The sequence below is a fragment of the Loxodonta africana genome, chromosome 24 (genome assembly GCF_030014295.1).
Source record: "Loxodonta africana isolate mLoxAfr1 chromosome 24, mLoxAfr1.hap2, whole genome shotgun sequence".
NCBI classification, from domain to species: Eukaryota; Metazoa; Chordata; class Mammalia; order Proboscidea; family Elephantidae; genus Loxodonta; species Loxodonta africana.
In genome coordinates, this window is record NC_087365.1 from 44,871,559 (window position 1) to 44,943,428 (window position 71,870).

The 71,870-nt window shown below is 42.7% G+C and overlaps 2 protein-coding genes across 2 annotated transcripts; both read right to left on the reverse strand.

Moving 5' to 3' along the window:
- Positions 1-12,059: 12,059 nt before the first annotated feature.
- Positions 12,060-20,784, reverse strand: EPPIN (epididymal peptidase inhibitor). The gene is made up of 4 exons (XM_023549890.2): positions 20,694-20,784; positions 18,384-18,515; positions 16,648-16,814; positions 12,060-12,290 (listed from the first exon to the last, which is right to left on the reverse strand). Exons 1-4 carry the CDS (start codon positions 20,782-20,784, stop codon positions 12,135-12,137), a joined length of 546 nt encoding a protein of 181 aa, XP_023405658.2. The 3' UTR covers positions 12,060-12,134.
- A 5,302-nt stretch (positions 20,785-26,086) lies between these two features.
- WFDC8 (WAP four-disulfide core domain 8) lies at positions 26,087-34,933 on the reverse strand. The gene is made up of 4 exons (XM_023549870.2): positions 34,786-34,933; positions 31,396-31,575; positions 29,763-29,930; positions 26,087-26,621 (listed from the first exon to the last, which is right to left on the reverse strand). The coding sequence occupies exons 1-4, from the start codon at positions 34,931-34,933 to the stop codon at positions 26,425-26,427; spliced, it is 693 nt and encodes a 230-aa protein (XP_023405638.1). The 3' UTR covers positions 26,087-26,424.
- Between the last annotated feature and the right edge of the window lie 36,937 nt (positions 34,934-71,870).

The following is a 71,870-nucleotide window of genomic DNA, read 5'->3' on the forward strand; positions in this document are numbered from 1 at the left end:
TTTCCTATGCATAATCATTATATTCACTCTTCAATTTTATATACTTTTGAATTATTTGCTATTAAAATGGGCTTCTAAATAACTTAAAAATTTTTTTTTATTGTGCCTTAAATGAAAGTTTACAAATCAAGTCAGTCTCTCATACAAAAATTTATATACACCTTGCTCTAAATAACTTTTTATTTTTATTATTTTTTTAAATTGAACTTTAGATGCAGGTTACAGAACAAACTAGTTTCTCATCAAACAGTACACACATTATTGTATGACGTTGGTTAACAACTCCACGACATGTCAACACTCACCCTTCTCAACCCTGGATTCCCTGTTACCAGCTTTCCTGTTCCCTCCTGCCTTCCAGTCCCTACCCCAGGGCTGGTGCACCCCTTTAGACTTGTTTTGTTCCATTGGCCTGTTCAGTCTCTAAATAACTTTGAAGTAGCCCTGATGGGACAATGGTTAAGTGAGACTGCTAACTGAAAGGTTGGCAGTTCACACCCACACAACGGCTACAAGGAAGAAAGACTTGGCAATCTGCTTCTGTAAAGATTACAACCAAGAAAACCCTGTGGAGCAGTTCTACTTTGTCACATTGGGTCACTATGACTCTGTGCAGCACCTAATACCACCACAGATAACTTTTATCGTTGAAAAAATTAAAGTAAAAAGAAAAGCAAGAATAAACAAAATTAGAGGAAAAGAGATTTGAAATGTATCAAAATTCTGGAGATATAATAAATTGGTATGAAACTCTTCGGTAACAATTTGGCAATATTTATCAAAAGTATAAAGAAAATGTTCATGAATGTTGACACAATAATTCTACTTCTGACAGTTTATTCTAAGGATATGTTTCTAAATATTAAAACAAAATGCTTTATACCCAAGTATGATCAATAAACAGCAATTAGAATGGGAGGAAAATAAAAAAGGAAATAATCTAAATTTTCAAGTATATGGGCAGGTAAAAAAACTCATATTCACAAAGGAATATCCTACAGAAATTTAAATAATGTTTACATAAACATAGGAAATATCTATTCTACGGTTTGGAGAAAAAAACCACACATAATTTAAAATTACATAAAACATTATAGTTGAATGTGTGGCTAGGGAAATGAAGTCTTAGGGGAAAAAACAGAAATTACATCTAGATGTTAATACTGAATATTTGGTGGTGTTTTTCTTTTAAAATTATCCCAATTAGAAAAGTATGTTATTCTCAAAGTGAGAAAATGTATTTAAAAGTCAGGCAAAATGGCATTTGTATATTGATTAGTGCTTTATAATCTGTTTTTGTTCATTCAACTTTATTGAGGGCCTACTATGGGTTAGGCACTGGTGAAAAAAAGACACAATCCTTTGTCCTTATACTGTCTAATGCCTAAAGGGGACAGAAACATTGAATAGTAACAATTAAATATATAAGTACATGCTATGAGAAAGATCACGACAGAGAAGAGAAGGGAGGGGAAGGGAGGGGAGGGGAGGGGAGGGGAAGGGAAAGGAATACTTGATAAAGACTTGGGGTGAGAGATTTCATATATGTGGACCAGCATACATGTTTGCTTTGCGTGGGAAAAGGGGTCCCTGAGTGACCCAAATGGTTTGCATTTGCCTCCTAACCTAAAGGTTTGTGGTTCACACCCACCACCCAGCAGTGCTGTGGAAGACAGGCCTGGCAATCTGCTTCCATAAAGATTACAGCCAAGAAACCCTATGGAGCGATTCTACTCTGTAACACATGGGGTTACCATAAGTCAGAATAGGTGGCAATGGGTCTTTGGCTTTGGTTGGGAAAGGGCTTGACACATTTGCAAAACTGGAAAAAAGACTAGCAAGGCTGTCACAGTGTGAGTGAGGGAGAATGGTGTGAGAGGAGGTAGACAGGAGGCAGACTTAACAAGATTCGGCAATGGATTGGGTTTGGGTAGGGGGCTGGGAGACGAGAGAGAACTTCTTAGATGTGAAAAATAAAGAGCATTGGAGCTCAACATATCACTGAACTTGAAAGAACACTGTGTATGTGCTTGATGAATTGATATGCCAAAGTGGGTGGTAGCAGAAGAGAAGGAATTCGTGCAAAAGGGTAAATATGTTAAGTCTTACACAATGTGCTGTCTATGGGGCAGCACTTAACAGGAATGGAAAATTAAGGATGGCTCTTCAGAGAAGAAATTAATAGCAAAAGGAGGCAAGAATGTACAGAAGCATAAATATGATGAATTAGAAACAATGCGATCTTCATTTAATAATATTTATGAAAAAAAATGTTCTATTAAATCAGAAGAATCTTAAACCAGTAGTTCCCAAACTTACTATACAACAGAATTACTTGAGGAACCTTTGTTTTTTTTTAATTCAGATTTCTAGGGGGGAAAAAAAAAGCCAAAACACTGAACACTGGTACTGGTCTTGCACCACTGATATGACCATCATCATCCCTGGCACCTGCCACTGCTGCCCACTAGAAATGGGATGAGACTGTCACTGTTGCTGCCACCACCAGAGTGAATTCTCCATTGTTTTTGCTTCTTTGCTTACTATCTCCCAATATAGGGTGTGAGGTGAGAGTGTCTGAACCTACCTTGTATACCTATTTCCTAGCTGCAAGGGAGGCTGGAAAAGTGAATATACTGGTTATTTATCTACTGCCTCTCAGCTTCAAGCCCACCCTTTTATACTCTTCCCTTTGATGCTGGGAATGGGACTCTGCAGACTATGCTTGACCTCATTCTTTTGCTAGTTTGTCTCTGGTTAGGCTCTGTGAATGGAAGGCATTGTGTGGAAATCGACAGGTGAAATGAGGGGAGAAGGGATTTTCTTGTTTCTAGCTCCTTTCGGCATCTCTTCGGCAGCAGAAAACAGTTATGCTTCCAGTCTCTGGATCTTTCTGGCACCCTCCAAGCCAGCTGCGCTGCACCTCCTCAGAAATACCAGCACCACAGCCTCTCTATCCAGTGGTCTAAGCACCATTTGAGCCATATTCCCCTCAGTGGCCTGACCACCAGCTGCAGGGCATTTTGGAAGACTGAGTGCCAGCCACACATTCCCATTCTCTGTCCCCCAAGTGTTGTGAGAATCTGCTGTGCCTGGGCCCCTTCTATGAACTCCTAGGTTCCAATAATCCCAAATCATTTATTCTCACAAATCTAGGGATGATGGATACCTCAGCTTCCCCTTGGTCTTTCATTCTTCCAACACGCAGGCAACTAATTCCCAGTATTAAATCTTTTCTGTGTGAAATACCTAGTCTGCTTTCCGTTTTCCTGACTGCACTCTGACTATCCTTATGAGAGACTGGCCTCTTCAGTTTCTGTGGTGGAATGTTTTTCTGCCTCCCACCAAGACTCCTCTGGCGGGGAATTCTTCAAATACAGGCATGAGATTAAGGTGCTGAGTGTTAAAAAAAAAAAACAAAAAAACAAGATGACAAATAGCCACTATATACGCCCTGATTTCCAACTAGGTTGTGAAAGCTGGGAATACCTGGACCCCTAAGACCTGGATTTTAACTCCAATTTTGTGACTGACTTGCTATGTGACCTTGAAAAGACCATTTCCTGCTAGAAGCTTCCATTTGTACATGTGTCCAAAAAGGAAGGGAACTGGGGCTGGTGGAACTAACTCTTTAAATCCCTCAACTTTGACACTCTCTGAGTTTCCAAACCATCTACAGCTTCCTCTGGCTCTTGAGGAAGCTCTGAGGAGAGAATAAGAACGAGAGGGAAGATGAAGGGATCTTGGGTCTGCATGGCACCACAGGTAACAACTAAAGATTCCATTTGAGGTATCCTCTGGAGTCTAATAGGAAGAGTAATGAACAAACACTTGGCAAGGAGGGCTCTGAGTTCATCCCTGAGTAAAACGGATACTGTCAACTGCAGGGTACGCTCTGACCATCTCCAAGGGCCTCTCTGGTCCATTGGTCCCTAGGACAGAGTGATTCTGTTTCAATCATTCATGTATGTCAACCTCAATCAGAAACTGAGGCATACCAAGCAGATGGACAACCACCAAGTGCTTATTAGGTTTGGCAGGGTTCCTGAGCTAAATTTTCTCAAATTCAGAAGTACTCTTTGACATCGTGTAGCCCGCCACCTACATCTTGCAGACGGAAACTGACGCCCTGAGACGAGTATCTCTCTGCCCTATCCTGCCCCAACCAAGTCATATATTTAACCAGGGATCAAGTTGAGATTTTCATCTGGATATCTTTTTTCCCAGCTGAATGCTCTTCGCATAGGATATAGACCCAAACAGGAAGGTTTAATAGCTAGCCAACTTTTCGGTATTTAGGTCTGGATCACAAAGATGCATAAGACTGGAATTGGCTTTACAAGAGAAGAGACTAACTCTCGCAGAGGTGTGGAGGCAAGAGCAAATGTAAACGTGAGGAGATGCTGTACATGATGATAATTTGGCTAAACAGACATTTTGCAAAACTTCAAGTTAGCAGTGTTTTAGAGGTCTTGAGCACCACCCTACCCTGGCCCCCAACCCCCTTCAATGATTTTAACATTTCCTTCTAATCTCCTTCTACACCAGAAGCAGGTACCACTAGACTTCTTGAGTCTTTATTTTTTCCACTGCTCCGTTGTCCCTTAAAGATAATGCAATCCACATGTTCTGAAACTTCACAGTACTTGTTAAAATGAAGATTCCTCGGCTCCAACCCCAGAGGCTGTGATTCACTAGGTCTGCAGGACCCACATTTTAAACAAGTCTCCCAAGTGACTCTAACGCAGGTGTTTGCTAACAGCGTTTACAGAAAGAGTAATCAGTTCAACCAGCCCATTTTAAAGGAGAAACTGAGAGATAAAGAGAGGAAAGGTCTTACTCAACTGCGAGTGGATTCCAGCATCTCTTAGGGCCTCTTGACTCAAGTCATACTAAATAAAGAACTTATTTGAAAAGAGATGTCAAGGTCTTAGTGTGCTATGCTGACTGAGCCTCTTGATGTGGGCTCCCTTCTCAAGCTTGGTACCCTTTTACCTTGCCAATTCCTTTGGATACCCCTTTCTTCCTTTTCACAGTTTTCTCCATGCTTTTACTCTTTCCCTTTCCTCCCCTCCTTTCTTCTCCCCTTCCTTCTACTCCCTTCCCATCTATTCCAGCTACGTATTACTGTGAACAAATTTTCCAGACTTAGCAGTTTAAAAACAACCATTTTATTTATCTCAAGATTGTCGGCCAGGAATTGGGGATGGAATCAGGTTGGTTGTTCTCACTTGAGGTCAGATGTCTGCTGGTGCTGTGGTCGTCTGAAGGCTCTCTTGGGTATGGCAGCTCACTCATGTGTCTACAAATTGAAGGTGACCAGTGACTAACAGAGCATATCCATGGGCCTCTCCAGCATGACTGTCTCATGGTAGTGGGACTTCTTACATGGCAGCTGGTTCCTCCCAAACAAGCATCCTAAGAGGACCATGTAGAAGTTGCATGTTTTTTTCTGACTGTCCTAGTTTTCTAGGGCTCCGTAACAGAAATACCACAAGTGGGTGGCTTTAAAGAACAGGCAGTTATTTTCTCACAGTGCAGGAAGCTAGAAGTCCAAATTCAGGGCACCACCTATAGGGGGAGGCTGTCTCTGTTGGCTCTGGGGAAAGACCTTGTCTCAGCTTCTGTAGCCCCAGTGTTCCTTCGTTCCTTGGCGATTTTCATGTGGCATCTATTACCCCACATTTGTGATTGCTTCTGTGTCTTTTTTATATCTCAGAAGTGATTAGGCTTAGGACAGAGCCTATGCTGATAATGGCCTCATTAACATAAGAAAGAAAACCCATTCCCAAACAGGAGTACATCCACAAATATAGGGGCTAGGATTCCAACTCATATTTTGGGGAGATACAATTCAATACATAACACCGAACTAATTTGAGAAGTCACGTAACATCATTTTGATTTATTCTGTTAGTTAAAGCAGTCACTATGCTTACTCATATTCAGAGGGAGGGGATATAGACCCCACCTCTTGATGCAAGGCATGTGAAAGAATTTTGAAACCCTGTTTTAAACCTGTCACATCATCCAATATCTTTTCCTCTTTCATCTCTCCTTTCTACTCCCTTCCTCCTTAATTCCTCTTTGCTTCCTCAGATCTCCTCCTTTCATGCTTCTCCCCAGTTATTTTCTATTTGGGAATTTCTGTACCACATTATGGAACTATCCCCTTTGCTGCAGTCACAGAAAACAAGCCCACGAGCCCTTTCAATGATGGATTTTCTATGAAGTTGTTAGACCTCAAGTTTTGGAATCCTTTACTTCAACAGGCTCCTTTTAAGACTCAGGGAGTGGACCTTGCAATGTGTTCACAGGGTCAAGTGATTTGTAATATCTGTTAAAGTAAGATATTCTAAACATAATGAATTAGGCTGCTCTCCCTTTCCACTCTGACTTTCCCTCTGTCATGATTCCCCTTGGCCAGGTGGCCTTGGAATGGCTGCCAGCAATCTTGGCATCCAGCTAAAAGGAAGTAGAGTTTGAAATACATTTAGTTTGGAGCTAGTGCTATATATTTAGGGAGTGTTCAGTCATTTCTACATATAGTTAAGTTGTTGCTAGCTGTTATGGTGTAGGAATGGCGGCAAGCAATATTCCCATTGTCCACTGTGCCAACTCCCTTGGTATCATGACATGAAGGCATGAGGTTAGAGGTTGTATTTGCAACAGGAATGTACCTGACACTAGAAGGGTGTGGGTAGTGGAGTGGAGGAGAAACAAGATTTGAAATGTATGGGGCCAGCAACCAATCTGTGGAAAATCCTTCCAAACATCAGTTATATAAAATTGTTGTTGTTAGGTATCATCAGGTCAGCTCAAAGTCATAGTAACTTTATGTATAACAGAACGAAACGTTGCTCGGTCCTGCCCCATCCTCACACTCATTGCTATGTTTGAGCCCATTGTTGCAGCCATTGTGTCAATCCATATTGTTAAAAGTCTCTTGCTTTTTTGTTGACTCGCAGCTTTACTAAGCATGGTGTCTTTCCCCAGCAGTTGATTCCCTCCTGATGACGTGTACATAAAATCATAAATAGAAAAATCAGTTCTGATGGAAGTCTGTTCAGAACAACAATTCTTTATTGTCAAGATTATACTTGATAATTCAAGATATAATTTTAAATGCACCATGCTTTTTTTCTTTTTTGATGACATTGGGCAAAAGAGGGTTAATCAGAATTTCTGTGTTTTTAGGGCACAAACCTGCAGCAGAACCACAAACAGTAAGCATGGTTGTGCATTCAGGCATGGGTTTTATGCATCCCAGTTATAATCAAAAATGTATTTGAATCAACCATGTTAAATGAAAGGCTGAATTGTCTCCCCCTTTTCTCCATAGAAATTGATTTTTACAAAAGTGATGTTATACATGTAAAAATTGATTAATCAGGACATTACCTTGTTTCATAAACTTTGTGGAATTTGTGATATCTGTCAGCTTTTAAAAAATTGTAATCTGTCGTGATTTCCTTTCTTGCTTTAAATAAATATTCACTATTGCATTTTTTTATTGCATTTAACTTTTTATTGTTTTTCTTAAAGGAGACCCATAATTTTAAAAGATGGTCCCTAGGTGGCACAAGGATTTTCCCTACAACTGGACCAATAAACAACATCATGACAACTGGTAAAGAAATTTAAGTTCTTAAGGATTTCATTCTTTTTGGATCAACAATCAATGCCCATGGCAATCATGCCAGCAGTCAAGAAATCAAATCACATATTGCATTGTGTAAATCTGCTGCAAAGAACCTCTTTAAAATGCTAAAAAGCAAGGATGTCACTTTGATGACTAAGGTGCACCTGGCCCAAGCCATGGTATTTTCAATCACTGGACAATGAAAAAGGAAGACTGATGAAGGATTGATGCTTTTGAACTGTGGCATTGGTGAAGAATATTGAATATAGCATGGACTGCCAGAAGAATAAACAAATCTGTCTTGGAGAAAGTACAGCCAGAATGTTCCTTAGAAGGTGGAGAGACTTTGTCTCACTTACTTTAGACGTAATGTCAGGAGGGACCAATCCCTGGAAAAGGATAATTTGCTTGGTAAAATAGAGGGTCAGTGAAAAACAGAAAGGCCCTAAAAGAGATGGGTTGACACAGTGGTTGCAACAAGGATCTCAAATATAGCAACGATTGTGAGGATGGCGCAGGACCAGGCAACATTTTGTTCTGTTGTATGTGGTGTCGCTATGAGTCGGAGCCGACTGGATGGCACCTAACAACAACAAAGGTGGTACAAACCGTTTGTGCTCTACTGCTAATCTAAAGGTTGGCAGTCCCAACTCATCCAGTGTTACCACGGAAGGCCTGCTGATCCACTTCTGTTAAGATTACAGCCAAGAAAACCCTATGGAGCAGTTCTACTCTGTAACACATGTGACTGCTGTAAGTCTGAGTAGACTCAATGGCAGCTAACAAAAAAAAATTTATAATCTTTAAAACCCATTGTCTTTGAGTCGGTTCCAACTCATAGCAACCCTATAGAACAGAGTAGAACTGCCCCATAGTGTTTCCAAGGAGTGGCTGGTGGATTCGAACTGCCGACCTTTTGATTAGCAGCTGAGCTCTTCGACTACTATGCCACCGGCGCCCTACCTTATAAGCTTTAGACCATATAAAACATCATCTTCCCTGGCCATGTCGTTAAGTCTCATGGCAATTTTACAAGGGTGATAGAATAACCAGAGTTCTAAACGTGCAGAATCTCTTCTGCGTATAACTACAGATAGAGAACAGATGTGAATTACTGAGCCTCAGAGATAACAGGCTTCACATAGCACTTTACTAGGCAAACTGGGGGCTTCATAGGGATAAATGGGAGCCCTGAAAGTTGAAGAGATAGGATCACGCCCCCTGGTAAGGGGTTAAAGAGGGAAGGACATTATGTTTGAAAAGAAGCTGAGCTGGAGGAAAGGAGACAGTAAATCCTGGTGGTCAGTTTGGGGAACATCCAAGATCTTGGCAGCTGAGAGTTGGCTAGTGGAAGTCAATATGGCACATTCAATGGTCAGGCATATATAGAGAGACAGTTGGATTATAAGTCAGGTCTTGGAGATTGCCCCCACTCTTCCTTAGGTTAGCCAGGAAGATGATGAGCCTTTGAGATGGGAGAATAGAAAGGGTGAGATGCTCAGGCTCTGTCCCCCTTAGGAACCAAACCTTACAGTTAATGGAAGGAGGTGGGCTCATTGTTACATCCTTTCACAGGAAAAACAAATAGATGTGGAGTGGCTCTTTTGAACTCATAGATTGATCATATGTTCTGATTTGTCCAGTAGAGTCCAGAAGAGCCTGTCATCCCAGAGTAATGATGAAGGGCACCCCCTTTCACTCTCAAAATTGTCTTGCTTTGGCCAATAAATTACGTGGTTGCCCTGACTATAAGTTGCCTTAAAAGGAAAAAGAAGACCATTGGTGATGAAGGTTGGAAAGAAGCAAAAGCCTGGAAATGATTGGCTGGTCAATGGTGTCTACAACTAGGTTGGGGTTGCTATACCTACATCTGACTTGACCTTGGACATGCCTCCATCTCCACTTCCTCTCTTTGCACCCTCCACTCACTTCACTTTGACTGCTGCCCCCCTTATCATCACCTCCTTCCCCAAAATAATCCTTCCACCTCTCTGCATGGTGCATTCTTACCTGCTGTTTGGAGCGAGTTCTGTCAGCACTGGGTCTGCCAAGGTTGTAGCCATCCTGGAATGGACAAAGCAAGACCCAGACTACCCAGCGTGACCCTGGAGAGGATGGGAGACTGGGGCCCCTAAGACTCACTTTTTTTGTGGCAGCTGGTCATGCAGATGGATTCAGATTGGAAGTTGTTACTGTTCCCTAGGCAACCGCCATAGATAAATTTGTAGCAGTTCCTGGCTTCCTTATTATACCACCAGCGTTGAATATAGGCCAGGCAGGGGCCAGTATCCTTTGGCATACTGCATATGTCTGCAGGGAGACCACAGAGCAGAGCTGTTTAGGTGTCTGCTTCCTTTGAGAACATAGACTTCCTCCTTCTTCCGACCGCTGCTCTCTTTGTCTCCATTGAGACTCAGGTGACTTTGACTCAAGACTCTGCTCCTAATTTTGTATGAATCTTAACCACTCGCTTTATCTGCCTGGTCCTAGACATCCTCATCTGTACAATGAGAATACAAAATGCCCCCTGCTTGTTTTACAGGGCTGTTGTAAGGAGCAAATGAGGACATACCACATTACCTCTTTTGCTGTGCCTCCCTCACAGCTGAACAACTCAATCTAGCTGGTTTTACCTCTTAAACAGTTCTCTGTTACTTCCCTCCTGCCGCTTTCTAATTCAAGCATCATTATGATCTCCAAGACTTTTCCAACCTACTATGCATTGGTTTCCAAACCACTGGTCTCAAGATACCAATCAAAAAAACCCAAACCCCATTGTCACCGAGTAGCGACCCTATAGGACAGAGTAGAGCTGCCCCATAGTGTTTCCAAGAAGCGGCTGGTGGACTCAAACTCCCAGCCTTTTGGTTAGCACGCATAGCTCTTAACCACTGCACCACCAGGACTCCAGGCTCAAGGTAAGTTCTACCAAACCCCAGAAGGACTATAGAATCTGTTTCCTCTTTCTCCTCTCCAGCTTTAATTCTTATCACTTCTCCCATCATCTATCTTTTCGAACTACATGGTCTAAAAATTCCATGCTCTTACACACTTCCATGCCTTTGCACATACCTGGAGTGTCCATCCCTCTCTTGCTAACTAGATATACTCTTACTCATCCTTCAAAACCCTTCCGAGATATCAACTCTTTGCTGTGATGTCTTTCTTTGTTCCATTCTTTGTCCCTTGCCTTTTGTTACTGCTTCTCAATCTTGCATAAGTTTGTCATTTCTATAACTAAGTGTTCATATTTTCTGACTCCTCCATGAGAATGTGAGATTTTTTTAAAGTAAGACATAGGTCTTAGGTCTTCTTGGTATACCAGTTCCTAGCAGATAACCTGGCACAGAGTGCTCCAGGAATGTTCACAGTGAAAAATGAAAATTTATCCTGAAAGCATTTTTTGAACACCTGTTTTATACATAGTGCTGTAAGTTATAAATAAGAGTTCTTCAGGAGCTCATAGTCTGAAGCACAGCAACAACAATAATTATAGCATTTACTAAAGTGTCAAGCGCTGTTCTAAGCACTTGACACATATTAGGTCCTCTGATTGTCCCCATTTTGTAGATGAGGAAACTAAGGCTCAGAGGAGTTATTTGTCCAAGGTCACACAGTTGGTAGGGAATTTGAATGCTGATAGACCATTGCTTTTAGCATCAAGACCAGACTCTTTAACCTTCCTTGCTGGAACCCTCCCTACCTAGTCCAGCTTCATCTTTCCCAACCTTTCTCATCCCTTACCATGCTCATGCTCACTGTCTGCTCCCTGGCCTCCCCAGGCCTCACCATGCTGCATCCCAACACATGACCTTTGCACATGCTGTTCTTTATATCTGGAAGGCTCCTCTCTCCAAACTTACCTACGAACTACCCATCTTTCAGATCTTAAATTATGGATCCCTATTTCCGGGAAAAGCTTTCCTGACTTTCTTGACCACATTGAGCAAGTGAATTCCATCATGGGCCTCGGTAGCACCAGTAAATATTTGTTGAATGAGTGTGTATCTGAATAGTCCTTGACAGTCTTCTTTAGGGCCCAATGATATGGGCAGAGAGTAATGAGTGTAGGAGGTCAAAGATGGTCTGGATCTGTATAGACAGAGGGGCCTGGAGAAAAAAGCCAGAAGATACAAATTGTATACATGTCTCTTATAGTTATCATACCACCTGACAAAAATCTTGGCAGTTCATAGGACTTCAGTGGCTACTTGGCATCTCAGAGAATCACAGACGAGTAGCTGAGAGACCATGTGGCCCAATACCCACACTTATCTTATGAATGAGGAAACTGAGGCCCAGAAAGAAGAATGACATTGCTCATGTTACATAGTGTAATAGAGACAGGAATGAAATCAAATCCATGCCTCCCAAGACCAGCACTTTCAGGATTTGTATCAAGTGGTGGGTGTGCCCAGACTCTTGCTCAGAGACCAGCCCAGCCCAGTGACACAGGGGAGGGGTCTGACCAGGACAGAAAGGGACAAGGGCATTAGGTAATCAGGGGCTGTACGTTACCTTGTCTGAGGTCTAAACATTTCTTTCCACAGCTGTACATGCAGCACTTCAGGTTCCCTGGGCAAGGTCTGCGTATAGAACATTGGTCCCTTTCTCGGACTTCACACTTTATTCTGAATCGGGGACATCTCTCTGAGGGGAAGATATACTCACTTGGAGCCTTGAAGGGGCCAGAGTCCCTCTCTTCCCAGGACTAGGGCACCACTGTGAAGTTAGGGAAGGTTGTTTTCACATGCCTTGTTCCCAGAAGGCAGTAAACTCCGGGGGCTCAGGATTTTCATAGTACTGTCCATGCCCCCAACCCCATAACAGTTCAGCATTTAATCTCTAAACATGACCCCAAACCCTCACCACCACCCAAGGTTCCCGGGAGAAGGACCCTCTTTTCTAGGGCCTTGCTGCCTTTGGACAGTCCTGCAGGGGAGGAGAGGGGGGCGCTATAACAGGTGGTGATTAAGATTTCCATTTTTGGAGTCAGCTGGTAGGCTTTTGAATTCTGTTTAACACTTAGTACTCATACGCCCTCTCTGAACCTTGGTTTCCTCATTTGCCTCATAGGATTGTTTTGAGGATGGATACCACCAAGCTTCTAAATCCATTGTCATGCTGCCTGGGGTGTAATAATAATGACTAATATTGATGAAGCATTTACTATGTGTCTGGCCTTTTTTCCTTTAATCCTCATTACAGCTCTGTGGGTAAGTCCTATCAATGCTCCCCAGTAAAAACCCAGTGCTGTCGAGTCGATTCCGACTCATAGCGACCCTATAGGACAGAGTAGAACTGCCCCCATAGAGTTTCCAAGGAGCGCCTGGCGGATTTGAACTGCGGACCCTTTGGTTAGCAGCCCTAGCATTTAACCACTACACCACCAGGGTTTCCTATCAATGCTCACGTTTTATAAATGAGGAATCTGAAACGTCCTTTGGAATGGTGAGCTACGAAGACTCCATAATTAGCAGCTAAACTATATTGAGTACTCAGTAGGGGTTGAAAGTCCGTGCTCAGGAACCACACATCGCTACTGCTCATCTGAAACATAGGGAGATTATATGAACTCGCCCAAGGTCACGTGGCTACTGAGCAGTAGCGATGTGTGGTTCCTGAGCACGGACTTCCAACGCCTACTGAGTACTCAGTATAGTTTAGCTGCTAATTATGGAGTCTTCGTAGCTCACCATTCCAAAGGATTTCTGGAGACTGTTCTTTATCCCAAAGGCAAGCCTGCCCTGTGGGCATGGAGGTGGGGAGACTTTTGGGGGCCACAACAGGAAGATTTGGAAGCTGATGAGGGTGGTTCTGGAGAGCCACCTGTCTTTCTTGTGGGGAAGGCCCTTAGGTTTTCCAGTTCCCTTGGTCCATTTCTTGAGGCCACGCTCAACCCCCTCCAGGGGGCACTTCTACTCAGTATGGTGGTGTGGGCTCAGGTGCCGCGGGCTCAGGTGCCTCGGGCTCAGGTGCCGCGGACTCAGGTGCCGCAGGCTCAGGTTCCTTCGTTCACCAAGGGTGTCTTACCAAGAGGAAGAGGGTGGAAAGAATAGCTCTAAATGTGTCTCCTCCCTCTCTTTTAGGATCCCAGGCTGAGGTTGGGCAGGGGGCATTCCTGGGCTATGGAATTGTTTTTTGTTCCTTCCTCCCAGTCAATTTCCCTTTCTCCAGAGCAAGGACTGAGTCCTCAATACTTACTGCTTCTAGACCCCTCAACCAGCCCAAGTTCCTGGACACTCCACAGGACGATGAATGGTACCAGGATTGGGAGAAGTCTCGAGAGCCCCATTTTAGGAGGAACTGGCCTGGCCGGTGGCGTAAAAATGAGGGACTGCTGCTCAGCAGCTCTTGCCTCTGAACTTTGGCTGCCCTGGCTCAACCTTGCACCACAGGAGCTGGCATCACTGGAGACAAGCCAACCACACTCCCTTCACTGTGGAACACCAAAAGCCTGAGGCCATCAGTGAACTAGCTGGCACCCACAGCCCCAGCCCTGGAGACTCTTAACAGGCAGCTCCTGAACCTTAGTTCCCTGGGCTGGCCATCTGATCAACCAGGGAGTGGGGACAAATCTTGTTTGGGGCTTTCCAGACTCCCGTAGTGGGAAGGAATGTTCAACTCCAGGGTCTTCAAGCTTCCAGGGAGAGTTTGGGGGTCAAGAATATCCTTCCTTTCCATTTTTACTCTTCTCCCAACATGTTCATTATTTTCCTGTCTATTTTTCTCACACTATTTCTTTTTCTTCTCTCTGTGCTTTCACTTTGTCCCTGTGCTTCTTGCTGTCTTTTACTCTGTGCCTCTCTCTGTCTTTCTGTGAGTCTCTCTCTTCCTGGATCTCTTGCTCCATCTCCTTCACTTTCCTTATGTCTTTCTCTTCTTTTCTCCCTTGGCCACCCCTTTCTTTAATCATTGTCAGAAAGTAAAGGTATCACCATAAGTATGGTGTGGGGGAAGAACCAGACTGATCACCAGATCTTCAGATATCTTCTGTCAAAGCCATGGTCCTTTGAGAGCAGAATATATTAGAGTTAATGGAAAGTTTCTGTCATTGGGTGCAATTTAGAATAGGTGATGCAGGAAGGAGCAGGTAAATGTCAGTCACGGCTTCAGAACTAGCTGGAGCAGTGGAGCCTGAAGTTTGTTCTACTGAGCCTCTCAACTTAAGTCTTGAAGGCTCAGTAAGAGAGTGGACTCAATGTGGGGCATGAATGAATCTGAACAATGCAAAGAGTAGACTGTCACAGGCACTGTTTTTGCCCCACCCCAATACCCTCTTGGCTTACCTCTGCTGTCCCCTGCAGCTGCGGGGTACAGTGCCAGTGCACACTGACAGCATCCACCTCAAGTGCCAGAGTCTTCTCTGCTGTGGGTTTTCTCTGGCTCCATGGGAGCTTGTTCAGCTTGTATATGGGCAGTTTGGAAGACCAAGGGATTTAATACCCCAGGCATCCAGTGACGCATGGGAATCTGTGGATATATGCCTCAACTTCCCCACCATCAGAGACAAAAGAGGAAAATTTGGAGATATGATTTACATGGTCGCTTAGAAGGTCTCCAGCTGGAAGGAGCCACAGTTTCCCACAGTGGTGACCAGCCCATTATCAACTCTTCTCTCTTCCCTGTACTGCTTACCCCACTCCCTCCTTTATGCTTCTTGGGAGACGTCCCCAAAAAACTACTTACACCCATGCCCTTGTCCCAGGATTGGCTTCTTGGGGATCTAAACTAAGGCAACACCCACAGGCCCTTGTTTTAAAGGCTTTTACAATTTTTTGAAGAAACAGAAGAGGGTAACAATATCCCAAGGAATCTCAACTCTCAAGGTTCTGATTGTCATCATTCCCAGCAAAGGTGTCACCAGAAGCCCCAATGACCCCTCACTCACTGCAAAGTGTCATGTGCTGAACAGACATAAACCACTCAGCCTCAGAGGCACAGATCTCAACAAAGCACTTTATTGGGAAAAACTGGGAGTTACACAGGGGTAAATAGGGGCTCTGAAAGTTAGAGATTAAAAAGCAAGGCATAGAGAAGGGGTTGCAAGGGAAGATGCTATGTCTGAAAAGAGGCTGAGCTGGGGGAGGGGGAGGGAGATGCCTGGGTTTAGCTTTGAGAAGAGCCAGGCCTCAAAGATGCCATCTTTGAGCATCAGTCAGGTGCATGGAGAAAGCCTTGGGTTCTCAGCCAAATCCTGGGTTGTTCCAGTGCATCCTTATCCCTTCAGAAAGAGGAGCCTAATGAGAATGTAGGAGGGGACCAGGTAAGCAGGTTGGGTGAACTTATCTTTGGAACTAGTCTAGAAAATATGTTTGTACATCTTTTCAGAGGACAATATTAAGAAGAAGTGGGTTCGTTTTATTTTGGGATATGTATATGAAAACCCAGTTGCCATTGAGTCAACTATGACTCATGGAGGGTGTACATGTGTGTCTGTGCTCCATAGAGTTTTCAAAGGCTGAGTTTTTGAAGTAGATCACTGGGCCTTTCTTCCAAGGTGCCCCTGGATGGACCCAAATCTCCAGCCTTTCTGTTAGTAGCTGAGTGTTTTTTTTTTTTTTTTTTTACTGTTGTTGCACCACCCAGAAACTCCTTGGGGGTTATAAATTTCCTTAAAGGAGAAAGAAATGAGTGTGGATTGCTGGTGAAGTGTTGTGATGAGGAAGCGAGTGGCCTGGAATGGTGGGTTGGTCAATAATATCTGGTCTGGGCTGGTCATGACCTTCTGGAATTGGTCTCTGAGATTTCACCACTTCTGCATCCTCCTTCCACTCCTCTTAGCTCCCCTTACCCTGGCCAGTTTTGATTAATCACCACCTTTCTCCCCAGCCTCAGTTCCTAGAAAGCCACTCTGCCTACCCCTTTGCAAGGTGCATTCTCACCCCCTGATGGGAGCTGCTCTGTCAGCACCAGGTCTGCGAGGTCATAACCATCCTGGAATGAGTCGACCAGCACCCAGACCTCCCAGGGTGGCTTGGTGAGGTGGGGTCCCTGGGACTCACCTCTCTTCGGCAAAAGTTCTGGCAGAGGGCTTTGGATTGGAAGTTGTTGTTGTTCCCATGACAGCCACCGTAGATGAAGCTGGAACAGGTGTTATTTTCTTTATCATACCACCAGCGAGGAAAATAAGCCATGCAGAGGCCAGCATCTTTTGGCAATTTGCATATGTCTGCAGGGAGAGCCCAGAGTACTCAGAGTGCTGCCTAGGAAAGAACAGTTGTTCTTCGTTCCCCCTGGCAACCACATAGACAAGACAGAGGCAGGCTCCTTGTCCCTTATCATAATCCTAGTAGCTTTGACATATTTGCATGTATTTGCATAGATGTTTGGCATCTGCCTCCCCAGGAAACATTGACCTGCCCCTTCTCTGACCACCAGCCTCATTGTCTCCACTAAGAGTGAACTTTGGTTCAAGACTCGGTTCCTTATTCAGTGTGTGCACATCAACCACCCACTTTACCTTTCGGGTCCTTGACTTCCTCATCTTCTGTGAAATGGGAATGCAATACCCCACCCTGCTTGCCCCCAGGGGTGTTGCGAAGGGTAAATGGGGCCACCTTTATGGCCCTCTAAGTTGTGAGCTCCTTGATTGTATCTGGGTGTTCATTCCTAGCACAGGGTCAGGCAGAGAGTAGCTGCTGAGTATATAGGTCCTGAATGAATAAAGGGTATGGAAGTGGCTGGAAAATTATAAATTACAACCCAATCACTCTGCCTTCCAAATTGTGCCAATGAAAGGGAATACAAGTAAAGGGCAAGTTCGTTCAGGGCAAAAGGTAATTTTTCAGATGGCCAATTCATGTTTCCTCCTTGGGACATTCTGATCTCAATTCTAGGTTGCCTTTCTCAGGGAAGCCTTCCTCAGCCTCTCTGACCACATTGGGTAGTTCTAATCCTACTATGGGTCTCAGAAGCACTACATACATATTTATTAAGTAAATTGATAAAGAATCCTTGATAGTTTTTTTTTGTTTTTGTTTTTGGAGCCCAGGGAGATAGGCATGAAGTTAAGATTGCAGCAGCAAAGAAAAAACTCTCTGGTCTGGAGTGGTCAGGGAAGGTTTCCTCGAAGTGGAGGCTGGTCGAAGGTTGGATTTGTATAGGCAGAGAGGCTGCCACTAGGGAACAAAAAGACAGGAAACACAAACTGTTTGATTGTCACTTGCGGCAACAATGTTGGTACATGTTGGGCCAACAATGGCCATCTGGTGACTCAGAAAATCATAAAAGAGTAGAAAGTAGCCAAGAGACCATCTGGTTCAATTCCACAACTATACCCATCTTTCATCTGGGGAAATCAAGGCTTATATAGAAGAAGGACATTATCTAATGTCGCCCACCCAGGGCTTCAAACTGGTTCATTTTTTGTTCAAACCCGTGTTGGGAATTATCATTTCTATCCCAGAAATACTGAATCTGAAATCTACATTTTAATAAGATCCCAAGGTGATTCTTACGTATAATAAAAATTGTGAGCCACTACTCTACTAGTGGTTCTCAGAATCGGTACCTAACCAGTTGCATCAGCATCATCTGGGAACTTATTAGAAATAAAAATTCTTGGCAGGGGTTCGAACCAGAATGAACCAGTCGGCAGCCCTGCAGACACCATATTAGGGGTAATGATGAATCTGAATCTCACATCTCCCAAGTCCAGCAACCTTGCTCAGAGAACAGCCCCAGTGGGTAGAAGTTGCGGGCATGGGTAGTGGAGTTGGTTATTCTAAGACTCTATTACCTTGTCGGAGGTCTAAACATTTTCTTCCGCAGCTGAATTGGCAACACTTCTCGTTGTCCTGGCAGTGTCTGTCCTTCTTACACTGATCCCTTTCTTGGAATTCACATTGTTCTTTGATTCTGGGGCATTTCTCTAGGAAAGAGCAGGCATACCACTTTGAGCCTTGGAGGGCACAGCACTCAGCCTTCCCCAACTCAAGGCAATGCTGGGGGTCAAGGAAGTCTGTTTTCATTTTGTCAGTTCCCAGAAGTCCTTTTCCTCAGGGTGCTCTCATGTATTTCTCAGCACTGTCTCCCAACCACCCTTACTCTCTGCCTTCTTGCCCCAGCCCCTAACTCACCCCCTCTAAAGCAGGGTTTTGCAACCTTGGCGCTATTGACATCTGGGCCGGATTATTCTTCATTGTGGGGTCTGTCCTGTGCATCGTGGGGTGTTTAGCAGCATTCCTAGCCTCTTCCTAGTAAATCCAAGTAGCAGCTCCCAGCTGAAACAATCAAAAATGTCTCCAGACATGGCAAATGTTCTTCTGGGGGCAAAAATGATCCCCATTGAGAACCATTACGCCAAGCTTACCTGGTCATTTTGACATTGTTGAGGAGTCGGTGCCTGGGAGTTCCCTTGGGTGGCGCTGTTGTACAGTGGTTATGGTCATTCACCCTGGAGTCAGGTTGTCATGTTTTTGAATTCTAACTCTTTGTACACCACTTACCCTATCTGAAATTTGGTGTCTTCATTCATAAAACAGTTTTATCCTTATAGAGTTGTGAAGAAGAAATTAGACCAAGTAGGTAAAGCTATAATCATAGTAATTGGTGCACAGTAATATTAACTAGCATCTGTCAAGTTACCATAAGCCAAGCACTCTTCTAAGCATTTTAAATATATTATCTCATTTAATCACCATAACAGCTCTAAGAAGTACATTCTATTAAGTACAGATAAGAAAACTGAAGCACATGGAGTGTAAGTAACTTGTCCAAGTTTGCAAGGCTGCTAAGTGGTGGAGCCAGGATTTGAATTCACTAAGTCTGACTCCCATAAAGAAAACAAAAATCCTCACAACTGGACCAATAAGCAATATGATAATAAATGGAGAGAAGATTGAAGTTGTCAAGGATTTCATTTTACTTGAATGCACAATCAATGCCCTTGGAAGCAGCAGTCTAGAAATCAAATGATGCATTGAATTGGGCAAATCTAATGCAAAATACCTCTTTAAAGTGTTAAAAAGATGTCACTTTGAGGACTAAGGTGTGCCTAACCCAAGCCATGATATTTTCAATCACATCATATGCATGCGAAAGCTGGACAATGAATAAGGAAAACTGAAGAAGAGTTGATGCCTTTGAACTGTGGTGTTGGCGAAGAATATTGAATATACCATGGACTGCCAGAAGAACAAACAAATCTGTCCTGGAAGAAGTTCAGCCAGAGTGCTCCTTAGAAGTAAGAATGGTGAGATTTCATCTCACATACTTTGGACATGTTATCAGGAAGGACCAGTCCCTGCAGAAGGACATAATGCTTGGTAAAATAGAGGGTCAGCAGAAAAGAGGAAGACCTTCAATGAGATGGACTGACACAGTGGCTGCAACAATGGGCTCAAGCATAACAACAATTGTGAGAATGGCGCAGGATTGGGCAGTGTTTTGTTCTGTTGTGCATAGGGTCGCTATGAGTCAGAACCAACTCCATGGCACCCAACAACAAGTCTGACTCCAGATCACTCTTTTTAAATCCTTACTTTCTGAGTGTTTGGTAAATGGTAGTAATGATCGTTATTATTATATAGCCGTGGAGTATCAGTGTTTTAGGTTTAAAGGGACTTCTGGACACCGTTCTTTATTCCAAAGTCAGGAAAGCCCTAGGGATGTAGGAACACTTTAGGACTACATTTGAAAGAACAAGGAGCTGATGGGGATGATATCCCAAGAAAGGATTCTTTCTTGTGGGTTGGGGGAAAATCCCCTTAGGCTTCCCAGATTACTACACAACTAATATATAATCTCTCCCATAAAGACTAGACTCTGTGACCCTCCTCCCCCCCCCAACCCCTCCACAAGAAAGATCCTCTAGTTCAAAACGGCTGAAAGTGGTGGTTGCCTCAGTCCTGGGTTCCTGCATTCACGGAAGGGATCTTCCACAGGGAGGGAGATAGGAAGAAATATTCCAAATATTTCCTTCATCTCCCAAACTTGGACCCGGGCTAAGATGGTGAAATACAACCCAGGCCTAAGAAATTGTTCCTTGTTCCCTCCTCCCAGCCAACTTCCCTTTCTCCAGGGCAAGGGCTGAGGGCCCGGTACTTACTGGGAAAGAGCCAATTATTCAGCCTAGGTCCCTGGACATTTGCTAGGAGAATGAATAGCACCATGATGCTCAAAAGTCCAGAAGACTCCATTCTGAAGAGGGGCTGGCCTGTCCGGTTGTTCCAGAACTTGGAAATGTCTTGCTGCCTTGGCCCAGGCTATTACCTCAGTAGCCAGTATCTTGGATATGAGAACTGGAGACAAGCCAGCCACCCCCTTTCCTGCTGGGAACACCAAGTTCCTGAGCAGGGACTGGCATCCACAGTCCACAGCTCTCGGGGAGGGGGTCTCTTATTGGATGACTCCTGATCCTTAGCTCACTGGGCTGGCCTGGGCTCTCTGGTCAGCCAGGGGAAGTGGGCAAACATATCTCACACTTTCCAGGCTACCTTAGGAGAAGTGAATGTCGCCCTCTGGGGTCTTCATTTTAATAACTTTAAGATTGTGGATTGTCCTCATTCTCCATTTCCCATTTTATCTGTTCTCCTAATGGGCACAACCCTTCTGTTTGTTTCTGACAATGTATCTTTATTGATCAGTTGGTATCATTTTGTTTCTCTGTGCCTCTTGGTGTCTCTATCTGACTTATCTTCTTTTTCTGTGAGTCTCCCACGGTTTCCACGTCTCTGTCTCCCTCTCCTACAATTTTCTCCCATCGGTCTCCTTTTTCTCTTCTCTTTGGGTCATCCATATTCTTTGGCCTTGGCCAAAGAGTAAAGATGTTGCCACAGAGTAGGGTGTCGGGGAGGAATCAGGCTGCTAACTAAGTATTCAAATAGAGTCTTTCGAAATGGTCTTGCTTTGCCAGCAGGAGAGAACGATACAGCTTATAGGGAGCTTCTATCATCTGGTACAAACTCCTCTTTGTTTGAGGAGGAATTGAGAGATGAAGAGACCTGTCTGCAAGACTACAGCTCAATAAAGATCAATAACATAACAGAGCTGGCTGGACTGTAACCGGGCCAGTGAAGGGTTTAATGGAAAGAGGGTGCTGGAGAATTGGGCAGCTTTCCTTCAGCCACGGAACCCACAGTATCAGCCAATCAGTCTTGGTAGAGATAGAGGCACTGCTCAAAGGGTAAATGTTATTTGTAGGTCCCCCCTTCCCTTCTCTAACTAGCTGTTAACCTTTTGGGCCAAGCTTTGTTCTCCAAATTGTCCTACGTAAGGGACAGAAGCCAAATAAAGCCAGCCTTGTCATCAATGAGTGACTATATTGTCTAAAATTTAGGATCACAGACAGAACCCACATGGGAATTCCATCCCACCAGTTTCACAACCTCACTTAAGGAAGATCCCACAAGGAGATTAGGGAATTAGATTGCTAATGAACACCCAAAATGTCCTGAGTACTGTTCTTCCTATGCCACTTCCCTCATTCTCCCAACCTCAGCCTAGGAGAGAGTGGAAACCTGGAATATCTAGGTAGAAGGGCTCTGCAGGCCCTTCAAGTCCCATTTCCTCATTTTGCAGATAGGGACTACAAGGTCAAAATAAGTGAAGATGCTGACTCAATGTCACCCAGTAAGTAAGTGTCAGAGCTAAGGTTAGGATGGAGCTGAGTCTGTAAGTTCCTGTCACAAGTCACAGCGGAATCTTCTGATACAGGTGTGGATATAATATTTTACTGAAGGTGATGAAGAATGATGAATCCAAAGAGGGTGAGGTAGTATCTTTCGTGGGGACAAAGGGTGAAGACTTATAAAACTAGCATATGTCCAAATAGCTCTCTCATTGCCATTAAGTCAATTTCAACTCATAAGGCTGTATCCTTCTCTCAGTTTTCTTGAGAACACTTTCTGGTTTTTCTGTCCCATTCCATCTTGCCTAATTTCCAGCCCCACCCAAGGGTCTCACTTTCCCAGCAGGTGAAATGTAACTATTACATCCTACTAATGTAGCCTGTGCTCAGAATGAGTAATTCTAAGAAGCACCAAGAATCCTGGGCTTTATCTGGCAACTCCTGCTTATTCATTAGATCAAGACATGTCACTTGTGCTTTAATTCTTGTCACTGGTTTTCTATGTTGCTCCCTGTGCCTCTAACTGTATTAATAAATTAATTGTTTCTCTAAATAGGCTTTCAGTGCCATTGAACAGGTCTATGTCAAGAACCTTGTGCTTAGAACATGGATAAACCCAAAACCCATTGCTGTGGAGTCAGTTCCGACTCATGGCAACCCCATGTGTTTCAGATTAGAACTGTACTCTATAGGATTTTCAATGACTATAATCTTACTCAGATAGATCGCCAGGTCTTTCTTCTGTGACACCACTGGGTGGATTCAAACCACCAATCTTTCAGGAAGTAGCTGAGAGCAAACCATTTGTACCACCTGGGGACCTTTTAGAACAAGAATAGGTCCAGAATAAGCAGTCAGTACATTCCAATGTATGAATGAGGTGGATAGGTAGGGAGATTGGTAGATATATGGATGGGTAGGTAAATATGTGGTCAGATGTATGGTTGGTAGAGTGATGAATGGGAAGACAGTTGGATGAGTAGGAGATAGTTAGATGAGTAGGAATAGGTGAGGGTAGCATGGATGTTTGGGTGTATGAACACACGGATTATGGATGGGTAGATGAATGGCTGGGTGAAGAAGTGGAGTGGGTTGAATATAAGGGCGGATAGGCCAATACTGGAATGGATGGGACTATAGATGGAGGCTGTTTGAACAAAAGGTGGATGGAGGGGAGATGGGTGTAGAAATGATGGATGAGTGTGTTGATGGGTATAAGAGGACATGTGTGTGTGTAAAAGATGAATAGGTTGATACTAGGTTGGCGGAGGAAAGACTATATATAAAATTAGCATCTTGATCTATAGAAGGAAGATGAGTGAGAACGTTTAAGTGTCTTAGTTTCCTAGTGCTGCTATAGCAGAAATACCATAAGTGGGTGGCTTTAAAGAGCTGAAATTTATTTTCTCACATTTCAGGAGGCTAGAAGTCAGAATTTAGGGTGTGGCTCTAGGGGGAGGTTCTTCTTTATTTCAGCTTCTAGTAGTTGTCAGTCCTTGGAGATCTTGAGTTTGTGGATTCATCTGCCTCTGTCTTTGTTGTCAGATAGTGTCTATTTTCCCTTCCCTTTGTATCTGCATGTATTTCTCAGGGTCCACACTGCTCTTTATGTAACTCAGGATCCATGCTACACTGGTATGACCTCAACTGACTAATTAATTAATTAACATTAGACTAGATTGCATTATGGAAATGTGACTACATTACATTTGATTATAGTAAATCCACAGGCATAGGGATTAGGTTTCCAACACATATTTTGAGGGGACACAATTCAATTCATAACAGTAAATGAATGGACAAATGGGTGAGTGGATGAGTAGGCAGAAAGATAGGTTGAAAGGTATGCCAGTGGAGGGCTAGGTGAGTAGGGTTTGGATATTTGGATGGGTTGGTGAGTGGATGGATAGGTGCATAAATGGATCAAGTGGTTGGTGGATAGATGAAGATGGGTGGGTGGAAACATGAATGTATGGATAAAAAATTAACCAAAGTCAAAGATACAAGAACAGTTATATAGAGAATAATTTATGCCATTATAATGTAAAATATTTGAACATATAGAAGAAATGAACAAATTTTAGCAAAATGCAAAAGACCAAAATTTACACAAAAGGGGGTAAAGAACCTATACAAGCTACGAGATGAAATAGAAAAAAAAAATTAAAAATCTATGCTGTTGTAGAAGGAACTTGACCTAAATGATTTTGGAGTTGAGCTTTGTCTACTCTTCCATGAATAAGAATTGGTGTATTATTGGAAATATTCCAGGTCACAGGAAAAGTTGGAGAGGTTCCCAACTAGTTTCTTCTGATGATTTTTTGAAAGTAGCATGACCCAAATAGAAAAACTATAGATCAATTTTAATGACTATGTTGTTGTTGTTGTTAGGGCCTGTAGACTTGATTTGTGACTCATAACAACCTCTTGTGACAGGTTAGAACTGCCCCCATAGGGTTTTCTAGGCTGTAATCTTTATGAAAACAGATCTCCAGGTCTTTCTCCTGCAGTGGGTTTGAACTGCCAACCTTTGGGTTAGCAGCCACTTAACCGTTGTGCCACCAGGGCTCTTTTTTATGACTATAGATGTGGAAATTCTCAATAAACTATTTGCTAAAAGAACTAACAGTGTACTAATATAAGTATATACTTCAATATGATTAAGGTTATTCCAGAAATGCAAGGACAGTTTAACATTAAAAAATTTAATAATATAAATTATTATACCAAAAAATTGGAAGAAAAAGATCATAACTATAGGAATTTAATAAAATGTCATTTCTGACAACAGCTGTAAATAGACAAAAGGGAAACAACCTAAGTATGATAAAACTTATTTATTCCAAACCCAAGAACAGATGTCATTTTATACAGAAGAAGCTATTGACTTTAAAATAAGGAACTAGACAGGGATAGATGTCATTGTCTTTATTATTAACCATTATTTTGGAGGTTCTATATAAGAAGACAAGAAAAAGAAGTCATAAAATTAGAAAAAAGAAGAAAAGTCAAATTTATCATCATTTTCAGATATGATTATATATAAAAACAAAGTGCCCTCATATTGTTACAATTAATAAGACAATTTAGATGAAAGACAAAATTGATAGCTTTTTTTTATTAAACTACTCATAATTAATGTAAAAATTCCGAAGGGGTCAGGCACTTCAGTCCACAAAGGGAGCAGCACTTCTCTTGCTTTTTGCAATCATAATCCTGCTGGCACTCGGGTTCTTCAATCTTAAAACAGTTTTCAGGCTTGCGTGGACAGTGACCACGTTTGACTAGAGACAGACAGATGGAGTCAGGCACCACTGGTGTAAAACAAGACATTTCACCTTGAAATACTTGGTCATAGTTTAAGACATGTTTGGGGAATATTGGGAACTCGAAGCAGAATTTTCTTCTACCTGTCCTGCTAGGGCCATAACAGAGTGGAAGAGGCAGAGTATCAACTTTCTATGGCAAATAATTCGAAGAGCATCAAAAACCATTGTCGTCTCTGACCAACCATCTGACAGGATTCCTGCCTGCCCCTACAGAATTAGTGGATTTGAGTTCTATAACCCAGAGTACCAGCGGTAGAGGGAGTATTAGAGAGCATCTAGAACTTCCTTGGTTTATAAATTATAGATATTGAGGACCATATATAGGTGGAAGTGAATTGCCTAAGTCCACACAGAAAGCCCATAGAAAAGTTGAAGTCAATTGAAAAGCCTTTTGCTGTTCCCACCATACCATGCTGTACCTGAAAACACTGACAATCCCTGGGACATGCCCATGCTGTCCCAACACACCATGGAGGAAAGAGCACCAGCCTCAGAGGCTGGAGAGTTGGCTTCTGCTCCAACAGCATTTTGCTACCAATCTTTTTCCCAGCACACCATTTAGGATGTGACTATGCTGTGCATGCTCTGACGTTCTGGGCAGACATGAGGTCTTGTTAGGAATACACTTATTAGCCACTAACTTTTTTGTGAGAATCAGTGGATATTGTCACCTTGCAGGGCATTGGGGAATGAGAACAAATAACTTCTCATGCGAGGCATGACTGGTTTTCAAGAGCAGCACAATTGTCTCCAGAGGCCAGGAGGGCAACATGAGAGCACTGGGTGGGCCTTGAAAAGGAAATGTTCTCAAGGGGTCCTCATCGGTCACCAACTCAAGGCACAGCTGAGGTTCGAGACACCTCTCCACACAGTGGGACAGCCTAGCAACCTTGGCCTATGCCCAGGAGACTTTGGGAGGTATTTCCCCAGTCCTCACCTTTCCAGGCTTTGGCACAAACAAAGCCACACGCGGAATCACAACACTTGTCAGTCCTGGGGCAATCGTAGTCACTCCTACACCCACTTGGACACTCCATACGGTTGTTGAAAGGGAAGAGCGGGCACTGTCCTTTCTTGACTAAAACAGAGTAGATGTGAGCTCCAGCTCCTTCAAACCCCACCCCATCCCACCACCCTTTCAATGGCTTTTCTTTCTCTTCAAAATTAGTATCCCTTTCGGTGACTTGGTTCCCCTACTCTGTCTACCTCTAGTAGACTGTGGGGGAATGAAATGTCTCACCATATCATACAGTGTCGTAGGAAGAATGCTGAACTTGGTTTCTGAAGCCCCATGGTAAAGTCCTAGTCCTGTCACTAAATGAGTGACTTCAGTTTGCTTCCCTATAAAATGAGGATAATTATGTGAAATCTACACAAATTCATGTAAACAACTTTAGGAGATTTGGTTTGCCTTTGAGTGAAATGAGGAGCCGTTCTTGGTAGAAGAATGACATGATCTGACTCATGTTTTCAAAGGATCATAGCAGCTACTGTGTTGTTGTTGTTGGTAGGTGCAGTATAGGCAGCTCTCACTTATAGCAACTTTATAACAGAATGAAACATTGCCATGTCCTATGCCATCCTCACAATAGTTGCTGTGTTTAAGCCCCTTGTTGTACTCACTGTGTCAGCCCATTCATGGAGGGTCTTCCTCTTTCTACTGACTCTCTGCTTTACCAAGCATGATGTCCTTCTCCAGCAATTGGTCCCTCCTGATGACATGTCCAGAGTAAGGGAGATGAAATCTTGTCATCATCGCTTCTAAGGGGCATTCTGGCTGTACTTAATCCAAGACAGATTTGTTGGTTCTTCCGGTAGTCTATGTCATACTTAATATTCTTCGCCAACACCACAGTTCAAGTGCATCAGTTCATTAGTCTTCCTTTTTCATTGTTCAGCTTTTGCATGCACACGAGGCAATTGAAAATACCTGGGCTCGGATCAGGCTCACCTTAGTCATCAAGGTGATGTCTTTGCTTTTAAATACTTTAAAGAGGTCTTCTGCAGCAGATTTGCCTAATGCAACATGTTATTTGATTTCTTGGCTGCTGTTTCCATGAGCTTTGATTGTTGATCCAAAAAGAATGAAATCCTTAACAACTTCAATTCCTTTGCTACTTATCATGATGTTATTTACTGGCCCAGTTGGAAAGAATTTTGTTATCTAATGTCTGCTGATATTAGACTGTAATAAGTCATGGATAGGATCAGGGAGACCTGTTAGTTGGCTGTTTCAGTAATTCAGGTAAGAGGCAATGGTGACTCAGATTAGGATGGCAGCTCTGGAGGTGGTAAGAAGTGATCAGATTCTGGCTTTGTTTTCAAGGTAGAACTAAAGTTATTTCCTAACTTAGTGGAGGAGCCCTGGTGGTGTAATGGTTAAGAGTTTGGCGGCTAACCAAAAGGTTGGCAGTGCCAATATACCAGCCACTCCTTGGAAACCCTATGGGGCAGTTCTACTCTGTCCTATGGGGTCACTAAGAGTTGGAATTGACTTGACAGCAATAGGTTTAACTTAATGGATGTTAACTGAGAAAGAGAGGTATCAAGAGTGATTTCAAAGCTTATTCAACCAAGAATGGGAAAGCTATGGATAGAACAGAATTTGAGTGGAGGAGGGATGATAACGGGTTCAGTTTTAATCCAGTTAAGTGTGAAATGTTGTGAGATATGCAGGTGGAAGTATAGAGGAGGAAGGTATAGTTGGGAGTAAGGTTTGGGCTGGAGATATAACCTTGGGGATCATTGGCCATTACCAGTACCAGGTGCCACCAAGTAGATTCTGACTCACGGCAGCCCCATGTCTGTCAGAGTAGAACTGTGCTCCACAGGGTTTTCAATGTCTGGTTTTTTGGAAGTAGGTCACCAGGAATTTGCTCCAAGGCACCTCTGGGTAGACTTGAACCTCCAACCTTTTGGTTAGCAGCTGAGTGTGATAACTGTTTGCACCATGATTCTTTAGGATTTTATACATGTTTCCTGTTGTCCTCATCTGATTGCAAATTCTATGAGGTAGGAATTGTGTCTTTTTTTCTCCTTTCCCAGGATGGACTCTGAGAGACAATGATGTGTTTGACTCTCAGAGGTATTGTCATGTTCTCTTTGAGTTCCAAACCTAAATTTCCCACAAACTCTAGCCCAAGCCCGTTTTTGTGGTCTCTTCTTCCTGCTGTCTCCACTTTTTTCTGAGAGAGAGCACCAGAATCTGGTTCACAGCACCAGGTTCCTAACAGCCTCCCACAAAGGGAAGCTTTGGTCTAGGTTCATCCAGTCAGGTCACAGGATTGCCTTGTTCATAAAGAGTCACTGGACCCATGTCCTTATTCCAGCTCTACTTCTTACCCACTGTGTATCCTTGGGCAACTAACTTTCCCTCTCTGGCTGTCTCCACATGTATAAAATGATAGATGTCACAGAGTCATAGGAAGTAAAAATTCCAATGCTGCCTCAGAAAGCATACAGTGCTGCATTTTGAAGATCAGTGTTCATCTTCTCAATTGTCACCATTTACTGAGCCCACACTACCTGACAGCCACCATGTTAAGCCTATGTGTCCTTGATTGCATATAATCCTACCAACAACTCACTAAGGTGTTGCTGTTACTCCAGTACTATAGATGAGGAAATGGAAACTCAAGGAGGTGGAGAAACTTGCAGTAAATAGGAAAAGTAGGATTTTAACCCAGGTCATACCATTTCTAAGCGCTGCAGGGCACTGTCTCCCAACATGACCATTGATGATCCTTATACTAAGGAATGAATCCACAGCCTTCACCTTCACCCCATCCCATTCTTCACGTCCTGTGGTCTACACTTCCTCCAAGGGATTCCAGAGCTGGCCTGTCTGTGCTTCATTCTTGGACAAGTCCTCAGAGTGATGCTCAACAGGTGGATGTATTGAGGAAACACCTGCCTCCAAGTGGTACACTTGCCTCTCAGGCCCCAGTGGCCAGCATTTATTAACGCCTTTATGTGCACTGTCTCATTTTTTTGGCACAACGACTCCGTTAGGTCAGTACTATTACTGTCCCCATTTTACAGACAAGAAAACTGGAACTTGTAAAAGATAGGAAACTGACCTAAGACCACCCAGCCAATGAGTGACAGAACAAAGACTTGATCAAAGGCAGTTTAACCCTAAAGCCTGAGACTATAGCTGCACTGGTATGCTATTTCTAGTTGGACAAGGCTTTCAGACTGCCAGGGATATGTATCTCACAGACTCGTGCACAGGCTTTCTTGCAGTTATTCTTGGAGAGGAAGTTGTTGACATTCCCATGGCAGCCTCGATACACAAAGCTCATGCACTGATGATTTTTAGGGCTGTAAAAATAGCGCGTCTCTTGATCATGGCAATCTCCTGGCTTAAGCGGCAGCAAGCAGGGTTCTGAGGACAGGAAGCAAAGAGGGAAGAATATAATGAAGTGTAGGGATAAAGGAAGGGAATCAGTTCCTCAGCCTTTGCCATAGCTCATGGTGTTGCCACCCAAGTCATAGAAAGAGCCATGGTCAAAAAAGGTATAGGTTCTAGTCCTAGCTCTACTACTAATATTCTATATTGTATAGCATCTCTGCTCTGTCTTGCAAAGGACATTGTGAGAAGCAGATGAGAATACTTTGGAGTTAATCTTTCTCCACTGGTCTGAGCTTTGGGAGGCTTGTACAGCCACTGTATTAAAAGTGCCTAACATAACGCCTTGTATATAGAAGAAACAGAATACTGAGAAAGGAAAAGGTAGTCCATTGGTGTCTGGAAACTGACCTGATGCTCACAGCTAAGCCACGTTACTCTCCTGTTGGACGTTAAGAATCTTACAGAATACACATGTCAAATAAGGTCACTCTGAGACCATGTCTTAGTGAGACAAAAGAGGATCACTGTGAAACCCACAAAATAGCAAACATTCCTTCAGTTTACTAATATGAGTGATTGATGCTTCTCTGCCATTAAAGCTTTACCCTCATTCTAATCTATTCTTTTATAGATAAGACTCACTGAAATACCCACTCATAGAATTGACCCCACTTGCAGATAGCACCCAATCTACAGCAAAATCCTACTTCTTAGACCCATCCCCAAATCACCCAACCAAAGCCCAAATCCCATAATGGGTTCTTTCTAACAGCCTGAGATGCCTCATGGTTCTCTACGGTGAAATGCTCTCCCTTCCTGCAATGAGTAATAAATTCAACTTGTTCAACTACCGGCGTGTTCATGGCGGTCTTTGGCCAAAGGGCATTTACAATAGATATTTATTGAAGGAAGGAAGGAATGAATCTTCATAAAACTCTCAGTACCCTATGAAAATTAGATGCTCACTACTTTGAGTTACCAGAAAACCTCCCTGAAGGCCAAAGAGTTCAAAAACAGCCCCAGCATCTCAGCTAACTCAGGTTTGTATTTGTTCCAGTGCCAAGGACAGTCTCTTGACACCTAGAGGGCAGGCAAGAAATATTAGTTATTTGTGAATGATCAAACTTTGGACAAAAGAGGACTAGCATCAATATTATCCATTGGCGCAGTGGTTAAGAGCTAAGGCTGTTAACCAAAAGGTTGGCAGTTGGAATCCACCAACCATTCCTTGGAAACCCTATGGGACAATTCTACTGTGTCCTATATGGTCACTATGAGTCAAAATGCTTGTGATGGCAACAGGTTTGGTTTTCAGTTGGCTTATGCCTAGCCTCGTGGTTTGTACTTGAAGGCTGGGAGTCAAATTAGGAGATGAGAGAAGCATGACCTCTTGTCTGTTTGTCCTGCCATCTGAGGGAATTGCTCTCCCAGTTCTTGGGCAGAGCAAGAAGTGGGATACCTCAAAAGGTGCTTCTGCTCCCAGCCCGCATGGTGCTACCTTTGTAGGGATCCAAGCACGTCTTCATACAGTTGAAACTGCAGCACTTCAAGTAATCTTGGCAGTCCAAATCCGTTTCACAGCTAGAATTCAAAGAAGTACAGTGGAGCCTCTCTTTGGGACACTTCCCTGGTTTCTCTACAAAAAAAGAATATCCAAACTCATATCCCTTGAGAGTTTAAGCTCTTCTCCCATGGCAAAGGTGGGTAGTGAAATTCTCCCAGCCCATCTTTACCATTGATCCTCAGCTCTTGCTCTGCTTGCATTTAGGGACCAAGTCTACCTCTCGCTACTCCTGGTGCATTTAGATGGATCTGAATCAGGAATTTGTGCCCAGGTGCAAGGACACATTACCCAATAAGCAAGGTAAGTACAGACTTACTTGAGTTTACTTACTGATCTCTAGTGAACAATTTCATATTTTTTCACTATATCAAATGTTCTTCTAGGTGTGGTTGGCATCTGTCTCTTTCCCAATCTCATAGCACCTTCCTACAGAATCAAAGCGTCTTTTCAAATTCACAATCCCTGACAGGGATGGATTACTCAGTAAGCACAAGTAAGCACAAGCTTACTTGTGCTTACTTACTAATCTGTAGTGAACATTACACATTTTTTCATCAAAGATGTGGTAAAACCCATGTGTAATTGTTCACTACAGATTAGTAAGTAAGCACAAGTAAGGTGTGCTTACCTTGCTTCTTGGGTAACGTGCCATGCCAGATACAGCTGAAGAAGCAGCTTCTTGGATTCCAGGGCAGGGGCTTATGTAGGGACCCCTATCTTAAAATCAGGAGCTCCCATCTCCTATTGAAAACTAATCTATGCCTAATTCCTCTGCCTCCAGTATCTTAGTCAACACGGGAAATTAGCGAGGAGTGGTGGAAACATCATGGAAGTAGGAGTCGGGAGCCTGGCTTTGGGCACTGACTTCGTGTAAACTGAAGACCAATCTGAGTTTGACTATATAACCTCTAAGTTACCTCTAAGGGGGAAGCAGTGGTTGAGTCGGAAGAGCCCTATAGTCAGATGGATCTGATTCAGAAGTCTGACTTAAATACTAACTAGCTAAAAGATGTTGGGAAAGGGCCTTTCTTTGTCTCAGTCATAAATTGCCCATCTGTAAAATGGATGACAATCCCTACCTTACAGGTTCTCACAAGAATTAAATAGGATGATGTCCATAAAGCACTTACCACAGTATCCAGCACATGATAAGAGTTTGGCAAGCATAGGTTTTGCTTCCTCTCTTTTTGGCTAAACATGGCTCCCTGTTTTCAGTGCTTGTGGTAGGTAGAATTCTAAAGGTGCACCACCGAGATTGTCCCCTGGTTATTGAATCAAACCTAATATAGGTAATACTGTGAGGGGATTTTGCAGATGTAATTAGTCTTAAGTTAGTTGATCTTAAAATACAGAGATTATCCCAATCAGTTGAGTCATTTAAAAGCAGGTTTTTTTTTTTTTTTTCCTGTTACTAACACAGGGGTTGCCGTGAGTCAGAATCGACTCAGCAGCAATGTGTTTGGGTTTTTTTTTTTTTTTTAGCAGAAGAGGTAGGAGAGATTCAAAACACAAGAAAGGTCCAACACGCCATTGGTAGCTTTGAAGACGGAGGGAGTCACATGGCAGGAATGTGTATGGCTCCTAGAACCTGACGATGACCCCCAGCTATTAAGGAAATGGGGACCTCGGTCCAACAATGGCAAGGAAATAAATTCTGCTAACAACCAGTGAGCTTGGAATTGGACCCTGAGTGTCAGATGAAAACCGCAGCCCTCTTTGACATCTTGATTTCAGTTCAGCGAGACCCTGAACAGAGAGCCCAGCCACGGCATGTCAGATTGCTGACCTACAGGTCATTTGTTACGCAGCACTATCAACTGCTACAATGCTTAGTGGGGATCCGTGCCTCTAATCTGAGTTTCTCTCCTGTGGAATCTGACCACAAAGGCATAATCCTTTCGGATGGTGAATTATAGAGTTAAAGAACGTTAGAATTGGAGGGATCATATTTATTATTAGGAAACCCTGGTGGCGTTGTGGTTAAGTGCTAAGGCTGCTAACCAGAAGGTGGGGAGTTCAAATCCACCAGGTGCTTCTTGGAAACCCTTGGGGCAGTTCTCTGTCCTGTTGGGTCTCTATGAGTCAGAATTGACTCGACTGCAATGGGTTTGGTTTGTTTATCATTAGCATCAACCTCCTTATTTCATAGGTTTAAAAAAATGAGATCAGAATAGGATAACACAGCGAAACAGGGGCAGGTTTGGGACTTCCAATCAATGACTAATTCTGGAAGCCCCATATCTTTCCCGTGGCCTGGCCACGGAGGCTTTTCGGAACTTTCCACCTCTACTTCTCCATCCTACCCTTAATGCTACCTCCAAGAATAGCCTGGTGCTTAAAATGACTGTCTGGCTTCTAACCTGGAGTGTACGTTAAAATCATCTGTGCATCTTTCAAAAAAATATAGACCCAAACTGAACCAGAATCTCTAGAAATTGAGGTTTACCAAAAAATTTAAAAGGTGACATCTAGTCGATTCTGACTCATGGTGACTCCCTGTGGGCTGAGTAGTGCTACACTCCACAGGGTTTTCAAGGCTGTGGTCTTTTGAAACCAGAGCACCAGGCCTTTTTTCTGAGGACTTCTGGGTGGGTTTGAACTGCCAACCTTTCAGATTTGGGTGGCTTAACAGTTTGTGCTGCCCAGGAGCTCCTAAAGTGAGGCTTAACCTGTTAAAACCCATTGCCGTTGAGTTGATTCCAACTCATAGCAATCCTACGGGATAGAGTAGAACTGCCCAATAGGGTTTCCAAAGCTGTCATCTTTTTAAAATTTATTTTGTTGTTGTTGAGAGTCAAGGGTAAAATCTACAGAAGCTGACTGCCACATCTTCTTCCCGCAGAGCAGCTGGTGGGTTGGAACCACCGACCATTTGGTCAGCAGCCAAATGGCTAACCACTGTGCCACCAGGGCTCCCTAAAGTAAGTAGAGACCCAAATTTTTACAAAGTGCCCTAGGTGATCCTGAAGCAGACAGTTGGACACCAGGGTGTAGGCTACTACTTGTGAGCCGTTGTTCTAGGCTTGGACTCAGGGAGAGTTCCACAAATCAAATAGGGACACCTCCAAAGGGTAAAAAGATGGCCTAGAAAGGGGAACCTAGAGACTGTGAAGACACACCACCCCCCTTATCCATGTTGACTCACCCAGTTCTGCCTCCCATCTGCTTCCAGAAGCCACTCGTTTGGGTTTCAGCTATTTTAGCTCCTTTCCCTATTGTTGGGCCCTATTGTTAGCTTGAACTCTCATTTAGAATCCCCCTCCCACCCTGGCCACAGCTTCTCAGCCCCTTACCTGTGTGTCTAGTCTCCTCCCCAGAACACACCTCCCAGGACTTCCTCTGCATTCACTGGAGACGCTCCCCAGAGCTCTGGCCTCAGTCCTCTTCTGCCATTCTCTAGACATACTTCCTGGGTGGGCGGCTCCATTCCCTCCACCCCAACTGTGATTCCCACATCTCCCTCCAGACCCATCTTCTTTACCAAGATCAAGGCTCTTATCTCCAACTACCCAGGGAAAACACCACTTGTCAGTCCCATAAACATCTCTGCCTCAACATGTTCAAAACTGAACTAGTGTCTCCCTACACTCAAGTAGTCTTTTCTCATTCTCTGTTCTCCATCTTGATATTTAGCATCAATAACCCCTCAGTCTGTTATTAGAATCCTGAGAGTTATCCTTCTTTCCTCCCTCTCTGCCACCCCAGCACCCAATCAGTCATTGACTTCTGTCTACTCTGTCTCTTCACCCTCTCTCCAAACTCCATCTCTTCTCCTTCTTTGCTACCACTTCCTTGGTTCAGTGCCTGTCCCCTCCTCCATCTCTCTCCTCAGCTATTGCAACAGCCTCCTCACTGATGCCTGCCTTCAGGCTCTTGCCTGTTGTTGTTGTTAGGTGCCATTGAGTCGATTTTCTACTCATAGGGACCCCATGTGACAGAGTAGGATTGTCTTATGGGGTTTTCTAGGGTATAATCTTTATGGGAGCAGTTCACCAGGCCTTACTTACGTGGAGCCACTAAATGAGTTTGAACCATCAACCTTCCCATTAGAGCGCTTAACCGTTGGGCCACCGGGGCTCCTTGGCTCCTGCCTACTGACTGATTAAAACAATTATGCTTGGAAAAGACATGTATCAGGAAAGGTGAGGGAAGTAATTTGGGGAAACAGGTGAGGAGAGGATTTGGGGCACCCAGGGTGGGGAAGTAGGTATAGTGTTCTATGGCCCTGAATCCATACTAGAGGTGGCCTTATCTGACTCTAGTTCTGGCCTCATGTCTAATCCCCAGTCGCCAAGAATGCCTCCTACACAGGAGTAGCTGCAGCTTTTCCATACTCACTTTTGGATTTGAGGAATGACCATGAGGAATGACCTCCCCAAAAGAGAGAGAGAAACAGCAGGAGAACTAGATTCCTCCAGGAGAAGGTGGAACTGTAGAGAGGAAGACACCTGTGTGGAATGAGAAGAAAAGGGGGTGAGGGTCAGGCCCAATCCAGAGGGAGACCACAAATGTGCAGAGGAGCCTTATTGATGAGCCACCCAATTCCTGCCTTCACAGATGAGAAAGCAGACCCAGCACTGGGAAGGGAGTTGTCTTAGGTCACATGGTGAGTTCAGCAGGTCTAAGATGTCCAGTCCTGAGTCCCCACACGTCGTCCCATACTGCCATGGTGCTGTGCTCTCTCCTACCCAGACATTGACCACTCTCTCCTCCTGGGTAAGAGGTCACAACTGAATGATCACAGGGGTTTGTTGGGAACAGTTTGCAGGGCTGGTTTGCCCTCCAGCCACTCCTGGGGCAACCCCAAATATTTGCGAGCACTTTTTCTTTGCTCCACTGATGAAAAGGAACTAATGGTATGAGGTTTTCAGGAGGGCCTGGGCAGACCTCACTGGGTCTTGCTGCCCCAGGAGCACAAGACCTCAGATGACCTCAGGTTAACAAAGAAATAAAACAAAACCCAAACCAATGGCCATCAGCTCAGTTCTGATTCATGGTGAGCCCATATGTGTCAGAGCTGAACTCTGCTCCGTTGGGTTTTCAAAGGCTGATTTTTCAGAACAAGACAGACCTCCCATCTGTTGTGCCTCTGGGTGAACTCAAACCTTCAACCCCTCTGGTTAGTAATCAAGTACTTAACCGTTCGTACCACCCAGGGACTGATAGATTAACACTGGGTTTCTTCTTACTCATTCTGGTGGTATTGAAGCCTAGGATACTACGATACTCCCAGAAAACTAGATAAACAGATTACCTTCCCCCATCCTCTCAAGCCCCTATTTTCCTTACATCTCTTAGGCCCTTATGTATTTTTTATTCTAAGGTGTGAGGATCTGGTAATGTCTCACTGTATTAGTCTCTTGGAGTAAATGCACTTCAGAAACAACAAGAGAAAAAGAAGAGGAAGGAAGAGATAAAGGGAAACAACCAGGGAAACGGAGAGAGAGGAAACATCTTTATGACAAAACAAACATTCGCATTTATTGGTGGAACTTCAGATATTGAGAAAGTTATGAAGATATCTTGGGGTAAAGTCTTTTCCAGAGCTTCTGAAGCCATACTATGTGGCTGCCTAAAAGTAAAGACTTGTGGAGATTTATTCTTTTATTCAGAATTGTAATTATGTATTCTCCCCAAATTTTCCAACAGTGCCTGGACTGGTCAGTAATGAGAATTATGGCTTTAAACACAGAGATCCTGATTTGGTCCTGGCTTGGTCCTTTATGGCTCCAGCATATCTCAGATTCTCAGTTTCCTCATCTGGAAAATGGGAAATACACCACCTACCTGGCGGCATTGTTGTCCTTGTTGTCAGGATTAGATGAGACATTGTGAAGACTTAATGCACAGTGCAAATAGACAGACATAGACATACTGGCAGAATCTCCACATTGGCTTTAAAGTTCTGCCAGGCTCAGTTTATGCATCCTCCTAGATTTTTTTCCCATCATCAGCCTGTGGGCCTTCCCCATATTTTCAATGGAAAGCCAAGTCACCACCATATCACCTTGTCCCCATTACCACTGGTTGTCTCAACCTACCCCAAGGTGAGGGCCAGGCTTTGGCATAGAGTCCATCATATTCGCCAAGGTGAAAGAAAGAGTGGCCCTGGACCCTAGACCCAACACTGCAAGACCTATGGAGGCCATAACTCTCCTCAATACTTCCAGGCCTACACGAGGTACTGTGCCTCTGAGTGTAGAAGGTGCCCAGAAGGGCCAGGTAAGGCTATGCAGAAGTATGCAGAAGTTAACACTGCATGGGACAAACTTGAACCAATGAAAGAAAGGGAGATGGGATGGATCTGGCTAACAAATCCATCTCCTCCCTTTCTCTGTGATAGACTTGGGCCATGGTGGTCATCACTTTGCATGGAGGGATATGTGGTTTTCAGTAGGAATACACACTGACTCCTGTGTAGTAGTGAACAGCTTGACTGGTTGTTCAAGAGTCTGGAAGCAATAAGACTGGAAAATCAGGCAAGGAGTTGCAACTGTCCCATCACTAGGAAGCAGCCAGCCCGGAGAATGGTGAAAAAGTCTCATGGACATTTCAGCTAAGGTGCCAGCTTTAGGACAACACCTTGTTAAGTTCAGGTCTCATCCTTCAGAATTCAGTATATAAAATGAACTAATAGCTGATATAGAGTGTGCAGTCCCCATTAGCTAAATGAACTAGTCCAGTAATCCCTCTCACCATCACTCCCAGTGACCCACTTGTGGTATTTGTCCTTCCTGTTCCTGCAAGCTAAAGCTCTTCTCTGTTAGACACAGGTCTTGTTCCCTGGTGGTGGTGCTGACGGGGGGTGGGGGGGGCATTTCTGCCACAGGTAAGTGTTTCACTCAACTGGAAGCTGTGATTACCACCTAGTCACTTTGAATTCCTCATTAAGGTGAACATCAGACAAGAAAAATGAGTTACTGTGCTGGCTGGGAAGGGGTCCTGTTGGCTCAGGTTGGGCTATTCGAACCTACCATCTTCTCACATGGGAGAAAGATGTGGCAATCTGGTTCCATAAAGATGACAGCTTTGCCAACCCTATGGGGCAGTTCTACTCTGTCCCATAGGGTTACTACAAGTCGGAATTGACAGCAATGGATTTGTTTTGTTTGTTTGGATGATAAAGAATATGAGGAGAGAGATGAGCTTGAAAGGAACTGTTCCATTTTAAGCAGAATTTAGAGAAAATAAAAAGGAGCTAGGACTTGCCGTGTTTAAAAATAAAAGCATTCTTAGGTTGGTTCACTAATTTACATCCTAAATTAATGGAAAAGACATAAACACATAGATTCTGAAAAATTTCCTGAATTCAGGAATAAAATTAAAACAACAACAGCAACAACAAAACAACTTACATACTTCCAGAAGAAAGTGATAGGTTATGGTTTGGCCATAAAATACATCTATTTAGCTAATGGTGTTTTAAATATGTGTGCTAAGGAGAGAGGGATAAGGAGAGGGGAAGGAGAGAGAGAGAATGAAATAGAGCTAGACTCTTCATTTGTGCAGTGGTCAGAAGGATTCGAACGTGCCTGAAATAGTCCTGCCTGCTGAAGGAAACTCTGGAAAGTGTATGTGATGACTTTAAGGGCTTCCTACCAGGAAAAAAGCCATGCCATTTGCTGCTGTCTTTGCCTAGAGGTCTCTTCTACATTTTTGCATGACCCTCTTTCACTTCATTCAGGTCTCCATTCAAATATCACTTCTTCAGAGAAGATTTCCCAACTACTTTCTCTGAAACAACATACTTCTATCACTTTCTGTCCCTGCTTCACAAGTATGTATTCCACGGGCCATCATTATGATTACTCGGTTGTAATAGCTCTTAGCTCCTTCGCCCCTTTCTCTGTTCTCAGTGGGCAAAATCTCAACCATGATTAAACCCATTTTTTTTTTTTTTAATCTACCTACTCTTCTGAGCAGCTGATTCCTTTTTCTTCATAGATCTAATCACTTCTCCAAATTATATGGTACATTTGTTTAGTCATTTTTAAAAATTCATCTGTCATACTAAAGCAGAAGCTCTGAAAGAGGAAAGTACTTATAGGTCTTATTCACCGTTTTCCCAGTGCCTGCAATAACGCCTGGAAGATAGTAGATCCTTGTTATGAACTGAACTGTGTCCCCCAAAAAGATATGTTGAGGCCCTAACCCCTGATACCTGTGAACATGACCTTGTTTGGAAACAGGTTCTTTGAAGATGTGATCATTCAGGGGTCACCTAGGTAAACTGGCATAACACAGTTCATAAAGACAGTGTTCTGCATCCTAGTCCAGTGAGTAGCATCTAGTCTTAAAAGCTTTTGAGTGGCCATCTATGATGCAACTATTGGTCTCTTCCTGTCTGGAGCAAAGGAGAATGAAGAAAACCAAGATTCAAGGAAGCAATTAGTCCAAGGGACGATTGGTTCACGTGAATCACCAAACCAAAAAACCAAACCCGTTGCTCTAGAGTTGATTCCAACTCATAGCTACCCTGTAGGATCGAGTAGAACAACCCATAGGGTTTCCAAGGAGCAACTGGTGGATTCAAACTACTGACCTTTTGGTTAGCAGCCAAGCTGTTAACCACAGTGCTGCTAGGGCTCCATATGAATTACCAAAAAATGAAACACCAAACCCACTGCTGTCAAGTCGATTCCAACTCTTAGCGACCCTATAGGACAGAGTAGAACTGCCCCATAGAGTTTCCAAGGACCGCCTGACGGATTTGAACTGCCGACCTCTTGGTTAGCAGCTATAGCACTTATCCACTGCACCACCACAGCCTCCTGTAATATGAGACCAGAAGACCTAGATGGTGTCCAATTACCACTAGTGACCACTCTGACCTGGATCGCAATAGAAGGTCCCAGTTACAATGGGTGAAAATGTATAACAAAACTCAAAATTCATAAAAAAAAAAAAGGACAGGGCTTACTGGCCTGATAGAGACTGGAGGAAGCCCTGAGACAATTGACCCAAGACAGCCTTCTAACTGGAAACTATAGACACTCCCGGAGCCATCTCTCAGCCAGGTAATAGTCTGGCCTATAAAATAAATAATAACACCTGTGAGAAAGGTGCTCCTCAGAAATAATCAACTGTAGGGGACCAAAAAGGCAGTGTTTACCTAAAAGCAAAGATGAGAAGGCAGGGAGGCGGAGGGATACCAGACAAATGGATAATGGGAAACCCAGGGAAGAAATGGGGAGAGTGCTGACACATTGTGGAGGTTGAAACCAATGTCATGGAACAATTTGTGTATGAAATATTGATGGGAAAACTAATTTGCTATGTAAACTTTCAACTAAAAAACAATCATATGTTAAAAAAAAAAGCATGTTATCAGTTAAGTTGGCATGAAGTCATAGTGGAGTAGGGTGGGTCATAATCGAATCTGAGTGGTGTCCTTACAAAAGAGGAAAGACATGAACTGAGGGAGGTCAGCCATGTGAAGATGCACCTTTGAGCAAAGGAACTCTTAGGGCTACCTACCAGAAGCTGGGAGAGATGAGAAAGGATCTTCCCCTAGGGACTTCAGAGGAAGTATGACCTGGCCAACAAGTTGATTTGGACTTTTAGTCTCCAGAACTGGGAGACAATGCATTTCTGTCTTATGAGTCACTATGTGATATTTTGCTACAGGAGCCCTAGGAAGCTAATAAAAAAATGAAAAACCTACTGCTGTCGAGTTGGTCCCAACTCATAGTGACCTTATAGGACTGAGTAGAAATGCCCCATAAGGTTTCCAAGGAGTGGCTGCTGGATTTGAACTCCTGACCTTTCGGTTAACAGCCAGGCTCTTAACCACTGCACCACTAGGGGCCCTAGGAAACTAATACAGTGCTCAGTGAATATTTGTTGAAAAGTTAATTTACATAGCCAGGCAATTGTCGTCTTGTATTTTTTGGGGGGGGGGTGATTTTCTGCTTAGATCGGCCAGTCTCAATCAAGGTTACACATTGTAACAATCTGGAAAGATATAAAGAAAGTTTCAATCCTGAGAGCCCACCTCAGAACAACTAAAACAAATATCTGGACGTGGGGCTCAGGGTCCATATTCTTCTTACAGCTCTGCTGGGAAGAGAGGGAAGGGATATGTATATAAAAGTAAGGGAACTTCTGATTTCTGCTCAGAGACAGAGAGAGCTGAAAAGAATGTCACTGCAAAACTTACATTGAAAAAAAAAGCTGGACAACTTTTCTGAAACCCACCAGAGTGCTGAGGTGACAGGACAGCCGACTTGTCCAGAATAAAGGGAAAGAAAGGCACCTGTCGGTAGAGAGAAGACTCGATCATTGACTTACCTGGCCAGACATGGGTAAGAACAGATCGACTACAGTGATTAGCAAATTGCTAGAGGCCCAGGGTGTGCTGGCAAAAGAGGGGGAAGCCCCTGGGGAGCTGCAAACACGGGGGAGTCCTTACCCTCTTGTATGCTTTTCCTCCAGGAAACCCACTGAACACTCAGAAAAGATTTGGAGTGTTCTGCAAAAGTCTCCCTTGTGGTGCAGAACTGGGGGCAGGGTGGGGGCGAGGAGCATAGCAGCCACTATGGAAGAGGGAAGAAACTCTACCTCAAAACCTCTCCTTTCTTCCCTAGTGAAACCAAGCCTTAATCAGTTGGGGAGGGAACAACCCACACCGCTGCCCTTAGGGCAAGAGAGAAATACCGGCTGCGGTTAGGGGAGGGGCAGGAACAGTGCCGGATTCAGAACTGTGCCTTGGGGTCAGGGGAATGGCAGGAGAGGGAAGAACACATGCCAGAAACCAGAGACACAGTGCTAGATCAGAACAACAGAGAAGGAGCCCAATCCCTGCCCCCACCTCTCCTCGGCCATCTCTGGCCTCCAGGACAAGTGTTGTGTAACAGGTAACTTGGAATAGACAGTCACGCTCTGAGAGCCAGAACGAGAAGAAGGCTTAAGGAGGAGGGTGGAGTAGTCATCGGGAAAAAAAAGAATCCCCTGGCAAACCAATCCCTACCTTAAATCCCCAGAGTAGTTTGAAATTTCTGGTGCGCTGAGGGTAATCCAATAGCAATAAACCTCAAACTGAGCCCAGCTCCTAATTAAATCAACGTGAACTTCCACCCCAAAGGCCTAGTTGTTGTTGCAGCTGAGTTGACTATGACTCATGGCAGCCCCATGTGTGTGAAATCCTGTTCCAGAGGCTTTTCAAGGCTGTGACCTTTAGGAGGCAGATCACCAGATCTGTCTTCCGAGGTGCCAAGGCGGTGGGTTCAAATCCCCAACCTTTATGCTAATAGTCTAGCTCTTAACCATTTGCACCACCCAAGGACTTCTAAGGTCTAGTAGAAGGAACCAAAAAAAAACAAAAAACTCATTGCCATTGAATGGATTCTGATTCATGGCGACCCTATGTGTTACAGAGTAGAACTGAGTTCCATAGGGTTTTCTTTGGCTATGATCTTTATAGAAGCAGATAGGCAGGCATTTCTTCTGTGGAGCCACTAGGTGGGTTTGAACTGCCAACCAAATGTGAACCATTTCGGGCACCTAGGAATCTAGTAAAAGGAAAGGTATGCCCATTTCTGGAAATAAAATCTATTTCCCAGTTCTGAATCCCTTACTTTCCCACTGAAGAGACGTAAAGACCGGACAGAATGCATGGAGCACTTTTTTTTTTTTTTTTTGGTGCTTTAGGTGAAAGTTTACAGCTCAAGATAATTTCTCATACAAAAATTTATACACATGTTGTTATGTGACATTCGTTGCAATTCTTACAGTGTGACAGCACGTTCCCCCTTTCCACCCTGGTTTCTTGTGTCCATTCAGCCAGTTTCTGTCTTTCCTGCCTTCTCATCCTGCCTCTGAGCAGGAGCCACCAATTTGGTCTTGTGTATCTGATTGAACTAAGAAGCACATTCGTCAAGAGTGTTATTTTTTTATAGTCCAGTCTAATCTTTGTCTGAAGAGTGAGCTTCGAGAGTGATTTAAGTTCAGGGTCAACAGCGTCTGGGGGCCATATTTTCAGGGGTTTCCCCAGTCTCTGTCAGACCATTAAGTCTGGTCTTTTTATCTGAGTTTGGGTTCTGCTCCGCACTCTTCTCCTGCTCTGTCCGGGACTTTCTGTTGTGTTCCCCGTCAGCACGGTCACTGGTGGTAGCTGGGCACCATCTAGTTCTTCCGGTCTCAGGCTGGTGGAGCCTCTGGTTTATGTGAACCTTTTGTCTCCTGGGCTAATATTTCCTTTTGTCTTCGGTGTTCTTCATTCTCCTTTGCTCCAGGTGGGTTGGGACCAATTGATGCATCTTAAATGGCTGCTCAGAAGCTTTTAAGACCCCAGGTGCCACACATCAAAGTGGGTTGCAGAACATTTTCTTAATAAAGTTTGTTATGTGCATGGAACTCTTTTGAAAACTCTGAAAAGTCAGTAAGAGCAGGAGGATTGAGAAAGAAACCCAGAATTGAAGCACCACGTTACTGGTGGCGAATTTACTGGGTTTTTCCCTCTGATATCCCCCGGAAAACCTGGAAGTGAGCATCAGGGTGGAGATAGAGCTTCAGGAGACCACCTGATAATCACTGTTAAAACAAAAATCATGTTAAAACTTAATAGAAATTGATTGCGAGTTCTTTAATATTCCATTTTCAAATCAGGCGACACTTCTTACTAGAAAGTCAAAAATGTTCCAAAGAAAGAACTTCCAAACCCTCATATACCCCATTTTATCACTGTACGTTTCCATGGTAAAAGGGCTGGAATAGAACTGATAAAACAATTTGTGGTCAGGAAGGATTCCATACAGCACTGTATTGAAAAACATTTAAAATAATTACTGATTTGCCCTAACACATAGCTCTAGTCTTACCTTTAGAGTTTCTGTTGTCAAAACTGCACGTAGATAAGTCTTTTAAAAGAACACAATGCCTAAGGCAAAAGTTCTTTACCAATTAATCTAGACCATTGTTTGACTTAATGATAACTTTTAGAAAACCAGTATTCTCAAGGCTCAAGTTCAAAGATATCTCAGGGTGATGCCTTGGGTGGGTCACCTCAACTTCTGTGAATCCAGAAATCTGGGTTTCATGAGAATTAAAAGTCTGTTCCTCACCACTAAAGGGAACTCAGAATTCTCAGAAAGAGTGTGGAAATCCCTTGCTTTACTTCTTTTCTTTTTCCTTCTTTGTTCTCCTCCACCTCAGCCCCCCAAAATTCTGTGGGGGTGATGGCAGCAGCTGGTAATGGGGGCTGGCAGGAGTCAAAACTCTGAGAGAGGGTATGATGGTTAAGGTTGTGTGTCAGCTTGGCTGGGTCATGATTCTCAGTTGTTTGGCAATTATGTAAAGATGTAATTTGGCAGTTATATAATGATGTAATCAACTCCATGATGAGATCTTCTATGAGCAGCCAATCAGTTGAAAGGGAGTTTCCTTGGGGTATGGTTCTGCCCCCAGTATATAAATGGAAGTTCCAGGAAGGCTCTTGCTCTGGATCCTGCATCTGTCTTGTCATCATCTGACCTTGGATTCTTGGGACTTGAGTTAACAGCTTACCTGCCTATCTTGGGATTCGTTAGCCTCCACAGCCTGTAAGACAGTGGCCTGGCATCTGACCCGCTGGTCTTGGGTTCATTAGCCCCTGCAGCTAAGTGAGTCAGGAGAAGCCTCCAGCCTGATGCCTGACCTATGGATTTGGAACTTGAGAGGGCTGACGAACCCATCGTCAGCAAGTCAGACAGCAGGCTGCTGGCTCCAGTCCCGAGAACCGGAGGTCAGATGATGATGACCCATATGCAGGAGTCAGAGCAGAGCAAAAGCCAGCAAGCCTTGCCAGAAAGTAAATTCATATTAGATACAGGCTACACCCTCAAGTAGACTCCTCTTCAACTTACTGGCTGCTCACAGCAGCTCTCATCATGGGGGTGATTGCATTATAACAGGTCTTATTGCAGGTATGATTACAATCATTGCATAGCTGCCAAACTACATCATAACTGCCAAACCACTGAGAACCACGACTCAACCAAGTTGACTCACAACCTAACCATCACAGTCCATCCCTTGTTAACTTGGTACCTGTACACATCTCCTTAAATCGTACATAATCTCTAAATAAAGACAGTTATAAAGCCATACTTGTGTCTAACATCATACAACTAACATGCATACAACAGAAAACACATTAGCCCTGTTTACATCTTATATTTCATTAGTAAAGAAAACAAAAATATTTGATGCACACTTTAAGAAAGAAATATGCATAACAATTTCAGTCCTCTTTTCTGCAACTGGTCACACATATAGTCATAGCTGGTATTTAGAACTACGTACTTTCACCACACTTTCTGGATTACCTTTACCCTCAGGAATCACCTCAGCTGTTCGTTGTTTTTTGCCTGGTGGGGTGACCCAAACCTTCATTCCTGAAGGGTCTGGGCCATTAGTAGTCTTGTCAGGTTAGGTTGCAGCAGTTTTCCATTGACTTTAATCACAGGGCATGGTGGTATTAAGAGATGCCCTAAAGGATTCCCTGCATTCCAGACATACTTTTATTTACCTCCATTATGTAACACTAATCCTACTTCCCGTTGGTAATCAGGATGAATCACACCCAGCCGATTAGGTATCTCGCTTCTTTATCTGTTGATCCAGAGGCATAAAGAGCCCAAAGTAGCTGGGTGGCATTCTTAACTCCCAGTTCAATGGAACCAATGATGTGTCTCCAGGTGAGAGTATTCCTCCCTTTGAAACTAAGACCTCTAGACTCACAGAGCATAGGGTTGCAGGCACAGGAAGCAAAAATTTTGTGAGTGGGTCAATAGCAATAATAGTAAGTGGTGCCGCTCCCATTTCCACTGCTTGATTCCTGGACCCATGGATCCTAGCTATGGGAAAAGCAGCACCATATATTGGACACTGATTTAGAGCATATACAGCCTCCCAGAGAACATTGCCCAAACCCTGCAAAACATTGCCACCTAGCTGGCACTGTAATTGTATCTTTAGGAGGCCATTCCATCATTCTATCAAGCCAGCTGCTTCAGGATGATGGGGAACATGGTAAGACCAGTGAATTCTATGAGTATAGGCCCATTGCCACACTTCATTTGCTGTGAAGTGAGTCCCTTGATCTGAGGCAATGATACCATGACAATGGATAAGGCATTCTATAAGTGCACGGATGGTAGTTTCAGCAGAAGCACTGCATGCAGAAAAGGCAAATTTGTATCCAGAATAAGTGTCTAGTCCAATAAGAACAAAATCTGCCGTTTCCATGATGGAAGAGGTCTAATGTAATCAACCTGCCACCAGGTTGCTGACCAATCACCTCAAGGGATGGTGCCATATTGGGGACTCAGTCTTGGACTCTGTTGCTGGCAGATTGGGCACTCAGCAGCGGCTGTAGCCACGTTGGCCTTGGTGAGTGGAAGTCCATGTTGTTCAGGCCATTAATTTCCATCCCTGCCACCGCAGTCACTTTGTTCATGAGCCCATTGGATAATGACAGGAGTGGCTGGGGAAAGAGGATGGCTGGTTTCCACAGAGTGCATCACCCTATCACCTTGATTGTTTTGGTGAGCATTCACGTGAGACACAAATATCTTAAATTCTTTCACTCTTTCAAAGAGGTCTATCCACATACCTCTTCCCCATACATTCTTGTCACCAATTTTCCAATTGTGTTCCTTCAATGTCCCTGGCCATCCAGCCAAACAGTTGGCCACGGCCCATGAATCAGAATATAATTGCACATCTGGTCATTTCTCCTTCCAAGCAAAGTGAACAACTACATGCACTGTTTGAAGTTCTGCCCATTGGGAGGATTTCCCTTCACCACTATCCTTCAGGGGGCTAGAGTGCTGCCCCTGGCCACTTTTGAGCGGTGCCTGCATATTGAGCAGAACCATCTATTAACCAGGAATGAGTTGTCTCTTCCTCAGTGAACTGATCATAAGGAACTCGCCATGAGGCCATAGGTGCAGACTGGGAAATGGAAAGTAATGTGACAGGAGTGGAGACCATGGGCAATTGGGCCACTTTTTCATACAACTTAACTTGGGCCTTCAGGTCCTGCTCAGGCCTGATCTTTTATACACCACTTCCATTTAATGATGGAGTGCTGCTGTGCACGTACTTTTTGGCTCTGTGGGTCGGACAACACCCAGTTCATTATGGGCAGCTTAGGCATCATGGTGACTTGGTGGCCCAAGGTTGAGCTTTCAGTCTCTACCAAGGCCCTGTAACAAGCCAAAATCTGTTTCTCAAAAGGAGACTGGTTATCTACAGAAGATGGCAGGGCTTTGTTCCAAAATCCTAAGGGTCTGTGCTGTGATTCACCAATAGGGGCCTGCCAAAAACTCTAAACAGCATCTCTATCTGCTCCTGACACTTCTAGAACCATTGTATCAGCTGGATCATATGGCCCAAGTGGCAGAACAGCTTGCACAGTGGTCTGAACCTTTTGAAGAGCCTTCTCTTGTTCTAGGCCCACTCAAAACTAGCATCTTTTTGAGTCATTTGATAAATAGGCCAGAGTAGCACACCTAAATGAGGGATATGTTGCCTCCAAAATCCAAAGAGGCCTAACAGGCATTGTGCCTCCTTTTTAGTTGTAGGGGGGCCAGATGCAACAACTTATCCTTCCCATCAGAAGGAACATCTCGGCATGCCCCTAGAAATTTCACTGATGTGGAAGGCGCCTGAATTTTTGTAGGGTTTATTTCTGACCCTCTAGACTTCATTTGCTGATGTAGCATAACTCAAAATGAGAAGAAACAGCTGCAAACATTCACTAAAAGTTGGAATGTGGAACAAACAAAGTATGAATCTAGGAAAACTGGGATTTGTCAACAATGAAATGGAACACATGAACATCGATATCCTAGGCATTAGTGAACTGAAATGGACTGGTATTGGTCATTTTGAATCAGACAATCATACAGTCTACTATGCCAAGCATGACAACTTGAAGAGGAATGGTGTTGCATTCATCTCAAAAAGAACATTTCAAGATATGTCCTGAAGTACAACGCTGTCAGTGATGGGATAATATCATTACTCCTACAAGGAAGACCAGTTTATACAATTATTATTCAAATGTATATACCAACCACTAAGGCCAAAGATAAGAAATAGAAGATTTTTATCAGTTTCTGCAGTCTGAAATTGAACATGCAATCAGGATGCATTGATAATTACTGGTGATTGGAATGTGAAAGCTGGAAACAAAGAAGAAGGATCGATAGTTGGAAAATATGGACTTGGTGATAGAAACAATGCCAGAGATTGAATGATAGAATTTTGCAAGACCAACAACTTCTTTGTTGCAAATACCTTTTTTCACCAACATAAATGTCAGCTGTACACACGGACCTCGCCAGATGGAATACACAGGAATCAAACTGACTATATCTGTGGAAAGAGACAATGGAAAAGCTCAATATCATCAGTCAGAACAAGGCCAGGGGCCGACTGTGGAACAAACCATCACTTGCTCATATGCAAGTTCAAGTTGAAACTGAAGAAAATCACAGCAAGTCCACGAGAGCCAAAATACGACCTTGAGTATATCCCACCCGAATTTAGAGACCATCTCAAGAACAGATTTGACGTGTTGAACACTAATGACCGAAGACCAGATGAGTTGTGGAATAACATCAAGGACATCATCCATGAAGAGAGCACGAGGTCAATGAAAAGAGAGGAAAGAAAAAAAAGGCCAAGATGGATGTCAGAGGAGACTCTGAAACTTGCGATCGAATGTTGAGTATCTAAAATAAAAGGACGAAATGATGAAGTAAAAGAACTGAACCGAAGATTTCAAAGGATGGTTCGAGAAGACAAAGTAAAGTATTATAATGACATGAGCAAAGAGCTGGAGATGGAAAACCAAAAGGGAACGACACTCTAGGCGTTTCTCAAGCTGAAAGAACTGAAGAAAAAATTCAAGTCTTGAGTTGCAGTAGTGAAGGAATCTATGGGGAAAATATTAAATGATGCAGGAAGCATCAGAAGAAGATGAATACGTCAAAGGAGTACACAGAGTCATTATACCAAAAAGAATTAGTTGATGTTCAATCATTTCAAGAGGTATCATATGGTCAGAAACTGATGGTGCTGATGGTGGAAGTCCAAACTGCACTGAAGGCATTGGCGAAGAACAAGGCTCCAGGAATTGATGGAATATCAATTGCGATGTTTCAACAAATGGATGCAGAGCTGGAAGTGCTCGATCATCTGTCAAGAAATTTGGAAGATAGCTACCTGGCCAACGGACCGGAGGAGATCCATATTTATACCTGTTCCCTAGAAAGGTGATCCAACTGAATGTGGAAATTATAGAACAGTGTCATTAACATCACACGCAAGTAAAATTTTGCTGAAGATCCCTCAAAAGCGGCTGCAGCAGTATATCGACATGGAACTGTGAGAAATTCAAGCCAGATTTAGAAGAGGACGTGGAACCAGGGATATCATTGCTAATGTCAGATGGATCCTGGCTGAAAGCAGAGAATACCAAAAGGACGTTTACCTGTGTTTTATTGACTATGCAAAGGCATTCGACTGTGTGGATCATAACAAACTATGGATAACATTTTGAAGAATGGGGATTCCAGAACACTTAATTGTGCTCATGAGGAACCTTTACATAGATCAACAGGCAGTTGTTTGGGCAGAACAAGGGGATACTGATTGGTTTAAAGTCATGAAAGTTGTGCGTCAGGGTTGTATTCTTTGACCATACCTATTTAATCCGTATGCTGAACAAATAATACGAGAAGCTGGACTATATGAAGAACGGGGCATCAGGATTGTAGAAAGACTCATTAACAACCTGCATTAGGCAGATGACATAACCATGCTTGCTAAAAGTGAAGAGGCCTTGAAGCACTTACTGATGAAGATCAAAGACTACCGCCTTCAGTATGGATTACACCTTAACATAAAGAAAACAAAAATCCTCACAACTAGACCAAAAAGTAACATCGTGATAAATGGAGAAAAGATTGAAGCTGTGAAGGATTTCGTTTTACTTGGATCCACAATCAACACTCATGGAAGCAGCAGTCAATAAGTCAAAAGATGCATTGCATTGGGCAAATCTACTGCAAAAGACCTCTTCAAAATGTTGAAAAGCAAAATGTCACCTTGAGGACTAAGGTGCACCTGACCCAAGCCATGGTATTTTCAATCGCCTCGTATGCATGTGAAAGCTGGACGGAGAATAAGGAAGACTGAAGAAGAACTGATGCCTTTGAACTGTGGTGTTGGCGAAGAATATTGAATATACCACGGACTGGCAAAGGAATGAACAAATCTGTCTTGGAAGAAGTACAACCAGAATGCTCCTTAGAAGCAAGGATGGTGAGACTGCGTCTTACATACTTTGTACATGTTGTCAGGAGGGATCAGTCCCTGGAGAAGGACATCATGCTTGGTAAAGCACAGGGTCAGTGGAAAAGAGGAAGACCCTCAACGGGATGGATTGACTCACTGACTGCAACAACAGATTGACACAGTGCCTGCAACAACAGGCTCAAGCAAAACAACGATTGTAAGGATGGCACAGGACTGGGCAGCGTTTTGTTCTGTGGTACATAGGGTTGCTGTGAGTCAGAACCGACTCGACGGCGCCTAACGACAGCAACAATGGTTTTGGTCCGATGCATTTTCCTTCTCATTTGATTCTATGAACTTTTTATTCCATCTTTGAGTTCTATTGCACAGTGGCTTTTAAGCAAGATGTTATTAAGTTTCCATGTTTTTTTTTTTTCCTTGCTCTTCCTGTTATTAATTTCTACTTTTATGGTGTTGTGATCAGAGAAGATACTTTGTATTATCTCAGTGTTTTGGATTTTGTTAAGGGTTGCTTTGTGGCCCAAGATGTAGTCTCTCGTGGAGAATGTTTCAAGTGTGTTGGAAAAGAACGTATACTTTGCTGCTGTTGGGTGGAGTGTTCCATATATGTCTGTGAGGTCAAGTTGGTTGACTGTTGCCTTTAGGTCTTCTGTATCTTTGTTGAGTTTCTTTCTAGATGTTTGGTCCTTTACCAAGAGTCGCGTGTTGAAATCTCCTACTGTTATTGTGGAACTGTCAATTTCTCTTTTCAGTGCTGTTAGAGTCAGTTTTATGTATTTTGGAGCCCTGTTGTTGGATGCATAGATATTTATTATGGTTATGCCCTCATGCTGGATTGTCCCTTTAATCATTATATAATGTCCTGTCTTGTCTTTTTTGGTGGATTTTGCCTTGAAATCTATTTTACCTGAGATAAGTATTGCCACTCCTGCTCTTTTTTGTTGCTGTTTTCCGGATATATTTTTACATCCTTTAATTTTTAAGTTATTTATGTCTTTGTTTCTGAAGTGTGTCTCTTGAAGACAACATATTGATGAGTTATATATATATTTTTCAATCCATTCTGTCACTCTCAGTCTCTTACGGGTGCTTTTAAGCCGTTTACATTCAGTATGATTATTGGTAGATGTGAGTTTGTTGCTGTCATTTTGTAGTGCTTTTTTTTTTTTTTTTGTGGTACTGATGTTTTCTTTGTTTCTCTTACTCTCCTTTGCTGAGTTCCTTTTGTTTGTGGACTTTCTTTTCATTTCTTTTGTTTTTGTGGATTTTGTGTTTACTGAGACTGTATCTTTTTCTTCTTGATTTGATGAGCAAATTTGTTAACTTTCTTTGTGGTTACCTTGAAATTTATCCCTATCTTCCTGAGTTTGAATCAGTCTTTTATTACTTGATATTGCCTTGCCTTCCTCTCCATTTGAAAATTCTATACCTACAACTCCCCCCCCCCACCCCTTTTATTGTTCTGATGTTGTTGTTATTTACAGATTGATGTCTCTGGTTCCCTGTTGTAAATCTTTTAGCTAGTTCGTTACTAGTATGGTATCTGGCTGATGCAGTCTTGTGTCCTAGATAAATGTTATTGTCTGATATTGTTGGTTCTCTAACCCAAAGACTCCCTTTAATAATTCTTGTTAGTTTGGTTTGATTTTTACATATTCCCTTAATTTTTGTTTATTGGGAAATGTTCTAATTTCCCCATCATATTTAAGCAAGAATTTTGTAGAACATATTATTCTTGTTGGCAATGTTTTTCTTTTGAGGTTTTACATATGTCATCCCATTGGCTTTTTGCTTGCATGGTTTCTGCCAAGTAATCAGAGCTTAGTCTTAATGTTTTCCCTTTGTATGTGACTTTTTGTTTTTCTTGAGCTGCTCTCAGGATTCTTTCTTTGTCTTTGGTTTTGGCAAGTGCAATTACATGTCTTGGTGACTTTCTGTTTTTTTTTTTCCTATCCTATATAGGGTTCGTTGAGCTTCTTGGATGGCCACCTTTTCATATTTCATGATATTAGGGAATTTTTCCATCAGCAAATCTTCAGTGATCTTCCCTGTGTTTTCCATTTTCTCTCCCTGTTCTGGAACTCTGACCAAGCGCAAATTTTTGCTCTTGATTCCATCCCACATAGTTCTTAGGTTTTCTTTACTTTTCTTCATTCTTTTCTCTGATCTTTCCCTGAAGTGACATCCATGAATTTGTCTTCAATTTCACTGAACCTGTCTTGCATTGTTTCAGATTTGCTCCTAAAACCTTCTATTGCATTGTCCATTTCTGAAATTTTGTTTTTTATCTTTGCATACCTAATTGCTGTTTTTGTAGGGGATCTACTTGTTTATTTATTTTGACATTTTTTTCTTGTGTTATTTTCCTGAATTCTCCCATTACCTTGTCTGTGTTTTTCCTGATTTTATCTGTATTTTCTGTGATTTTGTCTACAATTTTGTCTTTGTTTACCTTGATGTCTTTCTTAATCTCTTGCCTGAATATTAGACTTTTGAATTCCCTGTCAGGTAGTTCCAGTACCTTTTCTTCTACCAGAAGGTCAGCTGGTATTTTATTTTGGTTGCTTACAGGAGCCATCCTGTTCTTTTTTTTTTTTTACATGCTTTGATATTGTCTGCAGTCTCCAAAACATTTAGGAATTATTCTCTTCATTTGTTGATTGTAGGTTTGTTTGTTTCATCCTGCTTCTTTGTTTAATTTGGTTATGTCTGGGTGGGTGTGCTGGTCATGTTTTATTGCTTGCTTGTATGTGGGCACAATAGTTCTTGGCACCTTGTCCAAGTGGGCAGGGCCAGTCACTCAGTCTGGTACAGCAGGGTAGGTCCAGTGGTGGGGATAGGTCATTTGACTGCAGCACTAACAGGGGCCATAGGGGCAGGTCTGGAGGTGGTACAGCAGGGTGGGGCTGGGGTCCAGAAGTCCACTTGGGGGTGTGGCACTAGGCAGGATGGGGACAGGGAGCAGCACATGGTGGGATCCAGAGGTCCAGAAATCCATGCCAGTGCCACTCAGGGGCATGATGCTCAGCAAGACAGGGCTGGGGAGCAGCACAAAGTGGCATCAGGGGTCCACGCTGTTGCCACACAGGGGCATGGTGCTTGGTGGGGCAGCGCTGGGGGGCAGTGAAGGTCTGGTTTCATTGGAAAGCTGCAGAGGCAGCGTACAGGGGAGAAGGGTGGGAAAGTGTGTGTCTCTGGTCACCAGGTGCTCTCTCTCATGTTGGGAGCTCCATGAAGTTGTCTTCCTGTACTTCCTCTCTGGGGTCATTGCTGGCTGTGCTTCAAGGTAGTGAAGCTGTGTTAACTGACAGGGGACCTTCGCTCCGTAGCTCTCCTCATTCTCTGTTCTCTGCCAGTTTCCTCTTCCATTCAGTGCTTTATCTAGTTCTTTATTCCTTCAGTTGATGCATCAGGTTCTAGGACTGACATTTGTATCTCTTTTTCTTAGTTATTCAAATCTTTGGTGCAGAGGGATGGCATGGTGCTTCTGTCTATAGTGCCATGTTGGCTCCACCTCCTTGACTTAATTTTAAATGTAAAACTAACCTCTTGCTTACTGAATAAATTCATTTTTTCCCAGCATGTGTCATATATTGTATGTATTTCCTAACATTTTGTTTAGGACTTTTCCATATATTCACAAGAGAAATAGGTCTCTAATTTTCCTTTCTTATAATGCCCTTTTAAGCTTTTGGAATCCAGTTTATGTTGACTTCATAAAATAAATTGAGAAATGATACCTTTTTTACTATTCTCTGGAAGATTTTATATAAGATCAGTGCTCTTCATTCCTTAAATATTTGGCGTAAATCACTGGTGATGCCATCTGGGCCTGAAGTTTTCGTTGAGGAATATTTTTAAAGTATGGGTTTAATTTCTTTAATAGATACATGATTGCTGATCTTTTGTATTTCTAGGAATTTGCTCATTTTATTGGTATAAATTAATGTTTTCTATTATATTTAATTATCTGTAGGATCTGTTTACATGGTGTCATGGGCTGAATTGTGTTCCCCAAAATATGTGTCAACTTGGTTAGGCCATGATTCCTGGTATCGTGTGGTTGTCCTCCATTTTGTGATTGATGTAATTTTCCTATGTATTGTAAATTCTAATCTCTGCCCGTGGTTAATGAGGCAAGATTAGATTATGCTAAAGAGGGTTAGGGTAGGATATAACACCATTGCTCAGGTCACACCCCTGATCCAATGTAAAGGGAGTTTCCCTGGGGTGTGGCCTGTATCACCTTTTATCTCTCAAGAGATGAAAGGGAAGCCAATAGAGAGATAGAGACTTCATACCTCCAAGAATGCAGCACCAGGAGCAGAGCATTCCTTTGGACCCAAGTTTCCTGTGTGTAGAAACACCTAGTCCAGGGCAAGACGGATGAGAAGGACCTTCTTCCAGAGCTGACAGGGAGGTGGTGGAGCCAAGATGGTAGAATAGACAGATGCTTCCGTCGAATGCTCTTTCCAACAAAGACCTGAAAAAACAAGTGAAACGAGCATATCTGTGACAAGCTGGGCATCAAAGGCAAGCTTAGACAACGAACTGAGGGGCAGGGGGAGAAAGAGGCCTTTCAGAAGTGGAGAGGAGTTACTGGACCTGAATCGTGGGGAGCCCTCAGGCACCATGCCTGGAATGCGGTGGCGGCGGCAGCGGCCTGGTACTAGCGTTCCGCCGGTTTCCTCAGGGAGAAGCTGCCAGCCACACAGCCCACTCACCTCCGGAACCTGAGAATGGAGCGCTCAGCAAAAGCTAAGTACTTGCGTATATTTTACCACGCCCCCCCACCCCCAAGCCGGCTTCAGCGGCTGAATCCCTGGGCCTGAGATAGACCCTGGTGAGCACCTAGAGCCATCCTCCCGGCCTTGGGGAAGGAAAAAATTTGCAACTAGGGGGAAAAGATAATTTGCTAGCTCCATCAACCGGGGGAGCTCAGGACAGAAGTGGCTCCTATCCAGGCATAAACCGTCCATGGACCTTGAGCACCTTTCCCTTCTGCATGGACCTGCGTGGGCCTATTTCGGGAGAATAGGCCCTTGTTGGCAAACTCCAACCATTTCAGTGGTGTGGTGGAGAGGTGGGTGTTTGATATTTGACATTGCTTTGCCTATTAAGCAAGGTCCTCACCTACCCACAACAGAGACCGAAGGACTGGTTGCTCTACTCAGGTCACCCAGCCACCTGCAACAGGGATCCAAAAATAACTGGTACTTCCCAGTCCTCACAACCAAAAACTTTGGGTGCCCATGGTCCCTCTGCAGAACCCACCCACCAGCATGCTCTAGGGAACAGAAACGCATTTTCCTCAGAGACACTTGGGGGTCGGTTCTCAGGCCCCTGCCTTGTTCAGAGCATGGACCCCCTGCTGCAATCAGATACCGGTATATATGCCAATCACCCCTGCCCCTCTAAGACTGTAGGACAGAGTCTGTACCACACACTTGATGATCAGCTACCCGGAAACCTGAGCTGAATTCATATAAGAAAACTGAACGGACTCCTGGACTGATATACCTGATAACAGCTCTAGCCAGCTGGGGACAGGACACCAGAGCTCCAAAGGTGAAAATAATCAAGCTAGCTCACTCAAGCAACCCATAGGGGTATAACAAAACAAAACAAAGCAAGCAGCTACGACACAGGAAGCAAGCATAAACTAATACAATAACTTATAGATGGCTCAGAGACAACAGTCAATATCAAGTCACATAAAGAAACAGACCATGATCACCTCAACAGGCTCTCAAAACAAAGAATCCAGGGATCTTCTAGATGAAAGTACATTCCTGGAATTGCCAGATGCAGAATACAAAAGTTTAATATACAGAACCCTTCAAGACGTCAGGAAGGAAATGAGGCAATACGCAGATCAAGCCAAGGAACACATAGATAAAGCAACTGAAGAACTCAGAAAGATTATTCAGCAACATAATGAAAAGTTTAATACGCTTGAAAAATCCATAGACAGCAATCAGAAATTCAGAAGATTAACAATAAAATTACAGAATTAGATAACTCGATAGAAAGTCAGAGGAGCAGAATTGAGCAAGTAGAAGCTAGAATTTCAGAGCTGACAGAGAAAGCCTTCCTCTGGAGCTGACGCCTTGCATTTGGGCTTCTAGCCTACTAGACTGTGAGAGAATAAACTTCTGTTTCCTAAAGCCACCCACTTGTGGTATTTCTGTTACAGCAGCACTGGATAACCAAGACACACAGTTACCAGGATTTGTCAATTTTATTAGTCTTTTCAAAGAGCCAACTTTGGAATTTGTTGATCTTCCATATTGCATAGCTGTTTTAATCTATTATTTTTCTTTGCTAATCTAAATTATTCTCTTCTTACTACTTTATTTGAATTTAACTTGCTGTTCTTTTTCTATCTCTTGAGATAAGTGGTAAGATAATTAATTTGCAAACTTTGCTGTTTTGAAAAATATATACATTTAAGTCTAAGACTGTTAATCCAGTTTTAGTTGAATCCATATGTGATTTTCGATGGTCATATTTTCATTATTGGTCAGTTCAAAATATTTTCTGTTATGATTTTATCTTTGACCCATGGTTCCTTAGAAGTGCTTTAATTTATTTCTAATTATATGAAACATTTTCTAGTTATTTCATTTTATTTCTAGCTTAATTCCACTGTGGTCAAAGAATATATTCTGTTTTATTTCAAACTATTCAGTCTATTGACATTTGTTGAGACTCTTTTTTTAATGTTTCATGTGCTCTTGAAAAGAATATATATGCTACAGCAATTATGTATTTTGCTGTTTGTTCCTTTTTTTATTTATGTTGTTCAAATCTTCTAAATCCTTACTGATTTTTTTTCCTTCTTGTTCTCTCAGTTAAGGGGAGAAGTATGTTAAAATATAACTACTGGTCAACCCTTCTTCTGTCAATGGCTGACCAGTTTATTTTGGAGCAATCCTTCTAGTAAAGCCAAAACGAGATACTCTTGAGGAGTCCCAGCCCACACCTTTGGATATCAATCCTCCCATCTCTGAAGCTTTGAATTAACAACAGGCTCTGAAGCAAGACAACCAAGTACAAAGGCTCAGGGTGTTCCTCAGGGTGCCTGCGGGTAAAAGACAGTGTCCTATCTGCCGGGTGGCCCCATAGTTTTTTCTCAACTGCTTCTTTAATTGCACAGCAGGAAACAATTGATTGGGTTTGGGCTAAGGCAATCACTCTCTGTTCTCCTGGGTAGAATAGTAAGGACTTGTCCTCCATTGCCCATTCCAGGTAACTTTCTTTCTGCAGAATACCCCTCCTCAATCCTATTTCCCACCAAACCTCCTACTTAAAGCCACAACTCTGGCCCCTGAGATAGATTTATTTCAGGAAACTTGAAAAAAGGAGGAGTTAGAAAAAAAAAAAATTTTTTTTTTTTTTTTTTAGAGAAGGGGGGTCCCTATATACATTCATCACTGGGGTGCTGAGTTCAGGTTCAGCCACCTGCCTGTGCTTGTTTGCTCTCTTTTGCTAATTTTAGCATAATAATAATTGCTCTCTGATGCTCTGCGTGTTTTGTGGGTGCAACATCAAAGACCAAATGGGAAAAGTTGGCAAATCAGCATGTGCTAGGATCATAAAGCTTAGTACCAAGTTTGTGAATCAGCCTTGTCAGCTACTTCATCCCTTGTTGCTGGGGTGGGTGTGGGTGAGGGAGAATAAGGTATCAGCCTTTCATTTCCTTCACATTCCCTTTTCCCCCTCCCTCATTCCATATTTAATTTTGTCAGGGAGGAAAAAATAATTTTCACTCTGAGTATCCCAATTCCTCTCCACCCTTCAAGATCAAACCAAGTGTCCCTTCTCCCAGGAGGCCTGCCCTGATACCACGGTGTGTAACAACCCCTTCTCTCCTCTCCACTTTCAGGCCCTGACTGCATGTCCCATTGCTCTCTTTTTTGTCATGCCTAGCCTGGCCTCTACTTATTTGGATAATATAAGTTAACCCTTCCTTGAAGTATGTTAAAAAAATTCTGACAAGGTTAATTTTATAGAGTTTATTTGGTTTGGAAAAGAATGGATGGAAGCACATCTCCCAGCAAAAACTGGAGGTAATTCCTTGAACAAAAAGCAAGCTGAGAGTTTTAATAGCAAGCAAAAAGGCAGACATAGAGAAAGAAAAAGAAAATAGAACAAAACACAGCATTTTTTTCCTTTACTTTGAAGTTGCAGCTGGTCATTATTTGTACCATTTTATCAAGTCACACAAAAGGCAAGGTAAGACACTGCCCTGGGCCTACACCCAAACCCACAGCTGGGCAAGAAGATGATCTCACAGGGGGTCATGTAGTGCTCTTCCAAGGCCTTCTAGCCATCCTCCAACTTTCACTTGTGGTGTACGGTCTCACATTGGTCACTATGTTGCTGACTTTATTGTTCATCACGGTATTCTCTGGAAGAGAGAAGGAATAGATATTCAGTAACCACTCAGTCTGGAGAAAAAGATTTCTCTAAGTGTAACTGATCCTCCCAAACTCTAGGGGCAGAGATATTTGCTGTGATTTAGGATATACCCACACTAGGCTTCTCCTAAGATGTTTTAAGCCCAATGAGCAGAGAGACACAGAGGCTGGGCCTCCTGGGGTTTGGCTAAATCAGGGAAGTCTGTGAGTGGAGAAGGGTAGGGAGACTAAGACTGGGAGAGGGAAATAGGGACAAAGTAAGGACAACTGCTGGGATGTAATGGTGGATTAAGGGACTCTAGAGCTCCAATGAAGAAGCATGGGCCCCCAGGTTGGACTGAATATTGAGACTGGGAAGGGAGTCTTCTGTTTCTTTCCTCTGAATTTAGGAATCCATTGACTTTGAGAGCTGGCTGAAGAGGGAAGAGTACTTCCTAGATCTCACCGGTTTCTTCAAGAAGCATGCAGACTTTTCCACAGGAGGCATTGCAGCAATGGTGATCAATTCGACATTCTGAGTGCAATCTGCAGAAGACGGTATCGCACTGCGCCTCAGTGGGAGGCTTTTTGCAGGGTTTCAGTTCTGGCGTTGGTAAAACTGAGAAGGAGTACATAAGCAATAACTCCAAGAAGAAGAGTTTTGATCAATATTATCAGCCCCTCCAAAGCCCCAGGACTCACTTCACTGACTTGCCTTCTTCCTGGGAGGTCTTTTTGGTTCCTGGAGTCAAGATCCATGCCCACCACTTCCCAACACGCTGAGAAATCACCGCATGGAATTTAAACTCACAGAACTTGAGCCCTGAAACTCAATTTTCAATACAAAGAGTCCCAAGAGATCTTCTCCCACTCTCATTTTGCAGGATGGGAGGAACTGAGCTCCAGAACGGAAAAAGAACCTCCACTCTGGGCTGAAATGGCCCTAAAAAATCTCAGCTCTTCCTTAGAAACCTTGACCTCTCAATATCTACCCACTGCCACTCTCCGCTCAACTTTTCTGCTGATTTCAATTTCAATTTTTTGCTCCAGTGTTCTCAAACTTTTTATTTCTCCTTCCTAGACTCAGTGTGCTGAAATATTCAATGACCTAAACAAAGAACAGGCTTCAAGAAATAATTACTAACCTCTTCTAATTTGATGGTCATCCTTGGCACTCTTAACCGAGGATCTGAACTCCTGATAGCTAGAGCTATGTCTACCCCATGCAGGCTCTGGACTCTGTGGAGCTCTTCACTGTTAAGTGTCCTCCTTGGCAAAAACTCCAAAGTGGCCAACACAGCCCCCCAAGCCCACACACACAAAAAAATACTTGTAGCATCAGAAGTCCCTCCAGCTTGATAATTAATCATTTAGTTTTCCTTAACTACCCTGGCTTGAAAAAGGGGCCAAAGTTTTCTATATGACAGGACCTAGTTCTTCTCTTCAAAAGGACTGGAAAAAGCCCCTTCTGTTTACCACCCACCCCGCATTTTGAGGCCCATCCAGAATACCTACATAGACTTGGCAATTCAATTATGGAGTCGACTCTTTCTTTCCAGGTTCCCAACACTGGCAGGACCACCATGCAGAGGAGCATCAGCAACTGGAGAACAAACTGCTTCATGATGTTGACTCTGAATATCTGAGCGTAAGCCTGGCAGGTGACCCAGGATTTTATCAGGCTCTGCTGGGGGTAGGGAAGGATTGCCGGGTGGGAAGCTGGGAAAGCACATGAATGGCCTCATACTGCCCTCCTCTGTCCACCACTCCTTAGCTGGGAATTGGCTTCCTGTGAGGTACTTCTCGTATATTTCATACTTCTCTCATTGCAATATCTTTTGATAAACAGTTCTTAATTTTAATGTACTTCAACTTATCAATCTTTTTTCTTATGTTTAGCAATTTTTAAATTTTTTATTTCTAAAATAAAATTTAAAGTTTACAGCTCAAGATAATTTCTCATACAAAAATTTATACACGTATTGTTTTGCGACATTAGTTGCAATCCCCACAATGTGAGAACACACTCCTTTCCACCCAGGGTTTCCTATGTCCATTCAACCAGTTCCTGTCCCCTCCTGCCTGCTCATTCTGCCACCAGACAGAAGCCACCTTTTTAGTCTCGTGTACCTGATTGAACTAAGAAGCACACTCCTCATGTGTATTATTTTTTGTTTTATAGTCCTGTCTAATCTTTGTCTGAAGAGTGGCCTTCAGGAATGGTTTCAGTTCTGGGTTAACAGGCTGTCCTGGGGCCAGAGCTTCAGGGATTCCTCCAGTCTCTGTCAGACCATTAAGTCTGGTCTTTTTACATGAATCCGAGTTCTGCTCCACACTTTTCCCCTGCTCCATCCAGGACTCTCTGTTGTGTTCCCCTGCCAGGGCGGTCACTGGTGGTAGCACCATTTAGCTCTTCTAGTCTCAGGCTGGTGGAGTCTCTGGTTTATGTGGACCTTTAGTCTCCTGGGCTAACATTTACCTTATGTTTTTTTTTGTTTCTTCATTCTCCATTGCTTCAAGTGGGACGGGACCAATTAAAGCATCTTGGATGGCCGCGCAAAAGATTTTAAGACCCTAGATACCACTCACCAAAGTGGGAAGCAGAACATTTTCTTCATAAACTTTGTTATGCCAATTGACCTAGAAGTCCCCTGAAACTATGGTCCCCAGGCCCCAGCCCCAGCTACTTTGTCCCTCAAAGTGTTTGGATGTGTCCAGGAAACTTCTCAGCTTTTGCTTTGGTCCAGCTGTGCTGATTCCCCTGTATTGTGTGTTGTCCTTCCCTTCACCAAAGTTGGTCCTTGTCTACTATCTAGTCAGTGAATTCCTCTCCTTCTCCCTCCCCACTCTCCTAACCATCAAATAATGCTTTTTTCTGTGTTTAAACCTTTTCTTGAGTTCTTATAATAGTGGTCTCATACAATATTTATCTTTTTGTGACTGACTTATTTCACTCAGCATAACACCGTCCACATTCACCCAAGTTGTGAGATGTTTTGCAGATTCATTACTGTTCTTTATCATTGCATAGTATTCCATTTTATCTACCACAATTTGTTTCTCCATTTGTCTGTTCCTGGGCACCTAGGTTGTTTCCATCTTTTTGCTATTGTGAACAATGCTGCAATAAAGATGAGTGTGCATATGTCTATTCATGTGACGGCTCTGCTGGACCATACAGTACTTCTATTTCTAGTTTTTTAAAGTGTGAAATCATTTTCCAAAGTGATTGTACCATTTTTCTTTCCCACCAGCAGTGCATAAGTGTCTCAGACTTCCTACAACCTCTCCAACATTTATTATTTTGTGTTTTTTGGATTAGTGCCAGCTTCGTTGGAGTAAGATGGTATCTCATTGCAGTTTTGATTTGCACTTCTCTAATGGTTAATGATCATGAGTATTTCCTCATGTGTCTGTTAGCTGCCTGAATGTCTTCTCTGGTGAAGTGTCTGTAAATATACTTTGCCCATTTTTTAATTTCATTATTTGTCTTTTTGTTGTTGAGGTGTAGCAGCATGTTTAGATTTTAGAGGTTAGATCCTTATTGAATATGTTATAGCCAAATTTTTTTTCCCAGTGCTTAGGTTCTCTTTTTACTCGTTTGGTGAAGTCTTTTGATGAGCATAAGTGATTTTTAGAAGCTCCCTGTTATCTAGTTTCTCTTCTGGTGTTTTTACATTGTTAGTTATGGTTTGTATACTATTTAGGCCATGTATGAGGGCTCCTAGCATTGTCCTTATTTCTTCTTCTGTGATCTTTATTGTTTTAGATTTTATATTTAGGTCTTTGATCTGTTTTGAGTTAGTTTTTGTACATGGTGTGAGGTATGGGTCCTGTTTCATTTTTTTGCTGATGGATATCCAGTTACACCAGCACCATTTAAGAGACTTTGGATCTTTGTCAAATATCAGCTGCTCATAGGTAAATGGATTTACGTCTGAGTTCTCAACTCTGTTCCATTGGTCTATGTATCTGTTGTTGTACAAATACCAGGCTGTTTTGACTACCAAGGTGGTATAATAGGTTCTAAAATCAGGTAGTGTGAGGCCTCCTACTTTGTTCTTCTTCAGTAACGCTTTACTTATCTGGGGCCTCTTCCCTTTCCATATGAAGCTGGTGATTTTTTTCTCCATCTCATTAAAAAATGCTGTTGAAATTTGGATTGGGATTGCATTGTGTCTGTAGATCTCTTTGGGTAGTACTGACATTTTCACAATGTTGAGTCTTCCTATCCATGAGCAAGGTATGTTTTTCCACTTTTGTGTGTCTTTTTTGGTTTCTTGCCGTAGTGTTCTTTGTATATGTCTTTTACATTTCTGGTTAGATTTATGCCTAAGTACTTTATCTTCTTGGGGGCTGTTGTAAATGCTATTGATTTGGTGATTTCCTTTCCCAAGTTCTCTTTGTTGGTGTAGAGGGATTCATCTGATTTTGTATGTATCCTGAGACTTTGCCGAAATCTTCTATTAGTTCCAGTAGCTTTCTTGTGGATTCTTTGGGGTCTTCTGCGTATAAGATCATATCATGTGCTAATAGGGATATTTTTATTTGTTCCTTACCCATTCAGATGCCCTTTATTTCTTTTGGTTGCCTTATTGCTCAGGCTAGGACCTCCAGCACAATGTTGAATAAGAGTGGTGATAAAGGGCATCCTTGTCTGGTCCCTGTTCTCAAGAGGAATGCTTTTAGTCTCTCTCTGTTTACAATGATGCTGGCTGTTGGCTTTGTATAAATTCCCTTTATTATGTTGAGGAATTTTCCTTTTTATTCCTTTTTTAAAAAAAAAATTTTTGTGTGTGCTTTAACTGGAAGTTTACAGTCCAAGTTAGTTTGTCATACAAAAATTCATACATACATCTTTATGTGACCCTAGCTGCTCTCCCTGTAATGTGACAGCACACTCCTTTCCACCCCAGATTTCCCATGTCCCTTCAACTAGCTCCTGTCTCTTTCTGCCTTCTCATTTTGCCTCCAGACAGGAGCTGCCCAATTAGTCTCTTGTATCTACTTGAGCTAAGAAGCACTCTCTTCATGAGTATAATTTTCATCTTATAGTTCAGTCTAATCTTTGTCTGAAGAGTTGGCTTCGGGAATGGTTTCAGTTCTGGGCTAACAGAGAGTCCAGTGGCCATGTCTTCTGGGGTCCCTCAAGTCTCAGTCAGACCATTAAGTATGGTCTTTTTACTAGAATTTGAGTTCCGCACCCCACTTTTCTCCTTCTCTGTCAGGGACTCCCGGTTGTTTTCCCTGTCAGGGCAGTCATGGTGGTAGCAAGGCACCATCTAGTTCTTCTGGTCTCAGGCTGATGGAGTCTCTGGTTTATGTGGCCCTTTCTGTCTCTTGGGCTCATTTTTCCTCGTGTCTTTGGTGTTCTTCATTCTCCTTTGCTCCGGGTGGGTTGGGACCAACTGATACATCTTCGACGGCCGCTTGCTAGCTTTTAAGACCACAGATGCCACTCATTGTTTATCTGGAAATGCTCTAATTTCACCATCGTATTTGAGAGACAGTTTTGCTGGATATATAATTCTTGGCTGGCAATTTTTTTCCTTCAAGAATTTACATATGTCATCCGATTACCTTCTTGCCTGCATGGTTTCTGCTGAGTAGTCAGAGCTTAGCCTTATTGGTTCTCCTTTGTAGGTGACTTTTTTTTTATCCCTAGCCACTCCCAAAATTCTTTCTTCATCTTTGGTTTTGGCAAGTTTGATTATAACAAGTCTTGGTGACTTTCTTTTGGGATCTACCCTGTGTGTGGTTTGTTGAGCTTCTTGGATAGGTATCTTCTCGTCTTACATGATATCAGGGAAGTTTTCTTTCGGAAAATCTTCAACGAGCCTTTCTATGTTTTCTGGTTTCCCCTCCTGTTCTGGTACTCCAGTCACTCATAGATTTTTCCTCTTGATAGTGTCACACATTATCCTTAGAGTTTATTCATTTTTTAAATTCTTTTTTCTGATTTTTGCTCAGATAAATTGGTGTCAAGGGATTTATCTTCAATCTCAGTAATTCTGACTTCCATTGCCTCAATTCTGTCCTATGACCTTCTACTGAGTTTTCTAATTCTGAAATCTTATTACTAGTCTTTTGGATTTCTAGTTGCTGTCTCTCTATTGTTTCTAGAAGCCTGTTAAATTTGTCATTATGTTCTCATATTTTTTTTCCTGAATTCCTCTATGGGCTTTGTCTGTGTGTTCCTTGGCTTGGTCTGAGTTTTGCTTGGTCTCTTTCTTGGTCTTTTGGAGAGCTCTGTATATTAATCTTTTGAAGTCTATATCAGATAACTCCATGGCCTTATCTTCCTCCGGAAGGTTTCCTGGTTCTTTATTTTGGTTGCTTGTTGGAGCCATCTTGACCTACTTTTTAATATAATTTGATATTGACTGTTGTCTCCAAGTCATCAATAAGTTATTACATTTATTTATTGTATTTTTTTTATTGTGTCCTAGATTTTTGTTTTGTTTTGATATGCCCATGTACACTAGGTGTGTGAGCTACTTTGGTTATTGGCACCTTTGAAGCTCTCATGACCCTTTTCCAGGTGGTTAGAGCAGCTACTTGGTGTGTGAGCCCAGGAATCTGTTCACTTTTCTTGTGTGGGTGCAGCACAGATGTCCAGGTCATCAGTCACCGAGTGTGTGGTACAGACTGTCATCTACAGTCCTAGACAGGCTGGGCTGTGTAGAGGGGTTTAGAGCAGGCAGTAGGGAGCTATGTGCAGAGCAAGGCTGGAGGTTGACAGCTGCCCCTGGGTGTCTGGGTGGGGGGTGTGTCCCTGTCTCCTAGAGTGCATAGGGGAGTGGTTATTGCAGCCGGTCCTTGGGCACTCGACCCTGTTGGCTAGAGGGACTGGGAGGCAACACTTATTCTCAGATGCCTGTTGCAGGTGGCTAGATGGAGTGGGTGGTACCACCAGCCCTCAAGGCCCTGATGTAGGTGGGTGAGGTCCCTGTTTAATGGGGAGGGTGGTGTTAAATGTCATAAATCTGCAACTTCTCCTAAGCTAATGCAGTTGAAAACAGGTTTCAGGTATATGCCCTGTTGTTTTATGCTAATGAAAGCATGCAGTGTTGACTAGGCCCACACAGGCCTAGGCAGGGGTGAAGGGTGCTACAAGTCTGTGGACCCCTTATGACAGTGTCTAGGCAAAGGAGCAGGGCCTCCTGACCTGCCCGAATTTCTGGTTTAGGGGCATGGCATTTTTTAAAGCTGTGAAACTGGTTTGGGCTCAGATAGCCCTGAGTTATGGCTTAGGGGGTGTGGCAGTTGTTGAATACCACCAGGCTGGTGTTGGAGTGGAGCAGGGTGGGGGCTGGGTGAGGGGAAAGAAGCACTTCTCTGCTGTGAAACTTCCAGAGGGGAAGTGGTTATTTTGTCCCCATATGGTAGATTGGTTGATTGCACTTATCTTCTGCAGATCCAGCACTGCTTCCACCTGGCTCTGGAGGCTTGTGCAGGTTTGCTGCTGCCTGGCCTTTCTTGATGTAATGAGACATGTCCCAAATGCTACTGCTTACCTCAGCCTGCATGTGCTGGCACACCCACTCAGCAGGGTGCTGGCAACCTCTACTGGCATTTCTTCACTGCTTTTGAATTGTCTTTCCTTCACCCTGCTGCTCAGTCTGATTCTTCAGCTTTGTCTTTGATGATCAGGGCTCCTAGATTGTCATATATAACTGATTCTCTTGTTTTTTCAGGTCTTTGTTGTAAAAGTGACAATAGGAAGCATCTGACTATTCTGCCATCTTGGCTCTGCCTTCTATATTTAACACTTTTTTTCCCATTTAAGAAGTCTTTGCCTACCCAGAGTTTTTAAGATACTGTCTATGTTATCTTCTAGAAGCTTATGCTATATCTTTGACTTTTAAATCTATAATCTAAAGATTTAAATTCCATTGTCTTCTGGCTTTCATTCTTTCCATTGGAAAGTCAGCTTTCAGCCTTACCATAGCTCTTTGAAGGCAATATACTTTTTTTTTTCATCCATCAGATTTTAAGATTTTCTTTTGGTTTGGTTTTAAGCAAAATCAAAACTATGTTATATTTAAAAAAAAATGTTATATTTAGGTGTGGTTTAATGTGATGTGCCTAGGCATGGTTTTCATAGGGCTTCTTGAATCTGTGGCTTGATGTCTTTTATCAATTTTGGAAATTCTTAGCCATTTCCCTTTCTTTGCTCTTTTCTCTCTTCTACTTCTGGGTACCCAAGTACACATATGTTTATTCTTTTAACCATATGTCATATGTCACATTCACTCTTTTTAATATATATATATATATATATATATATATATAAATCTCCCTGCTGCAGTCTGAATATTTTCTGCTAACATATCTTCTATCAACCTCTCTTTATTTGGGCCCAATCTTTCCTAAATGCTGATTATTTGATTTCAGCTATTGTATGTTTTAATTCTAGAATTAAAATAGGTTTTAATTCACTGGTGAAGTTAACCATTTTTCTTCTATTTTATTCAGCATATAAATTTAAGTCATTTAAAAGTCTGCATCTAATAACTCAAATATCAGGATTACCTGTTGGACTATTCCTATTGCCTATTTTTTTCCTTGGTATGTACTATGGATTGAATTATGTACCCCCAAAATATGTGATGTAATTCCTAACCTTTATGCCTGTAGTTATAATCCCACTGGGGAATGGGTTGTCTTTGTTATATTAATGAGACAGAATTAGTGAAGGGTATGTCTTACTCTGTTTTGAGACATAAAAAGAGGTTGAACGAGGAAGCAAGAGAAGCAGAGGTGGGGGAGGACTGATGCCAAGCCACATGGAGACCCCCAAGGAATCAGAAAACAGAAGCTGAGCTAACAGAGAGAGAAAGACTTCCCCTAGAACCAACACCCTGAATTTGGACTTCCAGCCTCTTAAACTGTGAGAAAATAAATTCATGTTCGTCAAAGCCATCTACTTGTATTTCTGTTATAGCAGCGTATATAACTAAGAAAGAATTTGTTACTGGTGGAGTGAGGTGCTGCTTTAACAAATATCACTGTGGAAGTGGTTTCAGAATTGGGTAATGAGTAGAGGCTGAAAGAGTTTTAAGCTGCCTAATAGTAAAAGCCTAGATTGTCTTGCAGAGACTGTTGGTAGAAGGACATCAAAGGAAGCTCGGATGAGGGCTCAGAAGGAAATGAAGAGAGATAGAGAGAAGGTCTCTATTGTCTTACAGAATACATATGGCACCAGCAACATAATGTTGCTAGACACGTGGGTGTTAAATGTGCTTCTGGTTCTGGTGAAGCCTTAAAAGAAAATGATGAATGTGTGATTGGACAATGGAGGGAGGGCGATGCTTTTTTTTGTAGTGGTAAACAACTTGTCTGAATTATATTCAAATGTTTGATGAAAGGTAGACCTTGTAGGTGGTGAACTTGGATTTCTGGCTGAGGGGATTTCTAAGCAAGATCTTAAAGGGACCATGTGGTTTCTCCTTAACACTTGCAGCAAAACATGAGAGAAAAGAAATGGACTTACAAGTGAACTGTGCAAAATGAAAATAAAACAAAGACTTAGAAAATTCTGTTGTACAAACTAAGGACATGTGGCCTAGGATGTTCACCAAGGATGTGGCTACACAATCTTTTGTTAAAGAGATTAAACCTTTGACTGATGGATCTAACCAACTACCACAGCAGAAAATCCATCAGCTTAGACTGAAGTGGACAGAGAAAGAAAGAAAAGAATGATGTCTGCCTCTGGAAATTCTACAGGTGGGAAACAGGGCAAAGGAGCTACATCTGTTGTTCTCCAAGGAGAGTGGTCCTGCCCAAATCCAAGGTAGCAGAGTTGCCATCTCAGGGAGCCTGGAAGGCAGAGCTGAAACCCAGGGTGGTGGGGCTTCCACCCAGAATCCAGAGAACATGGCCAATACCCAGAGCCTGGCGTAGACCAGATGGTCTCAGAGAATAGAGAATTATTTTTAAGCCTTGAGAGCTAATGTAGTTTGTTTTGCTGGGTTTTAGACTTGCTTGGTGCCTGTCATCTCTTCTTTCCCTCCAATTTCTCTCATTTGTAGTAGAAATGGTGCCTGTTCTACCTTTGTACTTTGGAAACAGATAACTTGTAGTCTAGATTTCACAGGTTCACAGAAGAAGAGGAATTTTGCCCCAGGATGGAATACACCTAAAGTCTCACTCATGTTTGATTTAGATAATGAGATTTTGAATTTGGCGTTGATTTAAGACTTTTGGAATGATGTGATGGAGTAAATGTGTTTTGTATGTGGGAAGGGTGTGGATTTTGGGGGACAAAGGGTGGAATGTTATGGATTGAATTATGTCTCCCCAAAATACGTGTTATTCCACCTAGAGAAAAGGAGAATGAAGAACAGCAAAGATACAAGGTAATTATGAGCCTAAGAGACAGAAAGGGCCACATAAATCAGAGACTACATCAGCCTGAGACCAGAAGAACTAGACGGTACCCAGCTACAACTGATGACTGCCCTGAGGGAACACAACAGAGAACGCCTGAGGGAGCAGAACAGTGAGATGCAGAACTCAAATTCTCTTAAAAAGACCAGCCTTAATAGTCTGACTGAGACTAGAAGGACCCCAGAAGTCATGGTTCCCATACCTTCTGTTAGCCCAAAAGACAGGAACAATTCCCAAAGCCAACTGTTCAGACAGGGATTGGACTGGACTATAACATAGAAAATGTTACTGGTGAGGAGTGAACTTCTTGGCTCAAGTAAACACACAAGACTATGTGGGCGGCTCCTATCTAGAGGGGAGATGAGAAGGTAGAGGAGCACAGGAGCTGGCTTAATGGGCACGGGGAATACAGAGTGAAGAAGAGTGTGCTGTCTCATTACGGAGAGGGCAATTAGGAGTACATAGCAAGGTGTATATAAATTTTTGTATGAGAGATTGACTTGATTTGTAAACTTTCACTTAAAGCACTATATATGTGTGTGTGTGTGTGTTGTACTTGCTAATCTCTATGCCCGTGGTTATAATCCCATTTGGGAATCGGTTGTCTTTGTTACGTTAATGAGACAGGATTAGTGTAGTAAGTGTCTTAAATCAATCTTTTTTTTTTACATGCAATAAAATCCACCCATTTAATATTAAAGCCCAATGAATTTTGACAAATGTGTCTACTTACATAATCACCACTACAATCAAGATACAGAACATTCTATACCAAAAAGTGCCCTCATGTCCCTTTATAGCCAGTCTTGCCCCGTGCCCAGCCCCTAGCAACCACTGCTCTTGTTTTCTGTCCCTGTGCTTCTCCTTTTCCAGAATGCCCTGTGAATAGTACCATACCATATGTATGTATTTTGTGTCTGGCTTCTTTCACTTAGCATAATTCATCTGAGATTTATCTATATTGTTTTATCTATATACCTTAATTTGTTTATGCATTCCTGAGTTGATGGACATTTGGGTTGTTTCTGATTATTGGCTATTTTGAGTAGACTGCTAAAAGCACGTACAGGTCTTTGAGTGGATATTTGAATTCATTTATCTTGAGTAAATACCCAGGAGTGAGATTGCTGGGCTGTATGGTAAATGCTTGTTCAGCTTTATTTATAAGAAACTTTCATCAGTGTGTTTTCTAAGGTTGCTGTATCATTTTGCTTTCCCAGAAGCAATGTATGAGAGTTTCAGTTATTCCACATCCTTGTCAGCACATAGTAGTCTTTTCAACTTTAGCAATTCTAGTGGGTGTATATCTCATTGTGGTTATTTGCATTTCCTTGATGACTGATGACATTGAGCATCTTTTCATGTGATTATTTGGGATATATATGTATAATATATACATACACATGTATACATGTATGGAAACCCTGGTGGCGTTAAGTGCTACGGCTGCTAACCAAAAGGTTGGCAGTTCGAATCCGCCAGGCTCTCCTTGGAAACTCCGTGGCGCAGTTCCACTCTGTCCTATAGGGTTGCTACGAGCCGAAATCAACTTGATGGCAGTGGGCTTGGGCATATATATGTGTATATATGTATGTATATCTTCTTTAGTAAAATGCCTTTAAATCTTTTGTCCATTTTTTAATTGGATTGTTTTTCTTCTTATTGAGTTGTAATGGTTCTTTGTATATGCTGGGTACAAATCCTTTATCAGATACAGTGAAACCCATGAAAGCCAGAACTTGTCAGGACTGCCTTGTTTTTCTGGGTCTGGCAAGTGTTCCACCTTTGACAGGATGCAGTCTTAGACTTTTCTGTCACTTCTCTATTGAATTTTCCTTCTCTGGCAGGTTTCCATCTTACACAGGTTCCAGCTTTCTCAAGTTTTACTGTATTTGTTTTGCAGATATTTTTCCTAATCTGTGTTTACCTTTTCATTTAATTAACTTCATCATTTTTTTTTAAAATACTATTTTTTAATAGAGGAAGTTTTCAATTTTCATGAAGTCCAATTTATCCATAATTTATTTGTGCTTTTTTTTGTGTGTCCTATTAAAAAATTTTCTTCTAGAAGTTGTAGCTTTCACAGTTGAGCCTATTTTCAGTTAATTTAGGCATATCTCTTGGTTTCTTTTAACTTGCCTTTCCACAGTGAAACATGAGTAAATCTGTTTTTCACTTTTCCTCCTTCTGTCTGCACCATTCCAACACCACTTAATTCTGTGCAGCACTTATGTCTCCTTGTCTTGTTCACTGTGGTTTCCTGTGCATAAGTCTTTCCCTGAGAAATCGGTCCTCTACTCTGTA

Bases quoted from the DNA above. Each gene is read 5' to 3' on its own strand.
- EPPIN (XM_023549890.2), bottom strand. From the start codon at position 20,784: ATGGAGTCTTCTGGACTTTTGAGCATCATGGTGCTATTCATTCTCCTA. The intron at 18,516-20,693 runs GTAAGTACCGGG...GCTCTTTCCTAG, and splicing joins GAATAATTGGCTCTTTCCCA to AGAAATGCCCCAGAATCAAA. The intron at 16,815-18,383 runs GTAATAGAGTCT...CTCTCCCTGCAG, and splicing joins ATGTTTAGACCTCCGACAAG to ACATATGCAAATTGCCAAAA.
- WFDC8 (XM_023549870.2), bottom strand. From the start codon at position 34,933: ATGGGTCTGGAGGGAGATGTGGGAATCACAGTTGGGGTGGAGGGAATG. The intron at 29,931-31,395 runs GTAGCACCATGC...TCCTGTCCTCAG, and splicing joins GTGCTTGGATCCCTACAAAG to AACCCTGCTTGCTGCCGCTT. The intron at 26,622-29,762 runs GTGAGATACATA...ACTCTGTTTTAG, and splicing joins GAAAGCCTGTGCACGAGTCT to TCAAGAAAGGACAGTGCCCG.